The 67,858-nt window shown below is 42.7% G+C and overlaps 6 protein-coding genes and 1 long non-coding RNA gene across 8 annotated transcripts in view; 2 read left to right on the forward strand and 5 right to left on the reverse strand.

Annotated features, from left to right (window-relative positions):
- The first annotated feature begins 1,102 nt into the window (after nt 1-1,102).
- LOC124128654 (protein wech-like) lies at nt 1,103-4,839 on the forward strand. 2 transcript variants are annotated; one of them, XM_048397208.1, is made up of 2 exons: nt 1,103-1,426; nt 2,159-4,839. In XM_048397208.1, exons 1-2 carry the CDS (start codon nt 1,117-1,119, stop codon nt 3,865-3,867), a joined length of 2,019 nt encoding a protein of 672 aa, XP_048253165.1. In that variant the 5' UTR covers nt 1,103-1,116; the 3' UTR covers nt 3,868-4,839. The 2 variants fall into 2 exon arrangements, with proteins under 2 accessions (XP_048253165.1, XP_048253166.1); XM_048397209.1 differs by having other exon boundaries at nt 2,180-4,839.
- An 8,239-nt stretch (nt 4,840-13,078) lies between these two features.
- On the reverse strand, nt 13,079-16,640 carry LOC125381051. Its single transcript, XM_048397200.1, has 4 exons — nt 15,498-16,640; nt 14,953-15,085; nt 14,193-14,474; nt 13,079-14,068 (listed from the first exon to the last, which is right to left on the reverse strand). The coding sequence occupies exons 1-3, from the start codon at nt 15,649-15,651 to the stop codon at nt 14,408-14,410; spliced, it is 354 nt and encodes a 117-aa protein (XP_048253157.1). The 5' UTR covers nt 15,652-16,640; the 3' UTR covers nt 13,079-14,068; nt 14,193-14,407.
- A 5,073-nt stretch (nt 16,641-21,713) lies between these two features.
- Nucleotides 21,714-25,858, reverse strand: LOC125381052. The gene is made up of 4 exons (XR_007221668.1): nt 24,716-25,858; nt 24,171-24,303; nt 23,411-23,692; nt 21,714-23,286 (listed from the first exon to the last, which is right to left on the reverse strand). It is a non-coding gene; the product is annotated as an uncharacterized LOC125381052 (long non-coding RNA).
- A 385-nt stretch (nt 25,859-26,243) lies between these two features.
- On the reverse strand, nt 26,244-29,689 carry LOC125381053. The gene is made up of 4 exons (XM_048397201.1): nt 29,249-29,689; nt 28,704-28,836; nt 27,944-28,225; nt 26,244-27,819 (listed from the first exon to the last, which is right to left on the reverse strand). The coding sequence occupies exons 1-3, from the start codon at nt 29,400-29,402 to the stop codon at nt 28,159-28,161; spliced, it is 354 nt and encodes a 117-aa protein (XP_048253158.1). The 5' UTR covers nt 29,403-29,689; the 3' UTR covers nt 26,244-27,819; nt 27,944-28,158.
- Nucleotides 29,690-30,776: 1,087 nt separating this feature from the next.
- Nucleotides 30,777-34,222, reverse strand: LOC125381054. Its single transcript, XM_048397202.1, has 4 exons — nt 33,782-34,222; nt 33,237-33,369; nt 32,477-32,758; nt 30,777-32,352 (listed from the first exon to the last, which is right to left on the reverse strand). Exons 1-3 carry the CDS (start codon nt 33,933-33,935, stop codon nt 32,692-32,694), a joined length of 354 nt encoding a protein of 117 aa, XP_048253159.1. The 5' UTR covers nt 33,936-34,222; the 3' UTR covers nt 30,777-32,352; nt 32,477-32,691.
- Nucleotides 34,223-35,327: 1,105 nt separating this feature from the next.
- On the reverse strand, nt 35,328-42,952 carry LOC124127989 (HHIP-like protein 1). The gene is made up of 5 exons (XM_048397212.1): nt 42,696-42,952; nt 40,078-40,209; nt 37,770-37,902; nt 37,010-37,291; nt 35,328-36,885 (listed from the first exon to the last, which is right to left on the reverse strand). Exons 1-4 carry the CDS (start codon nt 42,733-42,735, stop codon nt 37,225-37,227), a joined length of 372 nt encoding a protein of 123 aa, XP_048253169.1. The 5' UTR covers nt 42,736-42,952; the 3' UTR covers nt 35,328-36,885; nt 37,010-37,224.
- Nucleotides 42,953-67,296: 24,344 nt separating this feature from the next.
- LOC124127990 (protein wech-like) overlaps nt 67,297-67,858 on the forward strand; it is a 6,408-nt gene continuing 5,846 nt past the window's right edge. Inside the window, exon 1 of the mRNA XM_048397210.1 lies at nt 67,297-67,393. The gene's annotated coding sequence lies outside the window, so the exon portion shown is untranslated. The remainder of the gene's footprint in view (nt 67,394-67,858) is intronic.

Here is a 67,858-nt window from a genome sequence, read left to right on the forward strand (position 1 = left end):
ATGGGTACAATGTGTGTAGCCCATTTCTGGTTTCACGGCCCTCATATTTCTGGGATATTCAACAATTGCATAAAACAACATTCAATTACTCACTCACAACACTGAAACCTTTCTTGTGCGCTTCAATCATATATTGCATGTGGAGTTATGTGCAACATAAGTTAATGATTATAAATATTAATATATATTAATACAGTCCATCAAAATTTTCTCTTCAATTTCAACCAATTTTGCAATCGACTATTAATTTGTTAATTAGCTCATTTCGATCATGTTGATATTTGTTTTTGTCTGATGAAAGAATTCAAAATCACTTATTAAAAAGTGAAATGAAAAGGGTAGAGCTGATACGTTTTAGAAACTGATATTGAAAGGTTAGAAATAATATCAGCGAAATCAGTGGATCTATAGTTGTTGTTGAAATTAGCAGTGACAGTGATGAGAGCTCTCGTGGGTTTCACCAAAGTGGTGAACGTCCTGGATATGCGTCACTTCTGGCTTTCCTCCCACATTAAGCTGACACGCCCAGATGTAACTGAAATACTGTCGATCCATCTTGATAACAGTGTAAGAATCTACATCAAATGTCGCTAAATGCAGAAGTTGTTATAAATAAAGTTGTATGTTTTCTTCTTTACTCACCAACTGCTGCTGGCGGTCGGGTAGCCTTGTGGTTAAAGAGTTTGCTCGTCACGCCTTAGACCCGGATTCTATCCCCGACATGGGGACAATGTGTGAAGCTCATTTCTGGTGTCCCCCGCCTTGATATTGCTGGAATATTGCTAAAAGCGGCGTAAAAACATACCCACTCCATCACACATATCTAGAACCCCAAACAAACTGTTAACTGAAAGACTGTACAAAGGAGCGTCAAGCACAACGCACCAACTCATTTACGTATGACGGACAGTACTGAGGAACCCGCCTTGCTTTCAACATGTTCAAGTCACCATGCATTATGATTGGTCACTACTGTCAATGATAACTTATATCGTCATAACTATCAGATATTCAATATTTCCAAACCTCCACATCACACAATAAAAATGTATTAACATTCAATCACCAGTCCTGAAAATACATGAATGATATTAAACAGTTATTCCTTTGTTTCAGATGGCAGCTGCCAGAAAGCTGGAGAGTCTGAATGAGAACTTCTTGACCTGTTCCATATGTACGGAGGGATACAAAGACCCCTGTACTCTGACCTGTGGACACACCTTCTGTAAGGGCTGCCTGGGGAAATTCCTGAAGACCAGACAAGACGCCATCAGAGCCAAGTCCATCCCGTGTCCCTACTGTCGTCAGATGACCCAAGCTCCCCAGCCTGACAGACCAGTGGAGGAGTGGGTGAAACAGATCAAGCCCAGTTTCCTCATACAGGGACTTCTGGACACTCTAGCCTGTGGGGGAAATACTGATCATGGTAAGTAAATGTGATCTAGAAGAAACCGAAAGATGACAATATTCTTCCCAGGAGCGTAAGATCCCTGGCCGCATCTCACCAAAAGACGGCATTAGTTGTCACTCTGCCAGGTGCTCGACATTAAAAGGATAAAAGAGGGACTGGTAGTTTTAAAGTCAGTAAATTGTGCGTGCGTGGGGTATCCATGTTAAACTCCACTATCTCAGTGAGCTGCTACTATAAAACTGGCCCGCACGCACGTCGCTACATCAGTGCAATAATCTTTAAAGCGATGTTAAACGTCTATTTTGAATTACACTGTCGCCGATTCAGTTTCCACTAAAACCAAAAACCCCAACTAGAATATCTTATATGAGATGGACTGTGACGCTATCATCCAGCAGGTTCTCTTTCCTGAATGACCGAGGTAATACCAAGCCAGGTTCAGTCTATGCACGTTCATGCATCATCAAAATGGTGATGGAAAACTGTTTATTGTAGATGAATAAAATCAAGACGAAACTGAAGGATCACCTACATTTATAAGGATTATCTAGAATAAATCTTTGTCATTTCAGTTTTGAAATCTATTCATGTAGATTACCCCAAGGTACTTTCCGGACCCTGTATACGTTGAAGCGCACAATGGGCAGAATTAACATTTTTTCACTGATTCACTCACTGTGTACGTTGACATCTTCCTACAAACGTTATCTCGGTATTGTTTTAAACATTGCACGTTTGATGTGACAGGTTTATCCATGACTTGTTCAGATACAGAAAACCGCTGCCATCCCTGCCAGGACCTTGGAGAAAGTCATCCGGCCAACTCCTACTGTCAAGACTGTGATGTGTCGCTCTGTGAGAGATGTGTGAAGATGCATGCATCTCTTCCTGGTACGTCAAACCACGTAATAGCTGACCTTGGTGGAGCAGTGAAGGTCACTAGACGACAGATGTGCACAGAACACAACGAAGTCATGGATTTCTGCTGCAGAGAATGTAATAAAGCAATATGCCACAAGTGCTGTGTCACATACCACAGGAAATGCGACTCTGTGGTCACTATTCAGTCTATAATGTCTGAGATGAGAAGTGTTCTTACACGCAATAAGGGATTGATTACAAAGAGCTTTGACGACACGGACAGATCACTTCAACAACACCAATCACAGATTGATGAGATCAGCCACAACAAAGACACAATAAAGTCACAGATCAGACAGGCCTCACAGAAAGCCATGGACGTGATTAAACAGAAGGAGAAACAGCTGCTGGAGGAGCTGAATGAGATGACAGAGAAGCAGTCTGGACAAGTGAGGGGGCGGATAAAGTCAGGGGAAATAGACATGCAGATGTATCAACAACAGATAGAGTACATCACCCAGGTGTTGAAGTCTGGGAGTGAGACGGACATGTTTGACGTTTACCAGATGTGTCAGTCTGGGGCAATCAAGAAGGCAACAGACAGGGATGTCACTTTCACAGACAGTGTCCCTGATTCAAAACTTATATTTGTAAGTGAATTAGATGAGAAGAAATTATACAAGGATGTAAAACTTGGTAGAATTCAACAGAACGTTTGTGACGTCATTGATAAGCGACTTGGTAAAACACAGAGTGGCACATTTGACGTCATGTGCAGGCCAGTGTTAAACAAGACAGTCGGCATCAAGGTCTATGGCGACAGGAAGCAGCCATGTCCATCTGACGTCTTAGTCCTGGTTGTCGACGGTGAAGAGACACTGGTGGTCACTGACTACAACAATACATGTCTGAAATCCTTATACACAAAGAATAACAAATCACGACACAGTAAACTGGATCTTCCAAGTGAACCATGCTCTGTGACGAGGCTGAGGGACAACCAGGTGGCTGTATCATGCCGGTCACACAATGAGATTGTAATAGTACGGGTGACCCCTGACCTTGTACTACAGTCACGTGTCACAACAAAGAAGACGTACATGGGTCTGACAGCCTTGAGTCCTTCAACATTAGCAGCAGGTTGTTGGGATCCTCCCTGTGTTGATATCCTGGATGTATCGGGGAGAGTAATGAGGTCAGTCAGTAGATTCAATTCTGGGGAGAACCTGATATGTAAGCCCTGCTTCCTCTGTGCTACAGACAGGCGCAACATCCTGGTTTCAGATATTGACTCAGACTCAGTCTACTGTATCACACCAGAGGGAGATATTGTGTTCACCTACACCCCTACAGGAGAGAGACTGAGAAGACCACAAGGTATCACAACTACCAGCACAGGACACATCCTGGTGGCGGACTCCTGGGCACACAAGGTGGTACTACTGACACCAGCAGGGGAGTTTGTCACAGACCTGCTGACGTCACAGGATGGACTACAGAATCCATGCGGCTTGATGTTCTGTGATTGTAAACTGTATGTGGTGGAAGACAATGGAGATGCTGTGAAGGAATTCAACTGCAGTATTCCCCAATGAGACCCCAGGAAGCAAAACATACTCGGATCACGTCGCGGGGAATTTTTTATAATGAATATTCAGAAATATGCCCCAAATGAACAGTTTGTTTGGTGAAAAATACCCAAGACGCCAACCACATTTGAACATAGATTACAGTGAATGAGTGAATATGATAATATGCCGCTTTTAGCCGTATTCGAGTAATACCCTTACCACAACGGGGCCACATTGACCAACCGAACTTGGGACATCGGCAGGACGAGCGCATACACATGACAAGCACATAATGAATTATTGGATTAGTTGTAGTGGCTATTTTCGGTTAAATGTAGGGACAAGACAAGAATAATGCAGGTAGCAGACGTTTACAACTTTGGAGAAACCCACGAGCACAGAAACGGTGCTGACAAACCTAGAAACTTAATCAGGGCCAGTCTGGGATTTAAACCCACAACTGTAGGTGCCTATCACGTCTAAGGGACGCAATTACACAATCAAATCTCGGCGCCACAGGGTACCCCATATGTTCTGTGAGACAAAGGAATTTAACCCTGAATATTGTACTTACTCATATAGCTACACGTTCACTTTCATTATCCAGCAAGACCGTTTACTAGCGTTACTATCAGTAACTCTCGCTGATAATACTTTTACTGGTGCTTGAGACATCCACCTAAGTACTCTATAAACATTTAGTATGTATTTAATGACTTTAGAACATGCATGTATTTAATCATGTTTCAAGAAATGTCTCCTAAGCTTTACCAGACTGGATTTTGTACAGTTTTATTGTTTAAATAACATGTTATATTTATATTATGTACAATATGTGACACTATCATATAATATATCTTATCTTATCTGTTCTTACATTTACTAATGCCTACACACTTCAGCAATTTGTAGACTGATAGGATAACCACTATCATTAATATGAAAGTCATATTTCATGTATATTGAATAAACTTTTCAGTGACATACGCAATTTAATTTTTCCATCTGTGAGTTTGTTTGTTGTTTCACGCCGCACTCAGAAACATCGTAGCTATGTGACGGTGGTCTGTAAATACTCGAGTCTGGAGTCAGCGAGCCTGACCACCCGATTCCGTTACTCGCCTCTCACGGCAGGCATGTTGAAGACCAATTCTAACCAGGGATCTTCACGGGGTTGATGAGCCCTTGATGAAGTCAAGTTTCACTTTTAACTTTGTACAATGTTTCTTCCATTGTTGTGTGTTTAGTCGCATATCTTCTCATCCATGAGCGCGCTTCGTAATTGAAATTCCATCTGAGAAAGTAAAGACACATGAATTATCTTCCTTTGACCACGAAGTAGTTGGTGCCAAATGTTCTTTGAGTGAGTGAGTGAGTTTGATTTTACGCCGCTTTTAGCAATATTCCAGCTATATCACGGCGGGGGACACCAGAAATGGGCTTCACGCATAAATGTTCTTTAAAGCAACACATTTCATATATGTTTCCAGGATATAAAAAAGAAAGGATCTTGATTATATATATGTATGTTATTATCTTTCAACGAAACGTATTTGAACTGTGCTCTAGTACCATTCACGACTTCGTTTGACAGCAAAAGAAAGGCACTCTAATTGCAGAATTATGTTATACAGTAGTTAACGGGCTACCTGATATTGATCCTGTGGACCCGATGCTTCAATTCTTAATGACATTCACTCATTACAGTTTTGACAAAACAAAAGGCAACTATGCTTGTCGTGGGAGGCGACTAACGGGATCGGATGGTCAGGCTCACTGACTTGGTTGATGCATGTCATCGTATCCCAATTGTGTGGATCGATGCTCATGATGTCCATCCCTGGATTGTCTGTTCCAGACCCTATTATTTACAGACTTCCGTCATACAGCTGGAATATTGCTGAGTTGGGTGTTAAACAACAAACAAAACTCTAGTTTGTGGTGAGGGAGGGAGTCAGTCATGCTTGGTTATAATGGTGGCTGTGTGTTACAACGTTTGACACTGATTGTGTGTCATTGCTGCCGTCATTGAAAGTCGAGTGCAAGGATTGCTGGTAATAGAGCCCAAGACACACGTGGACCGGTGTTATTGCTGTCAGCCTGTGGTCTGCATGTCCCATATTCGACTGTTTGTATACAGGCTGATATCACTGAAATGTTGCTGACTGGGGGACGTCCATGTATCTCCATGTTCCCTCAGAGCTTCTCTGATGATCCCCGTTTGATGACCATACTTAATATATACACGTACAAGTACGAACAATGATATGGTGTTAAGTATTGTTGTTTGTGGTCAGACAGACATATCAGTGGCCACTAGATACATTACTGCCCTGATCACAACACATCCAATAGCCGCTAGATATATTACTGCCCTGCTCACATCACACCCAATAGCCTACTAGACAAATTTTTGTGATGCTCACAACACACCCAATAGCCAACTAGATATATTACTGTCGTGCTCACATCACATCCAATAGCATACTAGACGCATTACCGCCCTTCTTACAACACACCCGATAGCTAACTAAATACATTACTGCCCTTCTCACAACACACCCGATAGCCAACTAAATACGTTACAGCCCTACCCACAACACATCCAATATAGAAACATTACCGCCCTACTCATAACACATCCAATAGCCTACTAGGCACATTACAGCCCTGCTCACAACACATCCAATATAGATACATTACTGACCTACTCATAGCACATCCAATAGCCTACTAGACACATTACAGCCCTGCTCACAACACATCCAATATAGATACATTACTGACCTACTCATAGCACATCCAATAGCCTACTAGATACATAACAGCCCTGCTCACAACACATCCAATATATAGAGGTTATCACGCGAGTGTGTTTGGGGATGGTAAATATCCTGCATTAGGAATAAACATTGTATTTAGCGAGCCTTGGCGAGCTAAATACATAGTCTTTATTCCTAATACAGGATATTTACCATCCCCAAACACACAAGCGTGATAACCACTTTATCATATAATGTCATTCTTTAATTCTGTGTTTCAAAATCGCTTTCCCTCTCTCACAAACATTACCGAAACATTGCGAGTTTTCCTGGAATGCGCGCAATAATATTTATTACGTCACAGGGTAAGTGATGTGTCAGTCGGACAGTGACAGTAGCCAATATAGTTCCAACTGAAATCTGTTTCTTATACAGTGGCGAAGCAACATATACGCAAAACAACAATTGTTTTTAATTGCCTTTCGCGGCAATCCACCGGTCTGTCCGCGAGAGTAACTGCCCTTTGTCAAAGGGAAGCTACTCTAACCCTTGTCTATGAGACGTCACGGCCACGGTCAGACGTTGTTGACAGTCGGTCTGTCCTGTCATAACGTTAAGAAGTGTAGTCAGATGTACACACAGCGACAAAACGAAACAAGGTAACAATTCAAACATATTTCGGCCAAATCCAACTATTTTAATTTGTGGAGAAGGTTTCAAGCCGCAGAGGTCTACAAGCACAGATATGGCTACTGATCCCGCTTGGCTAGGCCTCGTGCCCTCGCAAAATTGTTTCAAAATTTATATCTCCAAAGTTGCCAAAACTTATAAAATGCCTTATCTACGTCACAGTTAGACACTGATTTTCAGTATATTAGACTATCCTTTTGATAATGATAGCAATTATCCCTGTAGTTTATCCAGATTCCCGATGGTTAATTCTGACTCGATCGCCGAATGACGAGGGCGACGCCATGTTTGTTTATAAAAAGTGAAAGTAGTCCCTACTTGACCTTTGATATTTGCATCTCTATACGCATATGACCCCAACGGATATCGTTTTTATCCGTTGGCTTTATCCTGCCGAGAAACCTACCCATTATATGATAAAGATACATTACTGACCTACTCATAGCACATCCAATAGCCTACAAGATACATAACAGCCCTGCTCCCATCACATACAATAACCTACTAGACACATTACAGCCCTGCTCTGAACACATCCAAGATAGATACATTACTGCCCTGCTCACAACACATCCGATATAGATACATTACTGACCTACTCATAGCACATCCAATAGGCTACTAGATACATAACAGCCCTGCTCACATCACATACAATAACCTACTAGACACATTACAGCCCTGCTCTGAACACATCCAAGATAGATACATTACAGCCCTGCTCACAACACATCCGATATAGATACATTACTGACCTACTCACAACACATCCAATAGCCTACTAGATACATTACTGCCCTGCTCACAACATATCCAATATGGGTACATTATTGACCTACTCATAACACATCCAATAGCCTACTAGATACATTACTGACCTACTGACAACACATCCAATAGCCTACTAGATACATAACAGCCCTGCTCACATCACATACAATAACCTACTAGACACATTACAGCCCTGCTCTGAACACATCCATATAGATACATTACAGCCCTGCTCACAACACATCCAATATAGATACATAACTGACCTACTCACAACACATCCAATAGCCTACTAGATACATTACTGCCCTGCTCACAACACATCCAATATGGGTACATTATTGACCTATTCATAGCACATCCAAAAGCCTACTAGATACATTACTGCCCTACTCACAACACATACAATGCCTGACATATCATTGGTATGCAATTGCTGATGTCAAGTGTCATTAAGAAATGTATTACAAAAATGTAAGAAGTTATAATCTTAATGAAGAACAAAGCATGGTAATTGTAAAATAGAGTTGTAAAATAATCACGCATAGTGCTTTTGACTTGAAACTGTTCCTCATTAAATAATAAATGAATAATTCTTCATAACATTAAAAAATGCGAAGAATGTGTTGTGCCTCGTCGCTGCATGTGTGTTAAGCATCAGCTTGATAACGGTGTGAGCATCGACATCGAAACGACGCTAATGCAATACACCAGGAGTAGATATCCAAAAGGTTGATCCACGTTGAGGTGATACCACCGGCGAATGAGGAGTCGGACGCAAATGTGAGAACACAGCGCCAACATCACTGGCAAAACCGTGCCAATATTGAAGGGGGGTCATGTTAAAGAATACATCATTTTATTGTCCTTGGGTCATTTCTTTCACCTCTCGTAACAAACACATACAAGGCTTCGAACTATCTAAATAAAAACTTAAAGTTTTTTGTCACGGTGCTTCACCTCACTTTTACGTCAACGTATCATGAAGTGTATTACAACATTCAGAGGAGTCTCCACAGAGTGATGCATCTCAAAGTCTGCCCGCGTCTTGAGCAACACTACCTGATACATGCCAATATCAACCACTTGTAAACATCCGTGCCTACGTTCAGTGAATATACCAGTTCTTCATGGTTACCCCAGAACAACACTCGAACCTTGCACTTTGTGACACATTCCTGACAAAAAATATTCCAATATAAGAATGCAGAACCCTGGTGTGTGGAGGCCTGCCTATGACGTACAGTTCCCGTTATCAAACACCTTCGCTTATAAGAATTACATAAGTTCGGATTACGATCTAGCAAATACATAAAGTCTTCAGTCGACGTCTTTATCACGCCAAGAACCGAACCACATCAGCAACGACATCATCAACATGACCACCACGACTGTAGGCTCTCCCCTGCCACCACACCCACAAGTTACCGTCTCCTCCCTGAAACAGAACATCAGAAAATATCTACTGCTGGTAACTACGTGATATAATACTACCTATAGGGACAGGCCATTGATGCTCCGGGGATGGAGGATGAAGGGATGGAGAAAGTGGAGAGGGAGGAGATGGAGGTGTGGGTGTGGAGGGGGTGGGGATGGGGGTGGTGAGGGGCTTGTTGCGTCCGCCCATCAGGTTTGAAGAGTTGGAACCTGCTCTCGTCACTAAACAGCACTCGCCGCCGTTCCCTTTGTTGCCATCGCTGAGTTTGCCTGCACCACGTCAATCTGGCACGCCGATGTTGACGGGTCAAGGTCATGCCCCTGAAAGTGTGATAAGCCCGGAGACCATAATGTGGTAGTCGTCTGGTCACTGTTTGTCTGCTGACCGGATGTCCTAAGCTGTTAGCAGCTGGTGACGTAACAGTAAGAAATCTGTTTCTCAGATGAAGTACCCGTTAAAAGCGGTCATCCTGCGGGGTCGTGACCTTTGGTCTGCCACTCCGTGATCTGTCTGCGGTTTTGCCAGTCTTTCGGAGACGTGCGACCAGTCTGGTAATGGTCATTTTGGAGCAGTTCATGTTAACGGCAACCACTCTCTGTGTCGCTCTCATCTGCAGCATACCTATGGCTATATCCCTCTGGACAGTGGTCAGTCTTGGCATGTTCGTTGATGTTAGTCATTGCAACCAATGATAGGGAACAGATCCGCACGTAATTTATACCAGGAAATTGCACGATAACTTGGGAAAGAATGTTTAAAAAGAAGCGGAAGATCACTAATATCTCCCAAAATCCGAAAAGCACGTGCAAAGAACGACAGAGAGCATGATGACAGAGAGCATTCGTGAGATGTGTTCTTTACTGTTTTTGATCAGGTTGGCATCTTTGTTTCAAAGTGGCAAATCAGTTAATGTTGGTTACGTTTCTTTTGGCCATCAGTTTATTAGCAAATATCGCTGTGGGCTCTTATTAGAGCCGGGCTCAAATTACGTCCAATACGGTAGTTATAACTTGGATGTAATTCTCTTTTTTTAAGAAACTTCAACTCGTACTAAAGGTGCATTGACTGCTTTCGGCTGTGGGCTCGCCTCCACCATCGCTTTATAATGAAAACTATCCAAGTTAAGTCTCTTCCTCTCTGACTGGGGTAAAAGGGGTGTCCATGTACCGCTCTATCTGCTGTTCCAGCATGTGGCTTCACTCCTGCCATCGATCTGGTGTTCCTCGTGGAGGCCAGCACTCAGACCTTCTCTCCATGGAACGACGTCCTCAACTTCCTGATTGGCGCCTCCGACACCTTCCCCGTCGGCAGACACACTGTCATGGTCAGCGTGGTCACATTTGGTCAGCAGACGGTGTCCCAGGTCCGGTTCAACAGCTACACCAACAAGATGGAGCTGTTCACATCCATCCACAGTCTCCAGCCTCGGAGAGGGCCTGCTGATCTCGCAACAGTTCTGCATGATGTGGGCTCCGTGTTTGCAGGTGCCCGCGGAGGAAGACCTGAAGCCAAGAAGGTCGCAGTCCTTGTCATGGCGCAGATGATAACACGCGTCATCAGTACTGGTGAGGACACTCAGGTTATCCTGCTGGATATTGGTGCCAAGAGAAAGTATTCTCTATCCAAGTTTCTAAAGAAATCTGATATTTATATACCGACAACAGGGGCACGTGATCTGGCGAGGTACAGCCGAGACCTGCGTGGCATTGTATGCAGCAATGAACCATGAATAGGGACCATACTCACAAATATAGCCTAATTAATACGTTGCAAGAATAAGCCATATATATCGTGTGCTCATGGATAGCTGTCTGTCATGTTAGGTAACAGTAGAGAGTGTTGTCAGTGGCAGTAAATGATTGAAGGGCTAGTAAAATGCTAGGACATGCTTGATCGTTCTCTAGTTTTGGGATGGGAACGCTTCTGGGAGGCAGACTGTACCTAAACAGAGCGAAAGGAGGGCGATTCGAGGCATTTTCTACTTGTGCCAGTGCCTGAAAACACCGAATTCCAGCCTCTTATTATTTGGTGGTATAATGATATGTGAGGGAGTGAGTTAAAATTTTTCATCGCATCGGCAATATTGCGGCCCTATTGCGATTATAATGAAATGTTGTCTTGCCTTCTGACGGCATGTCTAAATTCTTGTTTTACAGGTAAGATTATATTTAATGAGTATCCCACCATATACTGTAGAATCAGTGGTAGTAATATATGTATCACGAAGCTATGCCCTTTGCGTTTTGCTTTGGTAAACACAATTATTGAGCTTGTTGATGAATTACACCTTAGGTGCCACCCTTAGGCATATGTATGTACAATATCAAAGGGACCTTTGCAAGCCTCTCGGTGATGCGCCCACAAGAGTAGAAACGTTACCATGCACGACTGTAGGAATATCCATACTTATGCACGAAAGCAACATTGTGTTTGTCCGAGGGCTGCAATTAGATCATTGATAAAACAAGAAAAAACAAGCAGAGATAACACCTTGTTGAATCGTTTATCTGTCTGGTTGTACCCCCTAGTAAGAAATATAATCCTAAGTATCTGTACAACAAAGCAGTTGCCCTGTTTTACCTCTGGGGGTACGGGTGTCCCAGTCTAAGGCGCCGCGATTCGCCAGAAACCTAAGGTTCGTCAGCACCATACCCGTGCTCGTGAGTTTTACCGAGGTGGTAAACATCTAACATCTGCATCTCTTCGGAATTTCCTCCCACATTAAGCTGACAGGCCGTGATATAACTGAAATACTCACTCACTCACTCACTAACTCACCCAAAACCCAACTCACTCACTGTTTACGTTTCATGCCCTGTATTACCTCTAATGCCCTGTATTACCTATCATGCCCTGTATTACCTCTAATGCCCTGTACTACCTCTAATCTCCTGTATTACCTATCATGCCCTGTATTACCTCTAATGCCCTGTATTACCGATCATGCCCTGTATTACCTCTAATGCCCTGTACTACCTCTAATGCCCTGTATTTCCTATCATGCCCTGTATTACCTCTAATGCCCTGTATTTCCTATTATGCCCTGTTTTTCCTCTAATGCCCTATATTTCCTCTAATGCCCTGTATTTCCTATCATGCCATATATTACCTCTAATGCCCTGTATTTCCTCTAATGCGATGTATTACCTTTCATGCCCTGTATTACCTCTAATGCCCTGTATTTCCTCTAATGCGATGTATTACCTTTCATGCCCTGTATTACCTATCATGCCCTGTATTACCTCTAATGCCCTGTATTTCCTCTAATGCGCTACTACCTCTAATGCCCTGTATTACCTATCATGCCCTGTATTACCTATCATGCCCTGTATTACCTCTAATGCCCTGTACTACCTCTAATGTCCTGTTCTACCTCTAATGCCCTGTATTACCTATCATGCCTTGTATTACCTCTAATGCCCTGTATTTCCTATCAATGGAAATCAATTCACGAAGCGTAGAGTAGAGCAGCTTTGATTTTATTGTAAAAAACACGCAAACAAATCAATCACAGGACCAACAGCCAAATTTGACATGATTGGAACAAGCTCAAATAAGTAGACAATGCATGCGATGACAGGAAATTGCGTCTGTTTCCTGATATGAACTAATTTGGGGCGTTTATTTTACATGAAGCTATACCTTTGAAACATATGATCATCGTTGATTGCTGTATGTACAAGCACCGTTGTCATGAACACCACATGTAAAAACATAGACCATCTAGAATATATATACATAAGACAAAATGTATCAGATAACAAAAGGTTTCTTGCTTTAATAAGGAGGGGAACGATCAATCAAGCAGGTCACCATCAGCAGTGTTGTGTACTGACCAATGCTGACCATAATACTAATTTGTTCGGCTATGCACTGCGGCCGCTGGACAATAGAATTCATGGAGTGTGATGGGTTTGATGGATACATACTAAATACAATTTTGCATCCTTCAAGGTAAAAGAATAGCGATATAAAAGAGTGGTGCAAAACTCTGCAAACGTACACAGTCTTATATTTAGTTTATGTGTGCGTATTAAGCACCCTGAACATGATTCACATGTATGTCTACCTAAAGTAAACATAACATGCACGAGTGTTGGCTGCTGGAACCAATGTGAATTTATAGTGTTTTTAAGGGAAAGTCCGTTGATGTTTTGGAGGTGGAGGAGGAGGGGTCGGGGACAGAGGCTTGTTTCATTGTTTAACAAATACTGGAGGCACTATTTGACCGCAGAGTTTACATTTAAATTATAACTGTTCACCAGACACGTGGGATTTCCTGAAACAAATGTTTTGTGGTTCCTAACAAGATTATCCTAACAAAGCAATGCCTTGATCTACTGTTACCTGTAATGTGTGTTCGGTCCTGGTGCAGGCATACCTTTTCTTAAATCTAAGGTTAATACATTGGCTTACCTCCGAGACGTCTTACACAGCCGCATAAAATATTGATATCCTGGCGTGAGATAAGAAAGTACCTCCCCAAGTGATGACACTATTTTCAAAGCAACGTCATCGTCTTTGGAAGCCGTTATTGAAGACGTCGTCAGAAGGTATATCTCTCCTGAAGAAACACAGAATGCATATGCTATGATCAATCTGGACGAAAACCTATCAACACGGTTATAGCAATATACATGTAGGCGATCGTTTTGATTTAAGGATAGACTTAACCCTCGCAATGTCACCTTGTTCATCTTGACCAAAGGTCAGTAGGAAGTCTCTGGGTCGCTCCCTGGTGTCACACGGACACTGATTTCCATCACAAACCGGAAGCATCTCATCCTAGTGTCACTGGCATATACCCTTTCAGGTGACTAATGTGACTTTCAAATGGCACGGGTAGTCTGGAGGCATAATGCATCGGAATTCATGTGTGCTGATTTTCATCTGTTATCTGTTTCTAGTATCCTCTGGTCTTTGGTTTAGATCTAAGCGTCGCCCAAACTATGATATTTGGTCTTTTGGCACTGAAGTGGTAAATGTCGAAGACATGAGTAAATATTCATTTTATCCTGTTTGAATAAGTTAACATTACTAAATATTGTTCAGACGGCATCAACTCACTCAGCCAATCATTAACCTCAAGTCTTGTGGTATCAGTCTGAAAACCCAACAACATCTTAGGCAGTTTGATTTTATTGCCAATTAACGTTAATTCTTAAGTTAACAGATTAACTTCCGGCCTCTGTGGGGGCATAGATGACCCAGTTATCTAAGGCACTGTAATTCGCTGTGCAGAGGTGCATTCCTTGGACAACTTGGCTGAAAGATCTGATGTTTCTTGGGATGTCAGCACCATACCGGTGCTCATGAGTTTAACCAAAGAGGTAAATGTCTAAGACAAGATTCACTTATGACATAACTCCGACATTAAGCTGACACAGAGTTGTATAACTCAATCACAAACTCAATCACTACACTCTGTACATATCTGCATGTACTCACCCGGTCATGGCGTCTCCGTACAGATAGCGCCCGTACAAGTCAAGAAGATTCCTGCCTCTGTACACATATCCCCCGACGACAGCATGGAAGAGGTTGGTGTGCATGTACATGTAGATCGGCAGCGCTTCGTTCTCTGTAACCACATTCAGGATGAAGTCTACAGAAGACACTCTTTGTTTCCAAACAGTAGTAGGATCACCCATCACCCCGAAGGAAATAAGAAACCAACCTACCCGACCCCACCACACACCAGTCTACCCCACACCTCACCTCAACATCACACAGAAAGGAGTAATGATATTTGTGTCATCCATATCAATCAAAAGAAAATTCCAAAGAAATCATCTCCCTTCCATCCTCTCAAAATTTGCTATGGAAACTCATCGATTTCTGGCTATCTGACTGACGTGAGGGAAATTAAAATTTTGATTACTAATATAAGAACGTTTTTGATCCCTTGTGGATGGTCCAGACAAATTATTCTCATGAAATGCAAATGAATTTTCGAGACATGTTGGTGCCATATTGGGAGGAAACACCCCTACCCTCCACACTGTCGTGGTCAGCGTGGTCACATTTGGTCAGCAGACGGTGTCCCAGGTCCGGTTCAACAGCTACACCAACAAGATGGAGCTGTTCACATCCATCCACAGTCTCCAGCCTCGGAGAGGGCCTGCTGATCTCGCAACAGTTCTGCATGATGTGGGCTCCGTGTTTGCAGGTGCCCGCGGAGGAAGACCTGAAGCCAAGAAGGTCGCAGTCCTTGTCATGGCGCAGATGATAACACGCGTCATCAGTACTGGTGAGGACACTCAGGTTATCCTGCTGGATATTGGTGCCAAGAGAAAGTATTCTCCATCCAAGTTTCTTAAGAAATCTGATATTTATATACCGACAACAGGGGCACGTGATCTGGCGAGGTACAGCCGAGACCTGCGTGGCATTGTATGCAGCAATGAACCATGAATAGGGACCATACTCACAAATATAGCCTAATTAATACGTTGCAAGAATAAGCCATATATATCGTGTGCTCATGGATAGCTGTCTGTCATGTTAGGTAACAGTAGAGAGTGTTGTCAGTGGCAGTAAATGATTGAAGGGCTAGTAAAATGCTAGGACATGCTTGATCGTTCTCTAGTTTTGGGATGGGAACGCTTCTGGGAGGCAGACTGTACCTAAACAGAGCGAAAGGAGGGCGATTCGAGGCATTTTCTACTTGTGCCAGTGCCTGAAAACACCGAATTCCAGCCTCTTATTATTTGGTGGTATAATGATATGTGAGGGAGTGAGTTAAAATTTTTCATCGCATCGGCAATATTGCGGCCCTATTGCGATTATAATGAAATGTTGTCTTGCCTTCTGACGGCATGTCTAAATTCTTGTTTTACAGGTAAGATTATATTTAATGAGTATCCCACCATATACTGTAGAATCAGTGGTAGTAATATATGTATCACGAAGCTATGCCCTTTGCGTTTTGCTTTGGTAAACACAATTATTGAGCTTGTTGATGAATTACACCTTAGGTGCCACCCTTAGGCATATGTATGTACAATATCAAAGGGACCTTTGCAAGCCTCTCGGTGATGCGCCCACAAGAGTAGAAACGTTACCATGCACGACTGTAGGAATATCCATACTTATGCACGAAAGCAACATTGTGTTTGTCCGAGGGCTGCAATTAGATCATTGATAAAACAAGAAAAAACAAGCAGAGATAACACCTTGTTGAATCGTTTATCTGTCTGGTTGTACCCCCTAGTAAGAAATATAATCCTAAGTATCTGTACAACAAAGCAGTTGCCCTGTTTTACCTCTGGGGGTACGGGTGTCCCAGTCTAAGGCGCCGCGATTCGCCAGAAACCTAAGGTTCGTCAGCACCATACCCGTGCTCGTGAGTTTTACCGAGGTGGTAAACATCTAACATCTGCATCTCTTCGGAATTTCCTCCCACATTAAGCTGACAGGCCGTGATATAACTGAAATACTCACTCACTCACTCACTAACTCACCCAAAACCCAACTCACTCACTGTTTACGTTTCATGCCCTGTATTACCTCTAATGCCCTGTATTACCTATCATGCCCTGTATTACCTCTAATGCCCTGTACTACCTCTAATCTCCTGTATTACCTATCATGCCCTGTATTACCTCTAATGCCCTGTATTACCGATCATGCCCTGTATTACCTCTAATGCCCTGTACTACCTCTAATGCCCTGTATTTCCTATCATGCCCTGTATTACCTCTAATGCCCTGTATTTCCTATTATGCCCTGTTTTTCCTCTAATGCCCTATATTTCCTCTAATGCCCTGTATTTCCTATCATGCCATATATTACCTCTAATGCCCTGTATTTCCTCTAATGCGATGTATTACCTTTCATGCCCTGTATTACCTCTAATGCCCTGTATTTCCTCTAATGCGATGTATTACCTTTCATGCCCTGTATTACCTATCATGCCCTGTATTACCTCTAATGCCCTGTATTTCCTCTAATGCGCTACTACCTCTAATGCCCTGTATTACCTATCATGCCCTGTATTACCTATCATGCCCTGTATTACCTCTAATGCCCTGTACTACCTCTAATGTCCTGTTCTACCTCTAATGCCCTGTATTACCTATCATGCCTTGTATTACCTCTAATGCCCTGTATTTCCTATCAATGGAAATCAATTCACGAAGCGTAGAGTAGAGCAGCTTTGATTTTATTGTAAAAAACACGCAAACAAATCAATCACAGGACCAAAAGCCAAATTTGACATGATTGGAACAAGCTCAAATAAGTAGACAATGCATGCGATGACAGGAAATTGCGTCTGTTTCCTGATATGAACTAATTTGGGGCGTTTATTTTACATGAAGCTATACCTTTGAAACATATGATCATCGTTGATTGCTGTATGTACAAGCACCGTTGTCATGAACACCACATGTAAAAACATAGACCATCTAGAATATATATACATAAGACAAAATGTATCAGATAACAAAAGGTTTCTTGCTTTAATAAGGAGGGGAACGATCAATCAAGCAGGTCACCATCAGCAGTGTTGTGTACTGACCAATGCTGACCATAATACTAATTTGTTCGGCTATGCACTGCGGCCGCTGGACAATAGAATTCATGGAGTGTGATGGGTTTGATGGATACATACTAAATACAATTTTGCATCCTTCAAGGTAAAAGAATAGCGATATAAAAGAGTGGTGCAAAACTCTGCAAACGTACACAGTCTTATATTTAGTTTATGTGTGCGTATTAAGCACCCTGAACATGATTCACATGTATGTCTACCTAAAGTAAACATAACATGCACGAGTGTTGGCTGCTGGAACCAATGTGAATTTATAGTGTTTTTAAGGGAAAGTCCGTTGATGTTTTGGAGGTGGAGGAGGAGGGGTCGGGGACAGAGGCTTGTTTCATTGTTTAACAAATACTGGAGGCACTATTTGACCGCAGAGTTTACATTTAAATTATAACTGTTCACCAGACACGTGGGATTTCCTGAAACAAATGTTTTGTGGTTCCTAACAAGATTATCCTAACAAAGCAATGCCTTGATCTACTGTTACCTGTAATGTGTGTTCGGTCCTGGTGCAGGCATACCTTTTCTTAAATCTAAGGTTAATACATTGGCTTACCTCCGAGACGTCTTACACAGCCGCATAAAATATTGATATCCTGGCGTGAGATAAGAAAGTACCTCCCCAAGTGATGACACTATTTTCAAAGCAACGTCATCGTCTTTGGAAGCCGTTATTGAAGACGTCGTCAGAAGGTATATCTCTCCTGAAGAAACACAGAATGCATATGCTATGATCAATCTGGACGAAAACCTATCAACACGGTTATAGCAATATACATGTAGGCGATCGTTTTGATTTAAGGATAGACTTAACCCTCGCAATGTCACCTTGTTCATCTTGACCAAAGGTCAGTAGGAAGTCTCTGGGTCGCTCCCTGGTGTCACACGGACACTGATTTCCATCACAAACCGGAAGCATCTCATCCTAGTGTCACTGGCATATACCCTTTCAGGTGACTAATGTGACTTTCAAATGGCACGGGTAGTCTGGAGGCATAATGCATCGGAATTCATGTGTGCTGATTTTCATCTGTTATCTGTTTCTAGTATCCTCTGGTCTTTGGTTTAGATCTAAGCGTCGCCCAAACTATGATATTTGGTCTTTTGGCACTGAAGTGGTAAATGTCGAAGACATGAGTAAATATTCATTTTATCCTGTTTGAATAAGTTAACATTACTAAATATTGTTCAGACGGCATCAACTCACTCAGCCAATCATTAACCTCAAGTCTTGTGGTATCAGTCTGAAAACCCAACAACATCTTAGGCAGTTTGATTTTATTGCCAATTAACGTTAATTCTTAAGTTAACAGATTAACTTCCGGCCTCTGTGGGGGCATAGATGACCCAGTTATCTAAGGCACTGTAATTCGCTGTGCAGAGGTGCATTCCTTGGACAACTTGGCTGAAAGATCTGATGTTTCTTGGGATGTCAGCACCATACCGGTGCTCATGAGTTTAACCAAAGAGGTAAATGTCTAAGACAAGATTCACTTATGACATAACTCCGACATTAAGCTGACACAGAGTTGTATAACTCAATCACAAACTCAATCACTACACTCTGTACATATCTGGCATGTACTCACCCGGTCCATGGCGTCTCGTACAGATAGCGCCCGTACAAGTCAAGGAAGATTCCTGCCTCTGTACACATATCCCCCGACGACAGCATGGAAGAGGTTGGTGTGCATGTACATGTAGATCGGCAGCGCTTCGTTCTCTGTAACCACATTCAGGATGAAGTCTACAGAAGACACTCTTTGTTTCCAAACAGTAGTAGGATCACCCATCACCCCGAAGGAAATAAGAAACCAACCTACCCGACCCCACCACACACCAGTCTACCCCACACCTCACCTCAACATCACACAGAAAGGAGTAATGATATTTGTGTCATCCATATCAATCAAAAGAAAATTCCAAAGAAATCATCTCCCTTCCATCCTCTCAAAATTTGCTATGGAAACTCATCGATTTCTGGCTATCTGACTGACGTGAGGGAAATTAAAATTTTGATTACTAATATAAGAACGTTTTTGATCCTTGTGGATGGTCCAGACAAATTATTCTCATGAAATGCAAATGAATTTTCGAGACATGTTGGTGCCATATTGGGAGGAAACACCCCTACCCTCCACACTGTCGTGGTCAGCGTGGTCACATTTGGTCAGCAGACGGTGTCCCAGTCCGGTTCAACAGCTACACCAACAAGATGGAGCTGTTCACATCCATCCACAGTCTCCAGCCTCGGAGAGGGCCTGCTGATCTCGCAACAGTTCTGCATGATGTGGGCTCCGTGTTTGCAGGTGCCCGCGGAGGAAGACCTGAAGCCAAGAAGGTCGCAGTCCTTGTCATGGCGCAGATGATAACACGCGTCATCAGTATCTGGTGAGGACACTCAGGTTATCCTGCTGGATATTGGTGCCAGAGAAAGTATTCTCCATCCAAGTTTCTAAAGAAATCTGATATTTATATACCGACAACAGGGGCACGTGATCTGGCGAGGTACAGCCGAGACCTGCGTGGCATTGTATGCAGCAATGAACCATGAATAGGGGACCATACTCACAAATATAGCCTAATTAATACGTTGCAAGAATAAGCCCATATATATAGTGTGCTCATGGATAGCTGTCTGTCATGTTAGGTAACAGTAGAGAGTGTTGTCAGTGGCAGTAAATGATTGAAGGGCTAGTAAAATGCTAGGACATGCTTGATCGTTCTCTAGTTTTGGATGGGAACGCTTCTGGGAGGCAGACTGTACCTAAACAGAGCGAAAGGAGGGCGATTCGAGGCATTTTCTACTTGGCCAGTGCCTGAAAACACCGAATTCCAGCCTCTTATTATTTGGTGGTATAATGATATGTGAGGGAGTGAGTTAAAATTTTTCATCGCATCGGCAATATTGCGGCCCTATTGCGATTATAATGAAATGTTGTCTTGCCTTCTGACGGCATGTCTAAATTCTTGTTTTACAGGTAAGATTATATTTAATGAGTATCCCACCATATACTGTAGAATCAGTGGTAGTATTATATGTATCACGAAGCTATGCCCTTTGCGTTTTGCTTTGGTAAACACAATTATTGAGCTTGTTGATGAATTACACCTTAGGTGCCACCCTTAGGCATATGTATGTACAATATCAAAGGGACCTTTGCAAGCCTCTCGGTGATGCGCCCACAAGAGTAGAAACGTTACCATGCACGACTGTAGGAATATCCATACTTATGCACGAAAGCAACATTGTGTTTGTCCGAGGGCTGCAATTAGATCATTGATAAAACAAGAAAAAACAAGCAGAGATAACACCTTGTTGAATCGTTTATCTGTCTGGTTGTACCCCCTAGTAAGAAATATAATCCTAAGTATCTGTACAACAAAGCAGTTGCCCTGTTTTACCTCTGGGGGTACGGGTGTCCCAGTCTAAGGCGCCGCGATTCGCCAGAAACCTAAGGTTCGTCAGCACCATACCCGTGCTCGTGAGTTTTACCGAGGTGGTAAACATCTAACATCTGCATCTCTTCGGAATTTCCTCCCACATTAAGCTGACAGGCCGTGATATAACTGAAATACTCACTCACTCACTCACTAACTCACCCAAAACCCAACTCACTCACTGTTTACGTTTCATGCCCTGTATTACCTCTAATGCCCTGTATTACCTATCATGCCCTGTATTACCTCTAATGCCCTGTACTACCTCTAATCTCCTGTATTACCTATCATGCCCTGTATTACCTCTAATGCCCTGTATTACCGATCATGCCCTGTATTACCTCTAATGCCCTGTACTACCTCTAATGCCCTGTATTTCCTATCATGCCCTGTATTACCTCTAATGCCCTGTATTTCCTCTAATGCGATGTATTACCTTTCATGCCCTGTATTACCTATCATGCCCTGTATTACCTCTAATGCCCTGTATTTCCTCTAATGCGCTACTACCTCTAATGCCCTGTATTACCTATCATGCCCTGTATTACCTATCATGCCCTGTATTACCTCTAATGCCCTGTACTACCTCTAATGTCCTGTTCTACCTCTAATGCCCTGTATTACCTATCATGCCTTGTATTACCTCTAATGCCCTGTATTTCCTATCAATGGAAATCAATTCACGAAGCGTAGAGTAGAGCAGCTTTGATTTTATTGTAAAAAACACGCAAACAAATCAATCACAGGACCAAAAGCCAAATTTGACATGATTGAAACAAGCTCAAATAAGTAGACAATGCATGCGATGACAGGAAATTGCGTCTGTTTCCTGATATGAACTAATTTGGGGCGTTTATTTTACATGAAGCTATACCTTTGAAACATATGATCATCGTTGATTGCTGTATGTACAAGCACCGTTGTCATGAACACCACATGTAAAAACATAGACCATCTAGAATATATATACATAAGACAAAATGTATCAGATAACAAAAGGTTTCTTGCTTTAATAAGGAGGGGAACGATCAATCAAGCAGGTCACCATCAGCAGTGTTGTGTACTGACCAATGCTGACCATAATACTAATTTGTTCGGCTATGCACTGCGGCCGCTGGACAATAGAATTCATGGAGTGTGATGGGTTTGATGGATACATACTAAATACAATTTTGCATCCTTCAAGGTAAAAGAATAGCGATATAAAAGAGTGGTGCAAAACTCTGCAAACGTACACAGTCTTATATTTAGTTTATGTGTGCGTATTAAGCACCCTGAACATGATTCACATGTATGTCTACCTAAAGTAAACATAACATGCACGAGTGTTGGCTGCTGGAACCAATGTGAATTTATAGTGTTTTTAAGGGAAAGTCCGTTGATGTTTTGGAGGTGGAGGAGGAGGGGTCGGGGACAGAGGCTTGTTTCATTGTTTAACAAATACTGGAGGCACTATTTGACCGCAGAGTTTACATTTAAATTATAACTGTTCACCAGACACGTGGGATTTCCTGAAACAAATGTTTTGTGGTTCCTAACAAGATTATCCTAACAAAGCAATGCCTTGATCTACTGTTACCTGTAATGTGTGTTCGGTCCTGGTGCAGGCATACCTTTTCTTAAATCTAAGGTTAATACATTGGCTTACCTCCGAGACGTCTTACACAGCCGCATAAAATATTGATATCCTGGCGTGAGATAAGAAAGTACCTCCCCAAGTGATGACACTATTTTCAAAGCAACGTCATCGTCTTTGGAAGCCGTTATTGAAGACGTCGTCAGAAGGTATATCTCTCCTGAAGAAACACAGAATGCATATGCTATGATCAATCTGGACGAAAACCTATCAACACGGTTATAGCAATATACATGTAGGCGATCGTTTTGATTTAAGGATAGACTTAACCCTCGCAATGTCACCTTGTTCATCTTGACCAAAGGTCAGTAGGAAGTCTCTGGGTCGCTCCCTGGTGTCACACGGACACTGATTTCCATCACAAACCGGAAGCATCTCATCCTAGTGTCACTGGCATATACCCTTTCAGGTGACTAATGTGACTTTCAAATGGCACGGGTAGTCTGGAGGCATAATGCATCGGAATTCATGTGTGCTGATTTTCATCTGTTATCTGTTTCTAGTATCCTCTGGTCTTTGGTTTAGATCTAAGCGTCGCCCAAACTATGATATTTGGTCTTTTGGCACTGAAGTGGTAAATGTCGAAGACATGAGTAAATATTCATTTTATCCTGTTTGAATAAGTTAACATTACTAAATATTGTTCAGACGGCATCAACTCACTCAGCCAATCATTAACCTCAAGTCTTGTGGTATCAGTCTGAAAACCCAACAACATCTTAGGCAGTTTGATTTTATTGCCAATTAACGTTAATTCTTAAGTTAACAGATTAACTTCCGGCCTCTGTGGGGGCATAGATGACCCAGTTATCTAAGGCACTGTAATTCGCTGTGCAGAGGTGCATTCCTTGGACAACTTGGCTGAAAGATCTGATGTTTCTTGGGATGTCAGCACCATACCGGTGCTCATGAGTTTAACCAAAGAGGTAAATGTCTAAGACAAGATTCACTTATGACATAACTCCGACATTAAGCTGACACAGAGTTGTATAACTCAATCACAAACTCAATCACTACACTCTGTACATATCTGCATGTACTCACCCGGTCATGGCGTCTCCGTACAGATAGCGCCCGTACAAGTCAAGAAGATTCCTGCCTCTGTACACATATCCCCCGACGACAGCATGGAAGAGGTTGGTGTGCATGTACATGTAGATCGGCAGCGCTTCGTTCTCTGTAACCACATTCAGGATGAAGTCTACAGAAGACACTCTTTGTTTCCAAACAGTAGTAGGATCACCCATCACCCCGAAGGAAATAAGAAACCAACCTACCCGACCCCACCACACACCAGTCTACCCCACACCTCACCTCAACATCACACAGAAAGGAGTAATGATATTTGTGTCATCCATATCAATCAAAAGAAAATTCCAAAGAAATCATCTCCCTTCCATCCTCTCAAAATTTGCTATGGAAACTCATCGATTTCTGGCTATCTGACTGACGTGAGGGAAATTAAAATTTTGATTACTAATATAAGAACGTTTTTGATCCCTTGTGGATGGTCCAGACAAATTATTCTCATGAAATGCAAATGAATTTTCGAGACATGTTGGTGCCATATTGGGAGGAAACACCCCTACCCTCCACACTGTCGTGGTCAGCGTGGTCACATTTGGTCAGCAGACGGTGTCCCAGGTCCGGTTCAACAGCTACACCAACAAGATGGAGCTGTTCACATCCATCCACAGTCTCCAGCCTCGGAGAGGGCCTGCTGATCTCGCAACAGTTCTGCATGATGTGGGCTCCGTGTTTGCAGGTGCCCGCGGAGGAAGACCTGAAGCCAAGAAGGTCGCAGTCCTTGTCATGGCGCAGATGATAACACGCGTCATCAGTACTGGTGAGGACACTCAGGTTATCCTGCTGGATATTGGTGCCAAGAGAAAGTATTCTCCATCCAAGTTTCTAAAGAAATCTGATATTTATATACCGACAACAGGGGCACGTGATCTGGCGAGGTACAGCCGAGACCTGCGTGGCATTGTATGCAGCAATGAACCATGAATAGGGACCATACTCACAAATATAGCCTAATTAATACGTTGCAAGAATAAGCCATATATATCGTGTGCTCATGGATAGCTGTCTGTCATGTTAGGTAACAGTAGAGAGTGTTGTCAGTGGCAGTAAATGATTGAAGGGCTAGTAAAATGCTAGGACATGCTTGATCGTTCTCTAGTTTTGGGATGGGAACGCTTCTGGGAGGCAGACTGTACCTAAACAGAGCGAAAGGAGGGCGATTCGAGGCATTTTCTACTTGTGCCAGTGCCTGAAAACACCGAATTCCAGCCTCTTATTATTTGGTGGTATAATGATATGTGAGGGAGTGAGTTAAAATTTTTCATCGCATCGGCAATATTGCGGCCCTATTGCGATTATAATGAAATGTTGTCTTGCCTTCTGACGGCATGTCTAAATTCTTGTTTTACAGGTAAGATTATATTTAATGAGTATCCCACCATATACTGTAGAATCAGTGGTAGTAATATATGTATCACGAAGCTATGCCCTTTGCGTTTTGCTTTGGTAAACACAATTATTGAGCTTGTTGATGAATTACACCTTAGGTGCCACCCTTAGGCATATGTATGTACAATATCAAAGGGACCTTTGCAAGCCTCTCGGTGATGCGCCCACAAGAGTAGAAACGTTACCATGCACGACTGTAGGAATATCCATACTTATGCACGAAAGCAACATTGTGTTTGTCCGAGGGCTGCAATTAGATCATTGATAAAACAAGAAAAAACAAGCAGAGATAACACCTTGTTGAATCGTTTATCTGTCTGGTTGTACCCCCTAGTAAGAAATATAATCCTAAGTATCTGTACAACAAAGCAGTTGCCCTGTTTTACCTCTGGGGGTACGGGTGTCCCAGTCTAAGGCGCCGCGATTCGCCAGAAACCTAAGGTTCGTCAGCACCATACCCGTGCTCGTGAGTTTTACCGAGGTGGTAAACATCTAACATCTGCATCTCTTCGGAATTTCCTCCCACATTAAGCTGACAGGCCGTGATATAACTGAAATACTCACTCACTCACTCACTAACTCACCCAAAACCCAACTCACTCACTGTTTACGTTTCATGCCCTGTATTACCTCTAATGCCCTGTATTACCTATCATGCCCTGTATTACCTCTAATGCCCTGTACTACCTCTAATCTCCTGTATTACCTATCATGCCCTGTATTACCTCTAATGCCCTGTATTACCGATCATGCCCTGTATTACCTCTAATGCCCTGTACTACCTCTAATGCCCTGTATTTCCTATCATGCCCTGTATTACCTCTAATGCCCTGTATTTCCTCTAATGCGATGTATTACCTTTCATGCCCTGTATTACCTATCATGCCCTGTATTACCTCTAATGCCCTGTATTTCCTCTAATGCGCTACTACCTCTAATGCCCTGTATTACCTATCATGCCCTGTATTACCTATCATGCCCTGTATTACCTCTAATGCCCTGTACTACCTCTAATGTCCTGTTCTACCTCTAATGCCCTGTATTACCTATCATGCCTTGTATTACCTCTAATGCCCTGTATTTCCTATCAATGGAAATCAATTCACGAAGCGTAGAGTAGAGCAGCTTTGATTTTATTGTAAAAAACACGCAAACAAATCAATCACAGGACCAAAAGCCAAATTTGACATGATTGAAACAAGCTCAAATAAGTAGACAATGCATGCGATGACAGGAAATTGCGTCTGTTTCCTGATATGAACTAATTTGGGGCGTTTATTTTACATGAAGCTATACCTTTGAAACATATGATCATCGTTGATTGCTGTATGTACAAGCACCGTTGTCATGAACACCACATGTAAAAACATAGACCATCTAGAATATATATACATAAGACAAAATGTATCAGATAACAAAAGGTTTCTTGCTTTAATAAGGAGGGGAACGATCAATCAAGCAGGTCACCATCAGCAGTGTTGTGTACTGACCAATGCTGACCATAATACTAATTTGTTCGGCTATGCACTGCGGCCGCTGGACAATAGAATTCATGGAGTGTGATGGGTTTGATGGATACATACTAAATACAATTTTGCATCCTTCAAGGTAAAAGAATAGCGATATAAAAGAGTGGTGCAAAACTCTGCAAACGTACACAGTCTTATATTTAGTTTATGTGTGCGTATTAAGCACCCTGAACATGATTCACATGTATGTCTACCTAAAGTAAACATAACATGCACGAGTGTTGGCTGCTGGAACCAATGTGAATTTATAGTGTTTTTAAGGGAAAGTCCGTTGATGTTTTGGAGGTGGAGGAGGAGGGGTCGGGGACAGAGGCTTGTTTCATTGTTTAACAAATACTGGAGGCACTATTTGACCGCAGAGTTTACATTTAAATTATAACTGTTCACCAGACACGTGGGATTTCCTGAAACAAATGTTTTGTGGTTCCTAACAAGATTATCCTAACAAAGCAATGCCTTGATCTACTGTTACCTGTAATGTGTGTTCGGTCCTGGTGCAGGCATACCTTTTCTTAAATCTAAGGTTAATACATTGGCTTACCTCCGAGACGTCTTACACAGCCGCATAAAATATTGATATCCTGGCGTGAGATAAGAAAGTACCTCCCCAAGTGATGACACTATTTTCAAAGCAACGTCATCGTCTTTGGAAGCCGTTATTGAAGACGTCGTCAGAAGGTATATCTCTCCTGAAGAAACACAGAATGCATATGCTATGATCAATCTGGACGAAAACCTATCAACACGGTTATAGCAATATACATGTAGGCGATCGTTTTGATTTAAGGATAGACTTAACCCTCGCAATGTCACCTTGTTCATCTTGACCAAAGGTCAGTAGGAAGTCTCTGGGTCGCTCCCTGGTGTCACACGGACACTGATTTCCATCACAAACCGGAAGCATCTCATCCTAGTGTCACTGGCATATACCCTTTCAGGTGACTAATGTGACTTTCAAATGGCACGGGTAGTCTGGAGGCATAATGCATCGGAATTCATGTGTGCTGATTTTCATCTGTTATCTGTTTCTAGTATCCTCTGGTCTTTGGTTTAGATCTAAGCGTCGCCCAAACTATGATATTTGGTCTTTTGGCACTGAAGTGGTAAATGTCGAAGACATGAGTAAATATTCATTTTATCCTGTTTGAATAAGTTAACATTACTAAATATTGTTCAGACGGCATCAACTCACTCAGCCAATCATTAACCTCAAGTCTTGTGGTATCAGTCTGAAAACCCAACAACATCTTAGGCAGTTTGATTTTATTGCCAATTAACGTTAATTCTTAAGTTAACAGATTAACTTCCGGCCTCTGTGGGGGCATAGATGACCCAGTTATCTAAGGCACTGTAATTCGCTGTGCAGAGGTGCATTCCTTGGACAACTTGGCTGAAAGATCTGATGTTTCTTGGGATGTCAGCACCATACCGGTGCTCATGAGTTTAACCAAAGAGGTAAATGTCTAAGACAAGATTCACTTATGACATAACTCCGACATTAAGCTGACACAGAGTTGTATAACTCAATCACAAACTCAATCACTACACTCTGTACATATCTGCATGTACTCACCCGGTCATGGCGTCTCCGTACAGATAGCGCCCGTACAAGTCAAGAAGATTCCTGCCTCTGTACACATATCCCCCGACGACAGCATGGAAGAGGTTGGTGTGCATGTACATGTAGATCGGCAGCGCTTCGTTCTCTGTAACCACATTCAGGATGAAGTCTACAGAAGACACTCTTTGTTTCCAAACAGTAGTAGGATCACCCATCACCCCGAAGGAAATAAGAAACCAACCTACCCGACCCCACCACACACCAGTCTACCCCACACCTCACCTCAACATCACACAGAAAGGAGTAATGATATTTGTGTCATCCATATCAATCAAAAGAAAATTCCAAAGAAATCATCTCCCTTCCATCCTCTCAAAATTTGCTATGGAAACTCATCGATTTCTGGCTATCTGACTGACGTGAGGGAAATTAAAATTTTGATTACTAATATAAGAACGTTTTTGATCCCTTGTGGATGGTCCAGACAAATTATTCTCATGAAATGCAAATGAATTTTCGAGACATGTTGGTGCCATATTGGGAGGAAACACCCCTACCCTCCACACTGTCGTGGTCAGCGTGGTCACATTTGGTCAGCAGACGGTGTCCCAGGTCCGGTTCAACAGCTACACCAACAAGATGGAGCTGTTCACATCCATCCACAGTCTCCAGCCTCGGAGAGGGCCTGCTGATCTCGCAACAGTTCTGCATGATGTGGGCTCCGTGTTTGCAGGTGCCCGCGGAGGAAGACCTGAAGCCAAGAAGGTCGCAGTCCTTGTCATGGCGCAGATGATAACACGCGTCATCAGTACTGGTGAGGACACTCAGGTTATCCTGCTGGATATTGGTGCCAAGAGAAAGTATTCTCCATCCAAGTTTCTTAAGAAATCTGATATTTATATACCGACAACAGGGGCACGTGATCTGGCGAGGTACAGCCGAGACCTGCGTGGCATTGTATGCAGCAATGAACCATGAATAGGGACCATACTCACAAATATAGCCTAATTAATACGTTGCAAGAATAAGCCATATATATCGTGTGCTCATGGATAGCTGTCTGTCATGTTAGGTAACAGTAGAGAGTGTTGTCAGTGGCAGTAAATGATTGAAGGGCTAGTAAAATGCTAGGACATGCTTGATCGTTCTCTAGTTTTGGGATGGGAACGCTTCTGGGAGGCAGACTGTACCTAAACAGAGCGAAAGGAGGGCGATTCGAGGCATTTTCTACTTGTGCCAGTGCCTGAAAACACCGAATTCCAGCCTCTTATTATTTGGTGGTATAATGATATGTGAGGGAGTGAGTTAAAATTTTTCATCGCATCGGCAATATTGCGGCCCTATTGCGATTATAATGAAATGTTGTCTTGCCTTCTGACGGCATGTCTAAATTCTTGTTTTACAGGTAAGATTATATTTAATGAGTATCCCACCATATACTGTAGAATCAGTGGTAGTAATATATGTATCACGAAGCTATGCCCTTTGCGTTTTGCTTTGGTAAACACAATTATTGAGCTTGTTGATGAATTACACCTTAGGTGCCACCCTTAGGCATATGTATGTACAATATCAAAGGGACCTTTGCAAGCCTCTCGGTGATGCGCCCACAAGAGTAGAAACGTTACCATGCACGACTGTAGGAATATCCATACTTATGCACGAAAGCAACATTGTGTTTGTCCGAGGGCTGCAATTAGATCATTGATAAAACAAGAAAAAACAAGCAGAGATAACACCTTGTTGAATCGTTTATCTGTCTGGTTGTACCCCCTAGTAAGAAATATAATCCTAAGTATCTGTACAACAAAGCAGTTGCCCTGTTTTACCTCTGGGGGTACGGGTGTCCCAGTCTAAGGCGCCGCGATTCGCCAGAAACCTAAGGTTCGTCAGCACCATACCCGTGCTCGTGAGTTTTACCGAGGTGGTAAACATCTAACATCTGCATCTCTTCGGAATTTCCTCCCACATTAAGCTGACAGGCCGTGATATAACTGAAATACTCACTCACTCACTCACTAACTCACCCAAAACCCAACTCACTCACTGTTTACGTTTCATGCCCTGTATTACCTCTAATGCCCTGTATTACCTATCATGCCCTGTATTACCTCTAATGCCCTGTACTACCTCTAATCTCCTGTATTACCTATCATGCCCTGTATTACCTCTAATGCCCTGTATTACCGATCATGCCCTGTATTACCTCTAATGCCCTGTACTACCTCTAATGCCCTGTATTTCCTATCATGCCCTGTATTACCTCTAATGCCCTGTATTTCCTCTAATGCGATGTATTACCTTTCATGCCCTGTATTACCTATCATGCCCTGTATTACCTCTAATGCCCTGTATTTCCTCTAATGCGCTACTACCTCTAATGCCCTGTATTACCTATCATGCCCTGTATTACCTATCATGCCCTGTATTACCTCTAATGCCCTGTACTACCTCTAATGTCCTGTTCTACCTCTAATGCCCTGTATTACCTATCATGCCTTGTATTACCTCTAATGCCCTGTATTTCCTATCAATGGAAATCAATTCACGAAGCGTAGAGTAGAGCAGCTTTGATTTTATTGTAAAAAACACGCAAACAAATCAATCACAGGACCAAAAGCCAAATTTGACATGATTGAAACAAGCTCAAATAAGTAGACAATGCATGCGATGACAGGAAATTGCGTCTGTTTCCTGATATGAACTAATTTGGGGCGTTTATTTTACATGAAGCTATACCTTTGAAACATATGATCATCGTTGATTGCTGTATGTACAAGCACCGTTGTCATGAACACCACATGTAAAAACATAGACCATCTAGAATATATATACATAAGACAAAATGTATCAGATAACAAAAGGTTTCTTGCTTTAATAAGGAGGGGAACGATCAATCAAGCAGGTCACCATCAGCAGTGTTGTGTACTGACCAATGCTGACCATAATACTAATTTGTTCGGCTATGCACTGCGGCCGCTGGACAATAGAATTCATGGAGTGTGATGGGTTTGATGGATACATACTAAATACAATTTTGCATCCTTCAAGGTAAAAGAATAGCGATATAAAAGAGTGGTGCAAAACTCTGCAAACGTACACAGTCTTATATTTAGTTTATGTGTGCGTATTAAGCACCCTGAACATGATTCACATGTATGTCTACCTAAAGTAAACATAACATGCACGAGTGTTGGCTGCTGGAACCAATGTGAATTTATAGTGTTTTTAAGGGAAAGTCCGTTGATGTTTTGGAGGTGGAGGAGGAGGGGTCGGGGACAGAGGCTTGTTTCATTGTTTAACAAATACTGGAGGCACTATTTGACCGCAGAGTTTACATTTAAATTATAACTGTTCACCAGACACGTGGGATTTCCTGAAACAAATGTTTTGTGGTTCCTAACAAGATTATCCTAACAAAGCAATGCCTTGATCTACTGTTACCTGTAATGTGTGTTCGGTCCTGGTGCAGGCATACCTTTTCTTAAATCTAAGGTTAATACATTGGCTTACCTCCGAGACGTCTTACACAGCCGCATAAAATATTGATATCCTGGCGTGAGATAAGAAAGTACCTCCCCAAGTGATGACACTATTTTCAAAGCAACGTCATCGTCTTTGGAAGCCGTTATTGAAGACGTCGTCAGAAGGTATATCTCTCCTGAAGAAACACAGAATGCATATGCTATGATCAATCTGGACGAAAACCTATCAACACGGTTATAGCAATATACATGTAGGCGATCGTTTTGATTTAAGGATAGACTTAACCCTCGCAATGTCACCTTGTTCATCTTGACCAAAGGTCAGTAGGAAGTCTCTGGGTCGCTCCCTGGTGTCACACGGACACTGATTTCCATCACAAACCGGAAGCATCTCATCCTAGTGTCACTGGCATATACCCTTTCAGGTGACTAATGTGACTTTCAAATGGCACGGGTAGTCTGGAGGCATAATGCATCGGAATTCATGTGTGCTGATTTTCATCTGTTATCTGTTTCTAGTATCCTCTGGTCTTTGGTTTAGATCTAAGCGTCGCCCAAACTATGATATTTGGTCTTTTGGCACTGAAGTGGTAAATGTCGAAGACATGAGTAAATATTCATTTTATCCTGTTTGAATAAGTTAACATTACTAAATATTGTTCAGACGGCATCAACTCACTCAGCCAATCATTAACCTCAAGTCTTGTGGTATCAGTCTGAAAACCCAACAACATCTTAGGCAGTTTGATTTTATTGCCAATTAACGTTAATTCTTAAGTTAACAGATTAACTTCCGGCCTCTGTGGGGGCATAGATGACCCAGTTATCTAAGGCACTGTAATTCGCTGTGCAGAGGTGCATTCCTTGGACAACTTGGCTGAAAGATCTGATGTTTCTTGGGATGTCAGCACCATACCGGTGCTCATGAGTTTAACCAAAGAGGTAAATGTCTAAGACAAGATTCACTTATGACATAACTCCGACATTAAGCTGACACAGAGTTGTATAACTCAATCACAAACTCAATCACTACACTCTGTACATATCTGCATGTACTCACCCGGTCATGGCGTCTCCGTACAGATAGCGCCCGTACAAGTCAAGAAGATTCCTGCCTCTGTACACATATCCCCCGACGACAGCATGGAAGAGGTTGGTGTGCATGTACATGTAGATCGGCAGCGCTTCGTTCTCTGTAACCACATTCAGGATGAAGTCTACAGAAGACACTCTTTGTTTCCAAACAGTAGTAGGATCACCCATCACCCCGAAGGAAATAAGAAACCAACCTACCCGACCCCACCACACACCAGTCTACCCCACACCTCACCTCAACATCACACAGAAAGGAGTAATGATATTTGTGTCATCCATATCAATCAAAAGAAAATTCCAAAGAAATCATCTCCCTTCCATCCTCTCAAAATTTGCTATGGAAACTCATCGATTTCTGGCTATCTGACTGACGTGAGGGAAATTAAAATTTTGATTACTAATATAAGAACGTTTTTGATCCCTTGTGGATGGTCCAGACAAATTATTCTCATGAAATGCAAATGAATTTTCGAGACATGTTGGTGCCATATTGGGAGGAAACACCCCTACCCTCCACACTGTCGTGGTCAGCGTGGTCACATTTGGTCAGCAGACGGTGTCCCAGGTCCGGTTCAACAGCTACACCAACAAGATGGAGCTGTTCACATCCATCCACAGTCTCCAGCCTCGGAGAGGGCCTGCTGATCTCGCAACAGTTCTGCATGATGTGGGCTCCGTGTTTGCAGGTGCCCGCGGAGGAAGACCTGAAGCCAAGAAGGTCGCAGTCCTTGTCATGGCGCAGATGATAACACGCGTCATCAGTACTGGTGAGGACACTCAGGTTATCCTGCTGGATATTGGTGCCAAGAGAAAGTATTCTCCATCCAAGTTTCTTAAGAAATCTGATATTTATATACCGACAACAGGGGCACGTGATCTGGCGAGGTACAGCCGAGACCTGCGTGGCATTGTATGCAGCAATGAACCATGAATAGGGACCATACTCACAAATATAGCCTAATTAATACGTTGCAAGAATAAGCCATATATATCGTGTGCTCATGGATAGCTGTCTGTCATGTTAGGTAACAGTAGAGAGTGTTGTCAGTGGCAGTAAATGATTGAAGGGCTAGTAAAATGCTAGGACATGCTTGATCGTTCTCTAGTTTTGGGATGGGAACGCTTCTGGGAGGCAGACTGTACCTAAACAGAGCGAAAGGAGGGCGATTCGAGGCATTTTCTACTTGTGCCAGTGCCTGAAAACACCGAATTCCAGCCTCTTATTATTTGGTGGTATAATGATATGTGAGGGAGTGAGTTAAAATTTTTCATCGCATCGGCAATATTGCGGCCCTATTGCGATTATAATGAAATGTTGTCTTGCCTTCTGACGGCATGTCTAAATTCTTGTTTTACAGGTAAGATTATATTTAATGAGTATCCCACCATATACTGTAGAATCAGTGGTAGTAATATATGTATCACGAAGCTATGCCCTTTGCGTTTTGCTTTGGTAAACACAATTATTGAGCTTGTTGATGAATTACACCTTAGGTGCCACCCTTAGGCATATGTATGTACAATATCAAAGGGACCTTTGCAAGCCTCTCGGTGATGCGCCCACAAGAGTAGAAACGTTACCATGCACGACTGTAGGAATATCCATACTTATGCACGAAAGCAACATTGTGTTTGTCCGAGGGCTGCAATTAGATCATTGATAAAACAAGAAAAAACAAGCAGAGATAACACCTTGTTGAATCGTTTATCTGTCTGGTTGTACCCCCTAGTAAGAAATATAATCCTAAGTATCTGTACAACAAAGCAGTTGCCCTGTTTTACCTCTGGGGGTACGGGTGTCCCAGTCTAAGGCGCCGCGATTCGCCAGAAACCTAAGGTTCGTCAGCACCATACCCGTGCTCGTGAGTTTTACCGAGGTGGTAAACATCTAACATCTGCATCTCTTCGGAATTTCCTCCCACATTAAGCTGACAGGCCGTGATATAACTGAAATACTCACTCACTCACTCACTAACTCACCCAAAACCCAACTCACTCACTGTTTACGTTTCATGCCCTGTATTACCTCTAATGCCCTGTATTACCTATCATGCCCTGTATTACCTCTAATGCCCTGTACTACCTCTAATCTCCTGTATTACCTATCATGCCCTGTATTACCTCTAATGCCCTGTATTACCGATCATGCCCTGTATTACCTCTAATGCCCTGTACTACCTCTAATGCCCTGTATTTCCTATCATGCCCTGTATTACCTCTAATGCCCTGTATTTCCTCTAATGCGATGTATTACCTTTCATGCCCTGTATTACCTATCATGCCCTGTATTACCTCTAATGCCCTGTATTTCCTCTAATGCGCTACTACCTCTAATGCCCTGTATTACCTATCATGCCCTGTATTACCTATCATGCCCTGTATTACCTCTAATGCCCTGTACTACCTCTAATGTCCTGTTCTACCTCTAATGCCCTGTATTACCTATCATGCCTTGTATTACCTCTAATGCCCTGTATTTCCTATCAATGGAAATCAATTCACGAAGCGTAGAGTAGAGCAGCTTTGATTTTATTGTAAAAAACACGCAAACAAATCAATCACAGGACCAAAAGCCAAATTTGACATGATTGAAACAAGCTCAAATAAGTAGACAATGCATGCGATGACAGGAAATTGCGTCTGTTTCCTGATATGAACTAATTTGGGGCGTTTATTTTACATGAAGCTATACCTTTGAAACATATGATCATCGTTGATTGCTGTATGTACAAGCACCGTTGTCATGAACACCACATGTAAAAACATAGACCATCTAGAATATATATACATAAGACAAAATGTATCAGATAACAAAAGGTTTCTTGCTTTAATAAGGAGGGGAACGATCAATCAAGCAGGTCACCATCAGCAGTGTTGTGTACTGACCAATGCTGACCATAATACTAATTTGTTCGGCTATGCACTGCGGCCGCTGGACAATAGAATTCATGGAGTGTGATGGGTTTGATGGATACATACTAAATACAATTTTGCATCCTTCAAGGTAAAAGAATAGCGATATAAAAGAGTGGTGCAAAACTCTGCAAACGTACACAGTCTTATATTTAGTTTATGTGTGCGTATTAAGCACCCTGAACATGATTCACATGTATGTCTACCTAAAGTAAACATAACATGCACGAGTGTTGGCTGCTGGAACCAATGTGAATTTATAGTGTTTTTAAGGGAAAGTCCGTTGATGTTTTGGAGGTGGAGGAGGAGGGGTCGGGGACAGAGGCTTGTTTCATTGTTTAACAAATACTGGAGGCACTATTTGACCGCAGAGTTTACATTTAAATTATAACTGTTCACCAGACACGTGGGATTTCCTGAAACAAATGTTTTGTGGTTCCTAACAAGATTATCCTAACAAAGCAATGCCTTGATCTACTGTTACCTGTAATGTGTGTTCGGTCCTGGTGCAGGCATACCTTTTCTTAAATCTAAGGTTAATACATTGGCTTACCTCCGAGACGTCTTACACAGCCGCATAAAATATTGATATCCTGGCGTGAGATAAGAAAGTACCTCCCCAAGTGATGACACTATTTTCAAAGCAACGTCATCGTCTTTGGAAGCCGTTATTGAAGACGTCGTCAGAAGGTATATCTCTCCTGAAGAAACACAGAATGCATATGCTATGATCAATCTGGACGAAAACCTATCAACACGGTTATAGCAATATACATGTAGGCGATCGTTTTGATTTAAGGATAGACTTAACCCTCGCAATGTCACCTTGTTCATCTTGACCAAAGGTCAGTAGGAAGTCTCTGGGTCGCTCCCTGGTGTCACACGGACACTGATTTCCATCACAAACCGGAAGCATCTCATCCTAGTGTCACTGGCATATACCCTTTCAGGTGACTAATGTGACTTTCAAATGGCACGGGTAGTCTGGAGGCATAATGCATCGGAATTCATGTGTGCTGATTTTCATCTGTTATCTGTTTCTAGTATCCTCTGGTCTTTGGTTTAGATCTAAGCGTCGCCCAAACTATGATATTTGGTCTTTTGGCACTGAAGTGGTAAATGTCGAAGACATGAGTAAATATTCATTTTATCCTGTTTGAATAAGTTAACATTACTAAATATTGTTCAGACGGCATCAACTCACTCAGCCAATCATTAACCTCAAGTCTTGTGGTATCAGTCTGAAAACCCAACAACATCTTAGGCAGTTTGATTTTATTGCCAATTAACGTTAATTCTTAAGTTAACAGATTAACTTCCGGCCTCTGTGGGGGCATAGATGACCCAGTTATCTAAGGCACTGTAATTCGCTGTGCAGAGGTGCATTCCTTGGACAACTTGGCTGAAAGATCTGATGTTTCTTGGGATGTCAGCACCATACCGGTGCTCATGAGTTTAACCAAAGAGGTAAATGTCTAAGACAAGATTCACTTATGACATAACTCCGACATTAAGCTGACACAGAGTTGTATAACTCAATCACAAACTCAATCACTACACTCTGTACATATCTGCATGTACTCACCCGGTCATGGCGTCTCCGTACAGATAGCGCCCGTACAAGTCAAGAAGATTCCTGCCTCTGTACACATATCCCCCGACGACAGCATGGAAGAGGTTGGTGTGCATGTACATGTAGATCGGCAGCGCTTCGTTCTCTGTAACCACATTCAGGATGAAGTCTACAGAAGACACTCTTTGTTTCCAAACAGTAGTAGGATCACCCATCACCCCGAAGGAAATAAGAAACCAACCTACCCGACCCCACCACACACCAGTCTACCCCACACCTCACCTCAACATCACACAGAAAGGAGTAATGATATTTGTGTCATCCATATCAATCAAAAGAAAATTCCAAAGAAATCATCTCCCTTCCATCCTCTCAAAATTTGCTATGGAAACTCATCGATTTCTGGCTATCTGACTGACGTGAGGGAAATTAAAATTTTGATTACTAATATAAGAACGTTTTTGATCCCTTGTGGATGGTCCAGACAAATTATTCTCATGAAATGCAAATGAATTTTCGAGACATGTTGGTGCCATATTGGGAGGAAACACCCCTACCCTCCCTCTTATATTATCATGCCGGACTTTTCTGTGGCTTTGTATTTTACCACAAGTCCTTGACCACATTTGCAGAAATATAACGAGGCGTTACGAGCGCATCAGAAGTAACACAATGGAATAAATTATTTCTTTATGCCTTTACCTTTCTTCATGCTAAATAAGGAATTAGTAAATGATCAAACCTTTCATATCCCAACCTGTACATATTGCCTGATTTTGAAGCAATGCTTAGAGTAGATGACCGCCAGGCAATGGCACATATTACAGGGTTACATTGTGAATGTATTAGCAGGTGGTGGTGGAACGTACCAAGCCGAGGAACACGGAAAGGGGGATATGATCATATCTGCTGGGAGTAGACGATCAGATCTAGAGGGTTTTCATGGTTGGTGTGATGTGATGGTGGCACTAGGACGTTGATTAGGTCAGGGGCATATTCGAAATTTTGCAGCCAACGTCACTAATATCGGATAAAACCACCTCTGTTTGCCAGACATGCACGATTCCTTGGAGGCATGCTTCTAACAGAGTGCTTGCCATGGCATGATTCCTGTTGGAGGAATTGGGTCACAATTCTGGCACGATGAACACGTTCACTGTCACCTTAAGAGATGAAACGTTGCCCAACACGAGTGGCGCAATGGTGTCCCGATAGTATTGACCTGCAATATGGAGCGCAGTTCGGACAGTCATTGTGATACCACCCCCAAAACGTTAACGTCCATAAACCGTTCATTAGGACGTCTCCAAACTCGATTCCTTCGGTCACGGAAGTCAGGATAAACTCGATTCGTTAGGGAAAATGACATTGGCCCAACATCGATTATCCCATTGCTGATGTTCCCTACACCACTGACGCCTCTGATTGGGATGACACATTGACGTCATGCACGAAATGTCATCTGTGCAGGCGATTTCGCACCGTCTGTGCATGGACTCTCGATTATCTGACAGGCAGTTTGCAATCCATTTCGTAATCACATCGTTCTCTCTAATCTGTCCTGGGCTTGTGTTGTTGCCATTGGGCGTCCAGAGCAGCGTCGATCATTGTTGTATTCTTCTGATTACAGACTGAGAAATATGCAGTGTTTGGGCAACAATATTCTGACATGTGCCCACCTGCAGCATGCCTGTGACACGGAGACGTTCAGCACGTTGCTGACGTTGCATGATCAATGCTGTTGCTTCCTAAATGATAACATGTGCTTAATAACGTGTCTTTGGGCGTTTGGTTCCATGAAAACAATATGGGTCTGCTAACAACCGAGTCTGAGTGACAATGGTAAATCTGGCATACCACCCCTAGCACGTGCTGTCTGAGATCTCGTGCTTCATTACATGTCATGTTTGGGAGCTTTGTTCTTGCCACATAAATCAGTCGCTTGCATTGCCAGACATTGATGTATTTTCCTGTAGTTTCACCTCAAACAAAACATCCCCTACTTGTTTTGCATAGTATATATCCAAGAAGAATAAAGGTGTATTTATATATGAAATTGCCAATAATTTCATACATCACCTGGACTAGGAATGTCTATATTTTCAGTCTATGCCATAGTTAAGCATGGCAATCAGCTGTATGCAGTGTACAAACAATGTTGGCCATCATCTGACTGAAACATGAGGAGTTTGTCTCAAACTTTTCAGATATTATCTATGACGTGGCCTGGGACAACCGATCCTCTGCTCCCCAGGCAGACTGTATACACTAGACCAAGGAGGCAGCCTCGTGAAGGGTGAGAGAGGCGAAGGCTACCTACCTACTGTTCCATTGCTGCACTTTAAGCTGTCAAAGCACTCGTTCCACTCCTTGATGTTCCTCCCACTGCGGATGAGATTGATCTCTTCATAAGCTCGCTCTTCTGGATCGCCACAGAATATACGCCGCTCACCTGCGAGAAGTGAAGTGACATAAAGTTTATTAAGAAAGAGAACCACCAGATAACCTGTACATCACTGACAGCCCCAGGGTAGACTGGGTGCAGGGCCACTCCCCTGTATATAACTGACACACCCGGGGAAATCTAGGGCACAGGTCCACTCCCCCGTAAAAGACTAACACCTCCACGGAATGCTAGGGCACAGGTCCACTCCCCTCTAAAAGACTAACACCTCCACGGAATGCTAGCGCACAGGTCCACTCCCCCGTAAAAGACTAACACCTCCACGGAATGCTAGCGCACAGGTCCACTCCCCTCTAAAAGACTAACACCTCCACGGAATGCTAGCGCACGGGTTCACTCCCCCGTAAAAGACTAACACCTCCACGGAATGCTAGGGCACAGTTCCACTCCCCTCTAAAAGACTGACACCTCCATGGAATGCTAGGGCACAGTTCCACTTCCCTCTAAAAGACTAACACCTCCATGGAATGCTAGGGTACACGTCGACGTCCCTGTATATCGCTGACACACACGGTAAAACCTAGGGTGCAAGTCCACTCCCCTCTACAACACTGACACATATGGGGAAAGCTAGGGTGCAAGTCCAGATCCTCTTTATCACTGGCACCCCGGGAAAAAGCTGGGGTAGAGGTCCACATCCCATGATATCACTGACACACCGGAGGAAACATTGGGCACAAGACCGCTCCCCTCTACATCACTGGCACTACCCAGGAAAGCTTGGGTATAGGTCCACATGACTGTATAACACTGACACATCGGGGAAAGCCTGGGTGCAGATCCATGTCCCCTGTTCCTGCTTCAGTGAGTGAGTGAGGTAATGCTTTACGTCACATCGGCAATATTTCAGCCATATCGTGACGAATCCTGCTTCAGAGATTCAAAAGATTGACACAAGCCTTTATGACAAGGGGAATTACTTCAACTTTCCAATGGTCAACTTTTCCTTCATGTCGAGCAATATTCATGCAGCTCCAGCTTTTGGTGTATACATTTCACATCTTTGGAAGTACAATCGAGCACGCTATTTCTACCTAGATTTCAAAGAGCATCATATGACTCTTGCTCCAAAGTTGTTTGATCAATGTTACAACAATCAAGGCCCCTTCCTAAAGTTTTATGGTACATAAGTGGAGATTGGTCCAGGTGAACAATTGACTTGCCTATGCATATGTTCTTTTGGATATCACCGATGGGATAAGATACGCTCACCTTTTTCGCGAATATCTGGTATCATCACTATTTGATAGTGATTCAAAGACACATGCTCATGATATACAATCGACTCTGCTTTACGCTTTGAATTTGCAAAGGGTTTTGTTGCTACTATTTGAGTACAGCGATATCATGGCACATGTCATAACAGTGGTGTAGCTTATATATCATGATACATGTCATAGATCTGGCAGATGACATTGTGCCACATGTCATAACACTGGTGTAGCAATGTGTTGGTGCAGGACAGGATACCGCGGGCTCTATGGAGCTTTGTAGTTCTGTTGAATGGATGTGGTCATATGAGGAACAGCTGTAAGCTATAGTATTTATGTATAAATAGTATTCATCTCTGAATATAAGTGATAATTTAATTCTATCATCACAACTATCACCATGGCTCCTTCACCGGCGGTGGCAGTGATCAGGTAACATCTTGTTGCCAATGACACATTGTCAGTTCATGATATCCACATGAATCTTTAGGCACCTCGATAAATGAGTATGAGGAATGGGTTTTTGGACAGATATGCTGCTAATTATATCTTCATCATAGGTACTTCATACATAGTTGAGCAGGCTGCTTATTTTCTGCATTCTATTCCAGAATCCCCATTTTCTGTACTACAAAGGCATAATAGGATGGTAACAACCCATGACGTATCATTGTGTGAGCAAATGTTGTTTGGTCAGCAGTATTCCAGCTATGTAACGGTGCCTGTACATAATCGTGTCAATCCAGTAATTGATAGCATCGCATCCAGGTTACTAATTGTAACCATTGGCTCCACGTTGGTCTTTAGGCGTTTCAATCCTGTGGCACCAATTCTGTCTGGAACACAGTGTGTATTGTGTAAATATTGCTCACAATTGAAGAAAAAAGAGTAATTTTTAAAGAGCATTCCTAAAACTTGATAATGCAGATTCATCTTATTCACGTGGGTTCCTACTAAGTGACTCTTCACACAAAAGGATGGCCGAGTCGTCTAAGGCGCCGCAATTCGCTGAGCAGAGTTGCGCCCCTTGGGCACGCCAGAAACCTATGATTATGAGTTCGAAACCCGGTTCGCCACAATTATGTTTCTAGGTTTGTCAGGACCATACCCGTGCTCGTGGGTTTCACTGAGGTGGTAAACGTCTGAGGCCTGCATCACTTCGTGCTTTCCTCCCACATTAAGCTGTCACCACGCGATATAACTGTAATACTGTGAAAAGCAGCGTTAAACCCAACTCACTCACTCACCTCACACAACACTCACCATTTCTGTTAGCAACTGTGTCTTGGCTACATCGCCACATATTACGACATCCGTATGCAAACACCTCCTGTCTCCATGGTTTCTTGTCCAAAAACGGATTGCTTGCGGGAATGCCGTACCGGAGTGCTGAGCCGCCCACAAACCCGGTTCAACCACATCAACTCTCAATATCTTCCCGAGAAGGCTGGTTCTGTATGGGAGAGTGAGCTGGGTTTAGTGCCTTTCAACAACATTTCACTTACATCTCACAGAATTTAGTTGTAGGTCTTGTACGGCTGTTGTGAGTCTATGTTAAAGAATACTTGTTCCGATCGGCTTAGTGTTTTAACTGTGGCATGTCTATGTTAAAAGTATACGTTATTACCAGTTTAGTAAAACCAATGCACGAGTATGGTGCTGACACAGATAGAAACATAAACAGGGCGAACCGGGATTCGAACTAGCGAGCAGAGGCTTCTTGTACGCCCAAGGAACTCAACTCTGTACAACGACTTTCAGGGCCTCGTTCCGATCTCAGCACTAAGACTGTTATAAGTCTATGTTAAAGACTACACGCTACGATTGCAAAAAATACGAGTTTAGATTGTCTTATCGCTGTGATTGTCATAAGTCTGTGCGAAAGAATATGAGTTGTAACCGTCTTTGCACTACGACTGTCGTTACTCCAATACGAGCATACAATTATCTTTGTGGAAGCGGTTTTCGACCCTTGTTCAGCAAGTTATAAAGAAGCACTTTCCCATCGACTTACAAAGTACAAGAGATAGAAATGATTTGAGAATAGGGGCCCTAACCAGAAAGAACCTAAAGGGAACTCGTACTTTTGTCATTTCTTGCAAAGTCACGCAAAATATGTATTATTCTATTATCATATGTATCAATCTTTCAGCAGGTGTTTCCTCTAATTACACAGAGAATGTGTCTCAGTTTGCACCAGTCAATACTGACGTCCAGACAAGGTCCTTTACGCAGATAGATGTAGTAGAAGTTTGGAAGACAATATGATATTTTGGAAACGCCAAGTTCTCCTGTTTAATTGAAAGTTATTACCTGTGTTTTAAAAAATGTGAACATGCAATAGTCAACATACTTGTGCATGGTCCGAACAGCAAGTAGCTATTGAATTGCTGAAAAGTGAAGAGAAAATGTCCAAAACTAAAATGAAAATGTCAAAAACACAAATAAAAATGTCAAACACAAAAGCGAAAATGTCAAAAACTAAAATGAAAATACAGAAAACTATTTCCATCGCGGTGTAAATATTTTCACTGTGGTGGAATTATTATCACCGCGGTAGAAATATTATCAACGCGGTGGAAATAGTTGTGTAGGGGAGATCACAGGACAACTGAAATGCCCAAAGACGAGGACTGATTAAATAATTGCAGTAACGTGCTTATCAATGTCCGTCCTTATGTCACGTCTAGGCTGCCAGTATGTTATCAGTGGTGTCATCGCTTGAAGTGCGTTCTCCTGGGGAACCTGAGGTTATACTCTGTCACCGGAGTCGGGGTACGTGCGATCAGCTTATCTCAGGCCAAAATATCTATTCTACAGCTGTCGGGTGTCTTTATATTGAGTAAATGTATTGGATTTTACCCTGCGTTTTACTATTGTGTAATACTCTTAAGACTCCGAGTGCGATGTTGGTAGTGTATCTACACTATCAAAAGGTGTTTAGAATATAACCACATACAAGATATGTTCAGATTTTAACCTGTTTAGGAATGTTTTAAAATCCTAAACTGAAAACACATTAGGTGTGTATAAAGGCACATAAAAGGCCTGAACGGCGTCTAAAAACACATGTTTATGACAAAAAGCATATATTTGGGCATAAAGTCAAATATCGATAAAATGTATAATACGCACTGACATTAGATTTTAATAGAAATCAAATCAACATATCAAGTTCATAATTATTTTTCAATGTTATTGTACAAGAGAATATTTGGCTGAGGTTAATGTTTTATTTGGCTGTTTTGATTATGAATACGGAAGTTATTATGTGGCTTGAATTTAGCTGAAGCTTTGTTGCAGTGACATGAGCATAATACGAAAATATTAACAAACAAATTCTGATGCATACAAATAGTTACATTGCAACAGAAACAAATATATGTACACAGTCGATTTCACAACTATTTAATATGCAGTTACTTCAGAGAAATCTCAAGAGCAAAACAATAATTTGTAGACCTATATAATTTCAATGTAGACTTTCCGACATTGTGCTGATTGTGTTCGCTGCTCCCACCAAACTTTCTAATCCTGAATATTGTCATTGTATTCCCAATGTTCTGTTGGATAGTCTCAGCACAGTCAGAAACAAAGCTAAAACTGGTGAAAAATCTTGCTTTGGCACAAATTTAATAGAATATATACCCTTGACAAAACTGGGATTAAGTCTCGACACTCTCAGACCCTAAACACACGTTTAGATGTTAAACACAACCATAAACATGTTTAGCAACGGATGAGTGTCTTAAAAAACTGAACGTACACATGACGGATAACGGGCAAGAAGTAGCCGTGAAACAGTGTGTGTGTATAAGAAAGAAGCGTCCTTGTCGAGGCGGAGACATTTTGTAAAGTGGAGTCTGTAAATAACCAACCAAACAGCCAGTGGGGATTCTGGGTCAGAACAGGGCCCTAGAACCTCATGTTGTAAGGGACAACTAACTGGGTTCTGGTGGTTAGGGTTTGTGACTTGATTGAATGTACGAATCAAAGAAATAATAATGAAACAGTTATAGGCTTACAATCATAATGAAGATTACGGTTGGTCCTATAATCAACAGCAACAATATATAACAGGCCCTGTAATAAATGTCAGTGCACTCACGAATGACTAGAATTTGTCACTGTCAAATGTCTTAGGGCTTCCAAACAGTTTTATGGTGCACATGTGGGAGACATTTCAGAATTTGAAGCAAATCTTTTCTAACATTCCACGTTCCCTCTTTTAAAATATAAATCAAACAGATTGAGAATGTTGAATATGTAGAGCCAAAAGGACATGGCAATGTCATAAGAAAAGGACACGACAAGGAGAATCTGTTTTTAGTGCTGATTCCCCTTTGGCAAATAGTTCAAGGCCATCCACGCTGAGGTGGTCAAGGATGATAACCTTCCTCTTTGCTAAGCAACAAGCTTAATGGATTTAGTGACAAACACAAAAGCAAAGGGCTAAAAGAACCCTGAAATATTCCTCTTCTAAGAGAAATGGGTTCTGAAGTCACCACCACACATCTCAAGTTGAGTTGATCAGCAATTCATTAAAGGCTGGAGTAAAACAAGTAGTCGCTCGGGGAGGTCATTACATTCCAATGACTTCAAAGTCCATTCGTGAGGTTCAGAATCATAAGCTTTTCTGTAGTCTATCCAACACATTCAGAGTAAGGTGGTAAGATTTAGCCTCTTCAAGGATCATTTTCTGAAATGGCAATTGATCCGTACAACCCAAGCACCCCTCTCCGGCTCCTTTCTACTCCATGTAAATAATGTAATTGGAAGTGCAGTATGATGAAACATGGAGTTATCAAATGATCACACTCGTCCTTGAGCTATTACGTCAGTGTCAAAAGACAAAACCAATATCTGTAAAATTAGGTACGATGACATGACAGACTCAGGCAATAATATTTACTTAGTCGTGTTCACCTATGATTTCAGTGAGTTGTAAGTGGAGGCTCTTCAATAATAGCTTGGTTTGTTTAGTTTCTGACAGCAATTTTCGAACTTCATCTCGTTCAGTATTATTAGGAACAATATCATTTTCACGGAGACATTACTTCATAGAACCATGGTCTTTATTGTAAAATATAGCAGTCCAACGTGTCTGCTCCCGAATTGCTTATGTTAGAAACACCAGGACCGAAGACGTTAAATAAAAAAGGATATCCATACAACTTTGTAAACCTCGGGATCCTTCGTCAACCGACTTAAAGTTAGGTATGTTTTATTATCTAGTATATTTGGAGAGCCATCGAGCAACATAAGCATACACTTCATCGATCTGGCGGGCACATTGATATTGACGTTCCATTGGGTGTCAGTTTCGTACATGTGAATCATTTTCTGTCACACAACATGATCGCTTGGGATGGCTATACGCCCAGTGCTCTGACATGGATTTGTCCTGCAAGCTCAGAGTTTGTGGTGTGACTGATACACAACAACTGATGTGTATCAGTCATAGGCCAGGCCAACACTCATATGAAGTCTCCAGGTCTGTTGCCTGGTCACCCAGCTGATTGTCTTTGTTTCCAAACATCATATCTGGAAAGTGGTCTGTCAAAATATCATGATGCTCGACTAAATTTACTAATTGCGTATTGCGCATTTGGACATCCCCCGTCTAATGTTGATCTTAACTAAAGATGTAACTGGTCAATCCCTCTTGGAAAAAGCTCCTAATAATCCCGTAACTAGGTTCTATTGACCAGGATATACACGAGTGTATATCCCTGCATCGACAATGTCCCCTAGGTTCACAGGTTGTTGTGAAAACCCCTCTTTGTACCCTTATTTCAACTATTGTCCTAACGTGGCAAATGTCCACCACCCGACTACGCAGGTGTCTCTGCTGCAGGTATGAGTAGGGGACAAATGTTTTCCAGTGACCAGTGCATCATTAATGGGGGGAACAATCTGCGTAATTAGTGGGACAAGATGGTATCCCCCTTACCCCTGATACAGGGGTTGTGATTTGCCGGGTCGGTCCCATCAACTGCCTGAGTGGATAATGGACTTTGGCGTGCAGCATGTAGCATATGTAACTTGAGAACATATGGGTTCTTTATGATGAGTCACATCTGAGGGTAGGGGAAGGCGAGTACTAGAGGTTATACTCACTATTGACACGTTGTTGTCCGGCCAGGTGCTCGGTACATGGTCGGAGACCAACGTTGGTGCACGGTGGATGGCTTCTGACATGGGGGAATAGTCAGAATTGGAGAGAGACAGAACCAGGGGTTGGACGTTAGTGTTGGCTATTTTTAAACAAATTGAGTCGTTCCCTGACGAAAGGCATAATATGACTGATGAAGTGACTTCAGTTTACCCCGGGCTACTAGATGTGCTCGTAGCATAACGATTGTGCGATTCATGGCGATAGGCAAGCAGCCAATTTTAAATCAATATACCCAACACTGTGATATTCAGGTATGTGAACGGCAACGGATTTGGCAATTGTTCAAGCGGGTAGGGATAGTTGTATTGTTTGCGTGAATTGGGCAGGTGCAATACATAGGCGATGTACACGCCTGTTGGACACTTGAAGGGGATATTTTAACATTTTGCACTATGACTGTGCCCGATTGCAGACCGATACTTCAGGTTCTAGTAATGTCACAAACAACATATTGTTGTGGCGAGTACAGCGACAATGGTGTAGTACATCGAGGTAGAACATTGTGGCATCTGTTTATCACAGTTGGGAGTTAGGGTGATTGGAATGAAGCTGAGCTGTCGTAGATGTTATTATTGATACTAGGGTCAGTAATGGACAATATTTGGGTACAGTCGACCTCGTAATAACTGTAATATGCCTGCTCTCAGTGTTTGGTATTTGTGCGTGCACCAGGGTGGCTAATTAGTTTTCTCTGCCTACCATAAGGAGGAGTGGAAGAAAAAATATCATTCTATTTAACCTCTTTAAAGGTTGATGCGCCTGTCTGAATGATTTGGTTGTGGTTATTTTTGATGGCTTTGCCTATATTGTCAAAGGGGATATTTGTTGTGTCATGTAAGATACCATTTGGTGTTGTGATGTGTTGAAGCCGACGTTGCGTCTGTGTACTTAGCACGCGAGGAGTTAAATGTGGTCTGTCTGTTTAATGAATTTGAGGTCACATTCTGTGGCGAGACTGAATGCTGCCTTGGCTAACTGACCATATCGAGTAAGCAAACTGCGAGTTTGGCGGGTTTTAGTTTTAATTTCTGTTTTTTCAGGAATGAGTATGTTGATTAGTTTCAATGTATTCTCTAGGTCTGTGTTTGATTGTGAATGTAATTTAAGCACAAAAGTTAGGATGGAGCTTGCATGGAAGTGTGTAGTTTTGCATGTTGTGTTTTCCTTCTGAAGGAATGATGGCATTTCCTATGATCTGTTGGAGAGGGAGGGTTCTGGTAATATGAGTAAAACAAACATCTGACCAGGTGTAATGTGTAGCACAACAAGGTATAGTAGGTCCATCATAATTTGTCGATCACAGGCGGTCTTCTTTGTGCTCTATAAAATCTGCATTCATACTCAGGTAACTACAATACTAAACAAATCCTTTGTGTCAACTACACTCCTAAAGGCATAGCACCTGTATCTAACTAATCTACCAAAGTTCGCATGCTACTGGATATTACACAACACATCGAGTTAAATGCATGTCGTTGAAGCGTCAAAGGTGATTGCAAGTCTCTCCCTCTGTAACACACATATAAATAAAAAAGCCTCTCCCACTGTCACACATATACGTTATATAAGCCTCTCCCACTGTAACACACATACGGTATGTAAGCCTCTCCCATTGTAACACACATACGTTCTGCAAGCCTCTCCCATTGTAACACACATACATTATATAAGCCTCTCCCATTGTCACACATATACGTTATATAAGCCTCTCCCACTGTAACACACATACGTTCTGCAAGCCTCTCCCATTGTAACACACATACATTATATAAGCCTCTCCCACTGTAACACATATACGTTATATAAGCCTCTCCCACTGTAACACACATACGGTATGTAAGCCACTCCCACTGTTACTCACATACGTTATGTAAGCCACTCACACTGTAACACACATACGTTATGTAAGCCTCTCCCACTGTAACACACATACGTTATGTAAGCCTCTCCCACTGTAACACAAATACGGTATGTAAGCCTCTCCCACTGTAACACGCATACGGTATGTGAGCCTCTCCCACTGTAACATACATACGGTACTCAAGCCTCTCCCACTGTAACGCACATACGGTACTCAAGTCTCTCCCACTGTAACACACATACGTTATGTAAGCCTCTCCAACTGTAACACACATAAGGTATGTAAGCCTCTCCCACTGTAACACACATACGTTATGTAAGCCTCTCCCACTGTAACACACATACGGTATGTAAGCCTCTCCCCCTTTAAAACACATACGGTATGTGAGCCTCTCCCACTGTAACAAACATACGGTACTCAAGCCTCTCCCACTGTAACACACATACGGTACTCAAGCCTCTGCCACTGTAACACACATACGTTATATAAGCCTCTCCCACTGTAACACACATACGGTATGTAAGCCTCTCCCATTGTAACAGACATATGTTATGTAAGCCTCTCCCACTGTAACACACATACGGTATGTAAGCCTCTCCCACTGTAACACACATACGGTATGTAAGCCTCTCCCACTCTAACAGACTTATGCTATGTTAGCCTCTCCCACTTTTACACACACACGTTATGCAAGCCTCTCCCACTATACCACACGTACGTAACTAGGCGAAACTAGATGAGACTTGGAAAGCCAGACTTGTTGACAAAGATAACAGCATCTTCGCTGAGTGCGCTACGTTGATGTATGCTGTCACCGTAGTCTCCGTCCCATGAAGGTGACCCAAGTGGGCATTCCGGGTTCGAACTTGTCCCAAGCAGCCCATGCTTGTCGTAAGAGGCGACTTCATGGATCGGGTGGTCAGGCTCGGTAACTAAATAGATCGGGTGGTCAGCCTCAGGGAGTAAATAGATCGGGTGGTCAGCCTCAGGGAGTAAATAGATCGGGTGGTCAGCCTCGGTGACTAAATAGAACGGGTGGTCAGCCTCGGTGACTAAATAGATCGGGTGGTCAGCCTCAGGGAGTAAATAGATCGGGTGATATATACAGTTCCAACACCTCCTCGCCGACAAGCCCCGACCTGCACAAGTCGACTTAACAACACAGAGCACCACCGAAACACTGTTGTCAAAACCTCAGCAACAAGGAATTCACCACAGACCAGACCGACGCCTTCTCCAAGGGCCTGAAGTACATCCCCACCAGACCACTAGGGAACCATGATGACTTCATCACTAATATCGAGAAAGGTCTTCAGCAACTCGCACCAGGGGTAAGGTCGGCTATCTGTGTAACCAGATCTGTGACATTCTGGCCAAAATCAAGTCGCAAACTCCTAGCCTCCATTATTTACAGACCGCTGTCATAAAGCTCGACTGTTGCTGAGTTCAGGGTTAAAAAAACAAACAAACATTACGTCGTCTTTGACGAAAGGCATATTGGCTGTTGTGAAAGTATTCAAACCCATCGTGTATGAAGGAAACAAAGAATGTGGTTGAGACACTGTGTACATGTGGAGGAATCGAACCCGACTCTTCCGTGTGTCGTTTACCACTTGGCTACCACAAGCCCAATGGGTTTTAGTAAGAAATGAATATACAAGTCATGTTTAATTATATATTACTTCATCACTAATAGGGCGGTCGGGTAGCCTAGTGGTTAAAGCGTTCGCTCGTCACGCTGAAGACTCGGGTTCGATTCCCGACATGGGTACAATGTGTGAAGCCCATTTCTGGTGTCCCCCGCCGTGATATTGCTGAAATATTGCTAAAAGCGGCGTCAAACCAAACTCACTCACTCACTCACTCACTCATCACTAATATGGGGGAGATCTTCAGCAAATCGCACCAGGGTAAGGTTGGCTATCTGTGTCACCAGATATCTGACATTCTTGCCAAAATCAAGTCGCAAACTCCTCACCTCGATTATTTACAGACCGCAATCATACAGCTGGAAAATTGCTGAGTTCGGCGTTAAACAAACAAACATTAAGTTGCCTCGGGTGAAAGGCATATTGGCTGTTGTGAAAGTATTCAAGCCCATCGGGTGTAAAAGAAACAAAGAATGTGGTTGAGACACTGTGTACTTGTGGAGGAATCGAACCCGACTCTTCAGTGTGTCGTTTACCACTTGGCTACCACAAGCACAATGGGTTTTAGTAAGAAATGAATATACAAGTCATGTTTAATTATATAGTGCGGGAATTTTTCCACATCAGCGGGTATGATAACGCTTAAGGAGTTTGGTTTTCTAAGGTCACTGAACATATATACTCTTAAAAAAAAGAAACTTGACATAGATGTAAAACCACTTTTCTCAAATTATCCAAATTCATTCAATGAAATGTGATTAGAATTAGTCAAACAGAAGGATGATGTTTACAGTATGTAAGCCTTTCCCTCTGTAACAAATATATGTTCCGCAAGCCTATTCGATTGTAACACACATACGGTATGTAAGCCTCTCCCACTGTAACACACATACGCTATGTAAGCCTCTCCCACTGTAACACACATACGTTATGTAAGCCTCTCCCACTGTAACACACATACAGTATGTAAGCCTTTCCCACTGTAACAAATATATGTTCTGCAAGTCTCTCCCATTGCAACACACATACGGTATGTAAGCCTCTCCCACTGTAACACACATACGTTATGTAAGCCACTCACACTGTAACACACATACGTTCTGCAAGCCTCTCCCATTGCAACACACATACGGTATGTAAGCCTCTCCCACTGTAACACACATACGTTATGTAAGCCACTCACACTGTAACACACATACGTTCTGCAAGCCTCTCCCATTGCAACACACATACGGTATGTAAGCCTCTCCCACTGTAACACACATACGTTATGTAAGCCACTCCCACTGTAACACACATACGGTATGTAAGCCACTCCCACTGTTACTCACATACGTTATGTAAGCCACTCACACTGTAACACACATACGTTATGTAAGCCTCTCCCACTGTAACACACATACGTTATGTAAGCCTCTCCCACTGTAACACAAATACGGTATGTAAGCCTCTCCCACTGTAACACGCATACGGTATGTGAGCCTCTCCCACTGTAACATACATACGGTACTCAAGCCTCTCCCACTGTAACGCACATACGGTACTCAAGTCTCTCCCACTGTAACACACATACGTTATGTAAGCCTCTCCAACTGTAACACACATAAGGTATGTAAGCCTCTCCCACTGTAACACACATACGTTATGTAAGCCTCTCCCACTGTAACACACATACGGTATGTAAGCCTCTCCCCCTTTAACACACATACGGTATGTGAGCCTCTCCCACTGTAACAAACATGCGGTACTCAAGCCTCTCCCACTGTAACACACATACGGTACTCAAGCCTCTGCCACTGTAACACACATACGTTATACAAGCCTCTCCCACTGTAACACACATACGGTATGTAAGCCTCTCCCATTGTAACAGACATATGTTATGTAAGCCTCTCCCACTGTAACACACATACGGTATGTAAGCCTCTCCCACTGTAACACACATACGGTATGTAAGCCTCTCCCACTCTAACAGACTTATGCTATGTAAGCCTCTCCCACTTTTACACACACACGTTATGCAAGCCTCTCCCACTATACCACACGTACGTAACTAGGCGAAACTAGATGAGACTTGGAAAGCCAGACTTGTTGACAAAGATAACAGCATCTTCGCTGAGTGCGCTACGTTGATGTATGCTGTCACCGTAGTCTCCGTCCCATGAAGGTGACCCAAGTGGGCATTCCGGGTTCGAACTTGTCCCAAGCAGCCCATGCTTGTCGTAAGAGGCGACTTCATGGATCGGGTGGTCAGGCTCGGTAACTAAATAGATCGGGTGGTCAGCCTCAGGGAGTAAATAGATCGGGTGGTCAGCCTCAGGGAGTAAATAGATCGGGTGGTCAGCCTCGGTGACTAAATAGAACGGGTGGTCAGCCTCGGTGACTAAATAGATCGGGTGGTCAGCCTCAGGGAGTAAATAGATCGGGTGATATATACAGTTCCAACACCTCCTCGCCGACAAGCCCCGACCTGCACAAGTCGACTTAACAACACAGAGCACCACCGAAACACTGTTGTCAAAACCTCAGCAACAAGGAATTCACCACAGACCAGACCGACGCCTTCTCCAAGGGCCTGAAGTACATCCCCACCAGACCACTAGGGAACCATGATGACTTCATCACTAATATCGAGAAAGGTCTTCAGCAACTCGCACCAGGGGTAAGGTCGGCTATCTGTGTAACCAGATCTGTGACATTCTGGCCAAAATCAAGTCGCAAACTCCTAGCCTCCATTATTTACAGACCGCTGTCATAAAGCTCGACTGTTGCTGAGTTCAGGGTTAAAAAAACAAACAAACATTACGTCGTCTTTGACGAAAGGCATATTGGCTGTTGTGAAAGTATTCAAACCCATCGTGTATGAAGGAAACAAAGAATGTGGTTGAGACACTGTGTACATGTGGAGGAATCGAACCCGACTCTTCCGTGTGTCGTTTACCACTTGGCTACCACAAGCCCAATGGGTTTTAGTAAGAAATGAATATACAAGTCATGTTTAATTATATATTACTTCATCACTAATAGGGCGGTCGGGTAGCCTAGTGGTTAAAGCGTTCGCTCGTCACGCTGAAGACTCGGGTTCGATTCCCGACATGGGTACAATGTGTGAAGCCCATTTCTGGTGTCCCCCGCCGTGATATTGCTGAAATATTGCTAAAAGCGGCGTCAAACCAAACTCACTCACTCACTCACTCACTCATCACTAATATGGGGGAGATCTTCAGCAAATCGCACCAGGGTAAGGTTGGCTATCTGTGTCACCAGATATCTGACATTCTTGCCAAAATCAAGTCGCAAACTCCTCACCTCGATTATTTACAGACCGCAATCATACAGCTGGAAAATTGCTGAGTTCGGCGTTAAACAAACAAACATTAAGTTGCCTCGGGTGAAAGGCATATTGGCTGTTGTGAAAGTATTCAAGCCCATCGGGTGTAAAAGAAACAAAGAATGTGGTTGAGACACTGTGTACTTGTGGAGGAATCGAACCCGACTCTTCAGTGTGTCGTTTACCACTTGGCTACCACAAGCACAATGGGTTTTAGTAAGAAATGAATATACAAGTCATGTTTAATTATATAGTGCGGGAATTTTTCCACATCAGCGGGTATGATAACGCTTAAGGAGTTTGGTTTTCTAAGGTCACTGAACATATATACTCTTAAAAAAAAGAAACTTGACATAGATGTAAAACCACTTTTCTCAAATTATCCAAATTCATTCAATGAAATGTGATTAGAATTAGTCAAACAGAAGGATGATGTTTACAGTATGTAAGCCTTTCCCTCTGTAACAAATATATGTTCCGCAAGCCTATTCGATTGTAACACACATACGGTATGTAAGCCTCTCCCACTGTAACACACATACGCTATGTAAGCCTCTCCCACTGTAACACACATACGTTATGTAAGCCTCTCCCACTGTAACACACATACAGTATGTAAGCCTTTCCCACTGTAACAAATATATGTTCTGCAAGTCTCTCCCATTGCAACACACATACGGTATGTAAGCCTCTCCCACTGTAACACACATACGTTATGTAAGCCACTCACACTGTAACACACATACGTTCTGCAAGCCTCTCCCATTGCAACACACATACGGTATGTAAGCCTCTCCCACTGTAACACACATACGTTATGTAAGCCACTCACACTGTAACACACATACGTTCTGCAAGCCTCTCCCATTGCAACACACATACGGTATGTAAGCCTCTCCCACTGTAACACACATACGTTATGTAAGCCACTCCCACTGTAACACACATACGGTATGTAAGCCACTCCCACTGTTACTCACATACGTTATGTAAGCCACTCACACTGTAACACACATACGTTATGTAAGCCTCTCCCACTGTAACACACATACGTTATGTAAGCCTCTCCCACTGTAACACAAATACGGTATGTAAGCCTCTCCCACTGTAACACGCATACGGTATGTGAGCCTCTCCCACTGTAACATACATACGGTACTCAAGCCTCTCCCACTGTAACGCACATACGGTACTCAAGTCTCTCCCACTGTAACACACATACGTTATGTAAGCCTCTCCAACTGTAACACACATAAGGTATGTAAGCCTCTCCCACTGTAACACACATACGTTATGTAAGCCTCTCCCACTGTAACACACATACGGTATGTAAGCCTCTCCCCCTTTAACACACATACGGTATGTGAGCCTCTCCCACTGTAACAAACATGCGGTACTCAAGCCTCTCCCACTGTAACACACATACGGTACTCAAGCCTCTGCCACTGTAACACACATACGTTATACAAGCCTCTCCCACTGTAACACACATACGGTATGTAAGCCTCTCCCATTGTAACAGACATATGTTATGTAAGCCTCTCCCACTGTAACACACATACGGTATGTAAGCCTCTCCCACTGTAACACACATACGGTATGTAAGCCTCTCCCACTCTAACAGACTTATGCTATGTAAGCCTCTCCCACTTTTACACACACACGTTATGCAAGCCTCTCCCACTATACCACACGTACGTAACTAGGCGAAACTAGATGAGACTTGGAAAGCCAGACTTGTTGACAAAGATAACAGCATCTTCGCTGAGTGCGCTACGTTGATGTATGCTGTCACCGTAGTCTCCGTCCCATGAAGGTGACCCAAGTGGGCATTCCGGGTTCGAACTTGTCCCAAGCAGCCCATGCTTGTCGTAAGAGGCGACTTCATGGATCGGGTGGTCAGGCTCGGTAACTAAATAGATCGGGTGGTCAGCCTCAGGGAGTAAATAGATCGGGTGGTCAGCCTCAGGGAGTAAATAGATCGGGTGGTCAGCCTCGGTGACTAAATAGAACGGATGGTCAGCCTCGGTGACTAAATAGATCGGGTGGTCAGCCTCAGGGAGTAAATAGATCGGGTGATATATACAGTTCCAACACCTCCTCGCCGACAAGCCCCGACCTGCACAAGTCGACTTAACAACACAGAGCACCACCGAAACACTGTTGTCAAAACCTCAGCAACAAGGAATTCACCACAGACCAGACCGACGCCTTCTCCAAGGGCCTGAAGTACATCCCCACCAGACCACTAGGGAACCATGATGACTTCATCACTAATATCGAGAAAGGTCTTCAGCAACTCGCACCAGGGGTAAGGTCGGCTATCTGTGTAACCAGATCTGTGACATTCTGGCCAAAATCAAGTCGCAAACTCCTAGCCTCCATTATTTACAGACCGCTGTCATAAAGCTCGACTGTTGCTGAGTTCAGGGTTAAAAAAACAAACAAACATTACGTCGTCTTTGACGAAAGGCATATTGGCTGTTGTGAAAGTATTCAAACCCATCGTGTATGAAGGAAACAAAGAATGTGGTTGAGACACTGTGTACATGTGGAGGAATCGAACCCGACTCTTCCGTGTGTCGTTTACCACTTGGCTACCACAAGCCCAATGGGTTTTAGTAAGAAATGAATATACAAGTCATGTTTAATTATATATTACTTCATCACTAATAGGGCGGTCGGGTAGCCTAGTGGTTAAAGCGTTCGCTCGTCACGCTGAAGACTCGGGTTCGATTCCCGACATGGGTACAATGTGTGAAGCCCATTTCTGGTGTCCCCCGCCGTGATATTGCTGAAATATTGCTAAAAGCGGCGTCAAACCAAACTCACTCACTCACTCACTCACTCATCACTAATATCGAGAAAGGTCTTCAGCAAATCGCACCAGGGTAAGGTTGGCTATCTGTGTCACCAGATATCTGACATTCTTGCCAAAATCAAGTCGCAAACTCCTCACCTCGATTATTTACAGACCGCAATCATACAGCTGGAAAATTTCTGAGTTCGGCGTTAAACAAACAAACATTAAGTTGCCTCGGGTGAAAGGCATATTGGCTGTTGTGAAAGTATTCAAGCCCATCGGGTGTAAAAGAAACAAAGAATGTGGTTGAGACACTGTGTACTTGTGGAGGAATCGAACCCGACTCTTCAGTGTGTCGTTTACCACTTGGCTACCACAAGCACAATGGGTTTTAGTAAGAAATGAATATACAAGTCATGTTTAATTATATAGTGCGGGAATTTTTCCACATCAGCGGGTATGATAACGCTTAAGGAGTTTGGTTTTCTAAGGTCACTGAACATATATACTCTTAAAAAAAAGAAACTTGACATAGATGTAAAACCACTTTTCTCAAATTATCCAAATTCATTCAATGAAATGTGATTAGAATTAGTCAAACAGAAGGATGATGTTTACAGTATGTAAGCCTTTCCCTCTGTAACAAATATATGTTCCGCAAGCCTATTCGATTGTAACACACATACGGTATGTAAGCCTCTCCCACTGTAACACACATACGCTATGTAAGCCTCTCCCACTGTAACACACATACGGTATGTAAGCCTCTCCCACTGTAACACACATACAGTATGTAAGCCTTTCCCACTGTAACAAATATATGTTCTGCAAGTCTCTCCCATTGCAACACACATACGGTATGTAAGCCTCTCCCACTGTAACACACATACGTTATGTAAGCCACTCACACTGTAACACACATACGTTCTGCAAGCCTCTCCCATTGCAACACACATACGGTATGTAAGCCTCTCCCACTGTAACACACATACGTTATGTAAGCCACTCCCACTGTAACACACATACGGTATGTAAGCCACTCCCACTGTTACTCACATACGTTATGTAAGCCACTCACACTGTAACACACATACGTTATGTAAGCCTCTCCCACTGTAACACATATACGTTATGTAAGCCTCTCCCACTGTAACACAAATACGGTATGTAAGCCTCTCCCACTGTAACACGCATACGGTATGTGAGCCTCTCCCACTGTAACATACATACGGTACTCAAGCCTCTCCCACTGTAACGCACATACGGTACTCAAGTCTCTCCCACTGTAACACACATACGTTATGTAAGCCTCTCCAACTGTAACACACATAAGGTATGTAAGCCTCTCCCACTGTAACACACATACGTTATGTAAGCCTCTCCCACTGTAACACACATACGGTATGTAAGCCTCTCCCACTGTAACACACATACGGTATGTGAGCCTCTCCCACTGTAACAAACATACGGTACTCAAGCCTCTCCCACTGTAACACACATACGGTACTCAAGCCTCTGCCACTGTAACACACATACGTTATATAAGCCTCTCCCACTGTAACACACATACGGTATGTAAGCCTCTCCCATTGTAACAGACATATGTTATGTAAGCCTCTCCCACTGTAACACACATACGGTATGTAAGCCTCTCCCACTGTAACACACATACGGTATGTAAGCCTCTCCCACTCTAACAGACTTATGCTATGTAAGCCTCTCCCACTTTTACACACACACGTTATGCAAGCCTCTCCCACTATACCACACGTACGTAACTAGGCGAAACTAGATGAGACTTGGAAAGCCAGACTTGTTGACAAAGATAACAGCATCTTCGCTGAGTGCGCTACGTTGATGTATGCTGTCACCGTAGTCTCCGTCCCATGAAGGTGACCCAAGTGGGCATTCCGGGTTCGAACTTGTCCCAAGCAGCCCATGCTTGTCGTAAGAGGCGACTTCATGGATCGGGTGGTCAGGCTCGGTAACTAAATAGATCGGGTGGTCAGCCTCAGGGAGTAAATAGATCGGGTGGTCAGCCTCAGGGAGTAAATAGATCGGGTGGTCAGCCTCGGTGACTAAATAGAACGGATGGTCAGCCTCGGTGACTAAATAGATCGGGTGGTCAGCCTCAGGGAGTAAATAGATCGGGTGATATATACAGTTCCAACACCTTCTCGCCGACAAGCCCCGACCTGCACAAGTCGACTTAACAACACAGAGCACCACCGAAACACTGTTGTCAAAACCTCAGCAACAAGGAATTCACCACAGACCAGACCGACGCCTTCTCCAAGGGCCTGAAGTACATCCCCACCAGACCACTAGGGAACCATGATGACTTCATCACTAATATCGAGAAAGGTCTTCAGCAACTCGCACCAGGGGTAAGGTCGGCTATCTGTGTAACCAGATCTGTGACATTCTGGCCAAAATCAAGTCGCAAACTCCTAGCCTCCATTATTTACAGACCGCTGTCATAAAGCTCGACTGTTGCTGAGTTCAGGGTTAAAAAAACAAACAAACATTACGTCGTCTTTGACGAAAGGCATATTGGCTGTTGTGAAAGTATTCAAACCCATCGTGTATGAAGGAAACAAAGAATGTGGTTGAGACACTGTGTACATGTGGAGGAATCGAACCCGACTCTTCCGTGTGTCGTTTACCACTTGGCTACCACAAGCCCAATGGGTTTTAGTAAGAAATGAATATACAAGTCATGTTTAATTATATATTACTTCATCACTAATAGGGCGGTCGGGTAGCCTAGTGGTTAAAGCGTTCGCTCGTCACGCTGAAGACTCGGGTTCGATTCCCGACATGGGTACAATGTGTGAAGCCCATTTCTGGTGTCCCCCGCCGTGATATTGCTGAAATATTGCTAAAAGCGGCGTCAAACCAAACTCACTCACTCACTCACTCACTCATCACTAATATCGAGAAAGGTCTTCAGCAAATCGCACCAGGGTAAGGTTGGCTATCTGTGTCACCAGATATCTGACATTCTTGCCAAAATCAAGTCGCAAACTCCTCACCTCGATTATTTACAGACCGCAATCATACAGCTGGAAAATTTCTGAGTTCGGCGTTAAACAAACAAACATTAAGTTGCCTCGGGTGAAAGGCATATTGGCTGTTGTGAAAGTATTCAAGCCCATCGGGTGTAAAAGAAACAAAGAATGTGGTTGAGACACTGTGTACTTGTGGAGGAATCGAACCCGACTCTTCAGTGTGTCGTTTACCACTTGGCTACCACAAGCACAATGGGTTTTAGTAAGAAATGAATATACAAGTCATGTTTAATTATATAGTGCGGGAATTTTTCCACATCAGCGGGTATGATAACGCTTAAGGAGTTTGGTTTTCTAAGGTCACTGAACATATATACTCTTAAAAAAAAGAAACTTGACATAGATGTAAAACCACTTTTCTCAAATTATCCAAATTCATTCAATGAAATGTGATTAGAATTAGTCAAACAGAAGGATGATGTTTCCATAATTCGCGGAAACGCATCCAAACCACATAAATGTAGCGTTTGGGGATCAATTTTACAGATTTATCCAAACGCAACTGGCTGTTAAAAACGTGCAGCCCACACATGCATGCATGCCCCCCTGCTAAAGGGGTATAACAAACACATCAACGGGCGTTCATACAGACCTTATAATGAAGGTGACAAAAACAGCACAACGTCACAACGCCATTGCCAGATTACAAGCTGGAGCAACTCAGCAAGATGTGGCCAGGTACCTTGGCGTATCCCGACAGACAATCTCCGCATTATGGACCCGGTACAACAACACCAACACAGTGGACGACAGACTAAGGTCAGGGAGACCAAGGGTGACAACGTCAGCACATGATCGATAAATCCGGCTGCGACACCTATGAGAACGCACTACCACAGCAACGTCTACAACCACACAGATCAATGTGCTACGCAGAATTTCAGATCAAACAGTACGCAACATATTGAGGGAGGCCGGACTTTTTGCACGAAGACCTGTTCGACGTCATGTATTGACCCCACGTCATCTGGCAGACCGTCTGTATTGATGTCAACAGAGGGTTAGATGGACACGAGCAAAGTGGAGAAATGAACTGTTCACTGATGAGTCCCGCTTTCTACTCACTCGTGCTGATGGGCGCACACATGTCTATAGACGTCGGGAGTGAACCTTACGCCCCAACTGTGTGGCGGCGGGAGTGTCATGGTATGGGCCGGAATTCATCACGGTGGAAGGACGCCTCTCGTGCATGTGGCAGGTACTTTGACAGGCGTGGGTTACAGAGACTAGATCCTACAGCCTTACGTTCTGCCTCACTTCAACGTTCACGGTGGGCAATTCCAGCAACACAACGCTCGACCGCATATTGCACGTGTTTGCGAGGACTCTCTACAGCGCAACAACATCCAGACATTACCTTGGCCAGCGCGGTCACCAGATTTGTCCCCGATTGAGCATATGTGGGACGGGTTGGATCGACGCGTGCGCAGAACGACTCCACCACCACAAACACTTCCGACGCTTCTTGTGACACTTCAGCGTGAATGGCAGCACATTCCACAGCGTGTTATTCACAACTTGATTGCATCTATGGGTCGTGCACCATTATGGTAATTGATGGACGTGGTTGGCACAACCGATACTGACATTTCCTGTACCCCTGTGACATTACCACTTCTGTGTATGTGTGTCTGTCTGTGCGACACTTTTAATGTTTTGGACATTGTGTACATTGATCCTCAAACGGTGTTTCAATTATGGTTTCTGTGTCCTAGTTTCTTCCATTGTTTTTATCTTAATTTTTGAAAGACGGTGTCGTTTCATTTTTTGAAGAGCATATGTACGTATTTGTATATTTCGGTCAGTTGACAGTGAGATTGATCATATTGTACAAGTTGTTCCGTAAACGAATACGTTATTGCTGTATGAATTAACGTATATCACCACACTGATCTCACTGACTGTTTGTTTAATGTGCAAAAACAAAATGTGAATACGTTCCAAATCACCTGTTTCGATTTGGCAATAATCCATTGATTGACATCATGAGCATTGATCCACGCAATTGGGATACGATGATATGCATCAACCAAGTCAGCAAGCCTCATCATCCCGTTATTCGCCCCTTACGACAAGCATAGTTAGCTTTGACAGCAAGCATGGGTTGCTGAAGACCTATTCTTCACGGGTCAGCGACGTCATGAATCGGGTGGGAAGACCCGGTTACTTGGTTGATTGTGTATAATCGAAACTCGACGGCGTGGATAGTTGCTCATAATATCAATAACTGGATTGCCTGGCCCTCTGATTATTTACAGTCCGCCGACTCCGCCGCCAAATAACTGGAAGAATATTGCTGAACGTAGTGTTAAACAAGAAACAAACTCGCCGTGATAATACAAGAATGTTGCTGTGTAAACTAACTAATACTCGTTTATTCATTGTCTTATGTTGAATATTTGTTTACTCGCTAAACATGTCTACAAATTGCAGCTCTGTCTTTCTGCAAATTATTGCAACCTTGCAGTTTATATACAAAGTCTCAAAGTGTTTAGTTTTCAACGAAACTAGGACTCGGTGTCCATTTTGAACTCCACTATCTCAGTGAGCTGGAACTATAAAACCGGCATTAATCCGGACTTGTAAACGGAGTGGCACACACAATCCTGCACGCACGCACGCACGCACGCGCGCACGTCGCTATATAAGTGCAATTATCTTGATAGCGATGTTAAATCGCTGTTTAAAAGTTCAACTTCGCGATTCAGTTTCAACTGAAACCAAGAACTTCCAAAATACCTCCCAGAAACCTCAGGGAAACCGTTCCCCCAAAATTGTCAAAGTTTTTTCAATTAAATGTGAAACATGTAGATTATCCCAGAGTAAAGAAACTTTGCGGACAATTCATACGTTGCACCGCACACAATGGTCAGAATTAACATTTATACTTGATTCACCCTTTGTAAGCGTATATCTTCCTACAAACGTTATCTCATTATTGTGATAAGCATTGCATATAGCTGAAATATTTCACAACGTTCGAGATACAATGGAGCATGCTCTTTCTAAGAAAATTTCAAAGAGCGTCACACTTTGAGTTTTATGGTAGACATGTGGAGGACATTTCCAAATGACTTGTTATTTTGACATGTACCATATATTCCCATGGTTTTTTTTCAGGTGAAGAATTGACTTGCATTTGCATGTGTTTGTGACGGCTGCCACCGGTGGGGAAGTATACGCTCACCTTTACGCGACCACCTGGTATCATCACTATTTGACAGAGATCCAGAAACACCTGCTCATGATACAATCGACTCTGCTTTTAGAAGATAGTTCTTATGCATATGTAAAAGGGTTTTGTCGGTTTTATTCATTGGCCTAACCTCCCCTGCGTCCAAAGTATGCCAAATGTCTTGCATACTCGTGAACACTTCCCCTTGAAGATAACACTGAAACAAGTAGGATATCAATTCAGACAAACAGACAGATAGACAGACAGACAGACAGACGGACAGACATAACTTTTCAGTGCAACCTTTCCGATTTAGCACTGGGTGCTAATAAAGCTTAGTTACATTTGGCCAATATTTTTAAAATTTACTTTTACTTTTTATTATATTAACTTACAGTAATGCATGTCTATTTTGTATGGCTCTTTGAGAGAGAGAGAGAGAGAGAGAGAGAGAGAGAGAGAGAGATAGAGAGAGAGAGAGAGAGAGAGAGAGAGAGGCAGACAGACAGACAGACAGACAGACAGAGTCAGAGAGAGGTATGCTTACATTAAGTGCAACGAAATGTGTGTGAACTGAAGTATCATCTGTTTCTATGCATTGTGTAGAGGCCGGTGGCCTTCCTACAATATACATGATGTACACTTTTGACTTTCATGCGAATTCTACGCTATGTTCATCTGGTTGAAGTATCTATAAACATACTGATGTTTGTGTGATGTATCTAAGTAGACATAATAATATTATTATTTTCAATCGGAAGTTGCCATCTATAAATCTGAGAAATATTGGGAGAAAGACGCATTATGGAAGATTGAAAGATAACATCCTTGATTTTCAAGGATGTAGGCATTTGTTAAACGTTTAATGTATTTTCTTTCTTCCTTTGGGTATACTCATCAGGTGACACCACCCCACATTTCACAAATGCAACATAAGTCAAGTCCGATCTTTTTGCCCTGCTTGGCCAGTGAACTGTGAGTTGAGGCGTTATTAATCTTTTCAAAACACCTTCAATAGTAAAAGGCGACTATGTTTGTCGTAGGAGACGACTAACGGGATCGGGTGGTCAGGCTCTCTAACTTTTTGATGCATGTCATCGTATCCCAAATGCGAGGATCGATGCTCAAGGTGTCAATCACTGGATGGTCTGTTCCAGACACGATTACAGACTACCTTCATATAGCTGTAATATTGATGATTGTTGTGTTAAACATCAAATAAACAACCAAACTAAACGATCTTCATTAGTTTACAACTTTAGCTTTATAGATAGTGTCACAAGCAACTACAGTCAAACATTTGTTCGCGCATCTTTGGCGCGGGCGTGAGAGAAACCGTTGCTAGTCGAAAGGTAATAATCTCAGGAGAGTACTCGCGATCGACACAGCAGCGATTATGTGGTGAATAAAAACTACTTTACAATTTTATCATGTGATTGGAACTATATTGCCAAAACGTCTGCGTGAAAGCTGTTGTAGATCTCTTGAGTTTGCTTACTTTATGTTATTGTTTTTTATGGATAAATTGTTTTCATTCTCATGTCATGCAACAAAATGTCCTGTTAAATGGCAAAGTGTTGTATCAGCACTATCTTGTTGTTCTCAGTAACATAATTACATTATTGGACAATAAAATTGCATATTTTAATTAAAACGGTGTGGTTTAAAATCCAATTAATAAGGTAATAAAATAACTTCCAACACTTGCATGGACACGATAATCACATGTGTATAAAACTATCTCAAATTAATCGCTTCCGGCTTGGGTCTTCCATGTGTGTGCAGGCATGGCGTGAGCCATTCCTCCACTGGGCTGTAAACCCTAGAATTTCTGAACCTACATCTGTTGACCCTGCTCCCTGCCCCTGGAACTACTATAACTGCTATAAAAAAGATGTACGAACAGTTAAAATAATTTGAAACCGCCACCACGACCTTGCATTGAAGTGTTAAATAGTTATATCATTCCTGCCTTTGGAACTGTTTCCACCTTTCAAACATCGCAAAACGACTGCCTCTTACATAGTGGGGATATTGCGCCGAGTCGTTTGTGAGATATCCTCTATAGGAACAAATGAAGACTCAATTTAGGACTCCACTTAAAATACAATGAATTAAATTTATGAATTTAGATTCCTTATTGTTTTCATTTTACATGCATGTAGAAAAACCCTATTTCCAAACATTTTACTTATGGAGGATGATGCAGGAAAATTTCACGCTGTTCATTTATTATAATTTTTGGAATAAGTGTGGTGTAAAAATAACCTACACATGATCTAGACATTGTTAAGGAAAACTGCACACATATATTCGACCACTTGTGTAATACCGAAACACCTCCAATGGGTACAAACCACTTTAGTTTCAAATGTCGTTGATGTCACACCAGGAAAATCTGGACTTGGTGACGAATATGTGTGGACGTGCCAGGGTAGTTTCAGAGACCGACCATTTGATATTCTGGGGAATAAGAGGGGCTGGGATTTTGTATCATGATTAGTTTGTTTTCTCCAGCCACAGCCACAACACCAGGTGTATATGTTTTCATAGTGATTCGACATTACATTGACTTCCTACCTTGGTTGTATTATCGTCCAAAGACACAAACGTCGTCACAACATTTTGATTAAAGGTTTTAACAACGTAAGAAAAATATGTTGTAACAACGTTCTGCATTAGTTATACTTTGGTTCACACAACGTTGTAGCAACCAATCTGGCAATGGAGTCTACAGATATACGTTGTGACAACGTAACCTCACAATGTTGTAGCAACCAATCTGGCCATGGAATCTAAAGATATACGTTGTGACAACGTGACCTCACAATGTTGTAGCAAGCAATCTGGGAGTCTACAGATTATATGTTGTGACAACGCAACCTCACAATGTTGTAGCAACCAATCTGGCCATGGAGTCTACAGATATACGTTGTGACAATGTAACCTCACAATGTTGTAGCAACCAATCTGGCCATGGAATCTACAGATATACGTTGTGACAACGTAACCTCACAATGTTGTAGCAAGCAATCTGGGAGTCTACAGATTATATGTTGTGACAACGCAACCTCACAATGTTGTAGCAACCAATCTGGCCATGGAATCTACAGATATACGTTGTGACAATGTAACCTCACAATGTTGTAGCAACCAATCTGGCCATGGAATCTAAAGATATACGTTGTGACAACGTAACCTCACAATGTTGTAGCAAGCAACCTGGGAGTCTACAGATTATATGTTGTGACAACGCAACCTCACAATGTTGTAGCAACCAATCTGGCCATGGAGTCTACAGATATACGTTGTGACAATGTAACCTCACAATGTTGTAGCAACGAAAATACAACGTTGTAACAAAGGAGAATTGTTTGCTAGGATATCATTGAGCTGACTAAAAGTACTTACTGCTAGGTGACCTCATTTGCATATTTATCGGATCGAGATACCACGTTTATCGTATTGGTTGATCACATCAACGTCAGTGTCTGGCATCTGACAACCAGGGTCTGTAATGTCTCCATGGCGTAATCAATAGCCCATGTGTGCGTACATCTGTTCATGAGCAGCGCCATCATGCGGTTTTCTCCAAATATTTTTTTTAAGATCTATAGATGACATTTCCTAGACGTTCCTATTGGAAGCATAAAATGGGGACAGGGTATCTGATTAGCTGGTTAGGTCAGCGGAACACTCATTCCAACACTAGGGTGGTCTCGGAACGATATGGCCTCGACCGCCACATGACTGTCACATGACCAAGGAGTCTGTCGTGAACCTGATATGATTTATTTCGACTTGTTCCCGTGCTTATCAGCAAACCTGTCCCGGCCCGGATTGCGTCACTACGTCACACTGTCGCGGGTGGAGAGGCCGTGTCAGGACACAAGGTAAGTTGGAGTGTTTCACTACAGTGAGACAGAGATATGTAGCATTTTGCTGGAACATACAATCGTTCCTCAAACTGTAGAGGTCCATTGTTTTTCAGAAATAATCTCCCACTGTGTGAAACTGGTCAGTTTAGTCATATCGAGTGCTGGGAATCTACTCTAACCCAGGTCGAAATGGAGTTACTTTCGGTTTAGATTGTAAGAATATTTTACACGTCACCCGTCTCGATTACCCGACTAAACAGATTCCATTGGGCGTAAAATGTAAATAGAAGTGAAAATCATGTGAAACAATCAGTGAAAATCTGTGATGACACCAGGTGTTCGCGAATCGGGTAAGCATGTCTTGCCCAACCAGAAACAACCGCCAATCACACAATTTTCATGAAAAGATGTTTGTTGCCCGACACCCACAGCACTACTTGGTTAGTACCCGGATGGATAATCAAACATTGAGAGTGACTC

Source organism: Haliotis rufescens, unplaced genomic scaffold, assembly GCF_023055435.1.
Source record: "Haliotis rufescens isolate VD_foot unplaced genomic scaffold, xgHalRufe1.0.p SCAF_164, whole genome shotgun sequence".
NCBI lineage: Eukaryota > Metazoa > Mollusca > Gastropoda > Lepetellida > Haliotidae > Haliotis > Haliotis rufescens.

Coding starts and splice junctions, on each gene's coding strand:
- LOC124128654 (XM_048397208.1), top strand. CDS start 1,117: ATGGCAGCTGCCAGAAAGCTGGAGAGTCTGAATGAGAACTTCTTGACC. Junction 1,427..2,158: donor TGGGGGAAATACTGATCATG/GTAAGTAAATGT, acceptor TTGATGTGACAG/GTTTATCCATGACTTGTTCA.
- LOC125381051 (XM_048397200.1), bottom strand. CDS start 15,651: ATGCAGAACTGTTGCGAGATCAGCAGGCCCTCTCCGAGGCTGGAGACT. Junction 15,086..15,497: donor TGACCACGACAGTGTGGAGG/GTAGGGGTGTTT, acceptor ATGTGGTTACAG/AGAACGAAGCGCTGCCGATC. Junction 14,475..14,952: donor TACGGAGACGCCATGACCGG/GTGAGTACATGC, acceptor TTACCACTTCAG/TGCCAAAAGACCAAATATCA.
- LOC125381054 (XM_048397202.1), bottom strand. CDS start 33,935: ATGCAGAACTGTTGCGAGATCAGCAGGCCCTCTCCGAGGCTGGAGACT. Junction 33,370..33,781: donor TGACCACGACAGTGTGGAGG/GTAGGGGTGTTT, acceptor ATGTGGTTACAG/AGAACGAAGCGCTGCCGATC. Junction 32,759..33,236: donor TACGGAGACGCCATGACCGG/GTGAGTACATGC, acceptor TTACCACTTCAG/TGCCAAAAGACCAAATATCA.
- LOC124127989 (XM_048397212.1), bottom strand. CDS start 42,735: ATGTGGCGATGTAGCCAAGACACAGTTGCTAACAGAAATG. Junction 37,903..40,077: donor GTGCAGCAATGGAACAGTAG/GTAGGTAGCCTT, acceptor ATGTGGTTACAG/AGAACGAAGCGCTGCCGATC. Junction 37,292..37,769: donor TACGGAGACGCCATGACCGG/GTGAGTACATGC, acceptor TTACCACTTCAG/TGCCAAAAGACCAAATATCA.
- LOC125381053 (XM_048397201.1), bottom strand. CDS start 29,402: ATGCAGAACTGTTGCGAGATCAGCAGGCCCTCTCCGAGGCTGGAGACT. Junction 28,837..29,248: donor TGACCACGACAGTGTGGAGG/GTAGGGGTGTTT, acceptor ATGTGGTTACAG/AGAACGAAGCGCTGCCGATC. Junction 28,226..28,703: donor TACGGAGACGCCATGACCGG/GTGAGTACATGC, acceptor TTACCACTTCAG/TGCCAAAAGACCAAATATCA.